The 54,331-nt window shown below is 39.7% G+C and overlaps 2 protein-coding genes across 2 annotated transcripts; one reads left to right on the forward strand and one right to left on the reverse strand.

Moving 5' to 3' along the window:
* The first annotated feature begins 6,500 nt into the window (after nucleotides 1–6,500).
* Nucleotides 6,501–33,181, forward strand: LOC107296231 (secretin receptor). The gene is made up of 13 exons (XM_015825584.1): nucleotides 6,501–6,602; nucleotides 13,682–13,811; nucleotides 18,144–18,254; nucleotides 19,573–19,691; nucleotides 22,283–22,380; nucleotides 23,731–23,866; nucleotides 25,001–25,154; nucleotides 25,785–25,845; nucleotides 29,259–29,325; nucleotides 29,658–29,749; nucleotides 30,687–30,825; nucleotides 31,359–31,400; nucleotides 32,999–33,181. Exons 1-13 carry the CDS (start codon nucleotides 6,501–6,503, stop codon nucleotides 33,179–33,181), a joined length of 1,434 nt encoding a protein of 477 aa, XP_015681070.1.
* A 6,754-nt stretch (nucleotides 33,182–39,935) lies between these two features.
* TMEM37 (transmembrane protein 37) lies at nucleotides 39,936–46,126 on the reverse strand. The gene is made up of 2 exons (XM_015825604.1): nucleotides 46,077–46,126; nucleotides 39,936–40,608 (listed from the first exon to the last, which is right to left on the reverse strand). Exons 1-2 carry the CDS (start codon nucleotides 46,095–46,097, stop codon nucleotides 39,982–39,984), a joined length of 648 nt encoding a protein of 215 aa, XP_015681090.1. The 5' UTR covers nucleotides 46,098–46,126; the 3' UTR covers nucleotides 39,936–39,981.
* Between the last annotated feature and the right edge of the window lie 8,205 nt (nucleotides 46,127–54,331).

The raw sequence follows: 54,331 nt of genomic DNA on the forward strand, positions 1-54,331 counted from the left end.
AATGACTCTCCTGCTTCCCAGGTGATGGGGCTAATGACTCTTAAGAGCTTGGGTGGGGTATGCAGATTTTCTCTTTGTCTTCTTGATGGCTCTGGCTTCAACTTTCTGATGGTTCCACATCTGCATTTGTATAAGACTAGCTACTGCCCTGGGCAGAGATGAGGCCAGGTTTGGTTTCTGCTTTTCAAAAAATGCTTTTCAAAATCCTTTTGGTGAACAATATTTTTTTCCTGCCTTTTTAATATTTCCTTCTCTGGGTTAACTTCCCACAGTGACATAAAAAAGTTACTCCTTCTTGATTTTTCAATGTAGACATAGTAAGTATCGGTAGTACTCGAATGCAATGGGGCATGATGACTCAGTGGTTAAAGATGCTGAGCTTGTCAGCTGGAGAGTGGACAGCCCTGGTTTGTGACCTGAATTCCACACAGCAGGGTGAGCTCCCATTATTTGCCCCAGCTCCTGCCCATGTAGCAGTTTGAAAGCATACAAATGTGAGTAGATTAATAGGTACCACTTTGGTGGGAAGGTAACAGCATTCCGTGCTCCTATGGATATAGCCATGCTGGTCACATGACCATGGAAATTGTCTTCAGACAACACTGGCTCCCTTGATCAAGAAATGGAGATGAGCACCGTGCCCCAGAGCTGGACATGACTGACAGGGAAACCTTTATCTTTTTACTTGAATGCAAGACTATCAGGGAATGCCAGAACTGTAGACTACACTAATCACCATAATTGTCCTGAAAGAGGGCCATAGCAAACCACTTTCTTACAGTTCACAAAAATACTGCAAGGAAATGTCCAAGGACATTTTCATCAAGAATGGAGTCTGACTTGAAGACAGACAAAAAGAAAACACTTGATATGGGACATATGGGACAAAACATATATACAGCCACATTCTTTGTAACATCAATAGATTAGATATATAGTGTAGGTGGCAAATCTGTGACCCACCAGATTTTTTTTTTATTACACCTTCCCACTGTGCCATGTAACACGACCATTGGAAAGTTAATAGGACTTCCAATATACTGTACGACCAAAAAGGTAATGTTACAGATGAATATGTATTTATGTTATATACAGCAGGTTATAGGGGACAACAAATTACAATATTTGTATCTTTAAAAGGATCCTGTATATAAAAAATGGACTAGTTTTGAAAAGAGCCAGGTTCAAGTCTTTGGTGGGTCTGTAAGGGTGACTTTGAGCCATTCCCCCTTCTTCTCAGCTCATACTCCCTTTGAGTTATGCTTGCAAAACAGATTAAGTCAAAAAGTCCAAACATATGTTATGTTTTACTATATAACTTATTGTACTGTCCTAGCTCAGAGAGCTAACCATTTGAGATATACAGGAACTGGACCTTCTAACCAACAGTAAGCTTTGATTCCAGTATCTTGGTTCCAAAAAATCTGAAATGGCAGAAATTCCAGCATATGCTGGAGGAATAGTTCATTCTTTTATTTCGAGGGCAACATGGAGAAAGAGTAGGAAATACCAAAGAGAATCATAGAGTTCTGAAGAGACCACAGAGGGTGGCATTCCAGGAATACTTCTGGAAGTGTAACAGTCAAAGTAAATATACTAGCTGAAATACCAATTTGGTATAATTATACTGTAAGGGGATAGATTTATCTATGGTTTGCACTGCAGCAATGTAAGAGCAGGGCACACTGTCTACTATGGGCACATTCCTTCTACATTGCTGTTTAAGTAAACCACAAAGATCCCCTCTTTGGGGTATGTACCCCATGATGTCCACACCACTGATGTGCCAGTTAGTTTCTAGAGCAGTGATGGCAAACCTTTTAGACACCGAGTGCCCAAACTGCAACCCAAAACCCACTTATGCATTATCGGGTGCCGGTGGGTGTGGCCCATTGGGTGGGCGTGGCTGCAGTGGGTGGGACTAAAAAGTTCAATCAATCAATTCCAACTTTGCAAGATTTTTTTTCCCGCGAGAAGTTGAAATTGACTGATTGATTGAACCTTTCTTTTTTTGGCACACGGTGGCGGAGGCCTAAAGCAAAAAGGTTTTATAAAACCCAGCTGAAGGCCTAGGACTGGGGTGACGGTGCGCGTGCCCTCAGAGAGGGCTCTGAGTGCCGCCTCTGGCACCCGTGCCATAGGTTCGCCACCACTGTTCTAGAGCTTTCCTTTTCTATTAATGCACAGCTGAGATGGCCAAAGTGCATACAGGTAGTCCTTGAACCACAATTGAGTCCAATATTTCTGCTGTTACACAAGACAGTTGTTCAGTGAGTTTTGCCCCATTTTATGACTTTTCTTGCCACTGTTGTTAAGTGAATCACTGCAATTGTTAAGTTAGTAATAGGGTTGTTAAGTGAGTTTGGTTTACCCATTGACTTTGCTAGTCAGAAGGTCACAAAAGATGATCACATGATCCCTGGACACTGCAACCATCATAAATATGAGCCAATTCCCAAGCATCTGAATTTCATGACATGGGGATGCAGCAATGGTTGTAAATGGGGAAAATGGTCATAAGTCACTTTTTTCAGTGCCCTTGTAACTTTGAACGGTCACTAAATGAATGGTTGTTAAGTCAATGACTATGTGTATACCTTTCTTAAAAATATATAATTTTAAAAAATAATATAAGAATATATATTATGTAATATAATTAACAATCTTGCACTGAGAAAAAAAGCAAGCTAGCTTCTTCTTCACATGCTTATACATAGATTCATCCGAGTGGAGTGCTGATAATTTAGCAGAATGCTTGCTGGAAAAAAAAAGGAAATCTTCAGTGCAAAGGTTGGATTAGAAGACCTCTAAGGTCCCTTGTAACGCTATGATTCTTTGACCTCGGAACTAGTTAAAGCAAAGAGTTCTGGTGAAGTGGGCAAAGAGCCTGTAGTAAAATGTGCAAGTGGTAACTTTTAGTCTAAGGCAAAACAGAAAGAAGCCACTACTAGATCAAAGGGGGCAGGCGCTGTCCGAAGGAAAGGCGTTTGCATTTGCAGCGGATCCCAGAAATTCGCAATTACCCCCCCCGGCCCCTCCCAGATTTATTTTGTCCTTCGCTTCGAGGCACCGGCGAACCTACCAGGAGTGCAGATCCTTCCACAGAGGAAGGAGTGAGCCGTGGACCGGCCAGGTGCGATCTGTAGCGCAGAAAACCCTTCGCGCCCGCCCGCCTCAAAAGCTTCGGTTGCTATGCTGGTCGTCAACTGCGACGTTCTAGTCTAGAGCGCCAAGCGGGCTTTGGACTGTACCATTCTCTAACCCTGGGAGGGGGAGACAAGGAGAAGAGACGGGCGGTCAGTAAAGCGCGGAACGTCTCTCTCAGCCGTGGAAAGCAGAATGGCTTTGTGTGTTCGGGTTGCGCTGCAACTCTTAGAAAAGAGTTGGAGTTGGATAATAGAGACAGCACTGCGCAATTAATGAATAGCAATTAATCAATAGCAAATTGTACCAATTGATTAATAGCAATTAATTATTTAGCCGAGGCGGCCAAGGGATTGCAAGACTTTAATTTGTATTTGGAAGAGGAAATAGGGCGGCTAGAATTAATTTTATTTTTTTTAAAATTTATTTATTTATTTTTTAAATTTATATCCCGCCCTTCTCCTTGCGGACTAATAAAGAGGGACACGGTAAATACCCTCATTCCTTTTGCCTTTATTATCTCAGCTACATATTTGTAGTTCGACTTCAAAGCCGTTACCCAAAGCTATGTCCAACAAAACATCAAATAAAAAATAAAACAGTGAAGAGTTGAGAAGTAAATGTGCCAGCACAGTCGCTGTAAAAATATGCTGATACATTTTAGGTGCTAAGACTACATATTTAAAAGGATACACACTACAGTAACCCATGTTTCGCAGTTGGTATTTTATATTGTAGAGATATGTGTGTGCCTATGTTGCTCAACTTGGTAGCAGCAAATAACTGACCTTGACTTGATCTTGAGAGCACTTGGATAGAAGACCACTAGGAAATCCCTGTAGGCTAGATTGTACTGAAACAATGTAGTAAACTGCTTCAGTACAATTTCCAAAATCCCCTTTAAGGACAAGCATGTGAAATCACTGGGATCTGAGCTTCCTTTAAAGATTTTGCCTTTTTAAAAATACAGTACAGTTCTTGTTTGCACCATGTATTAAGACATGACCTCCAACACCAGATTACCTCCTTGCCATCTTCTGATTTATTGCATTATTCTCTGTGTTAACAGTGGAGACTTATGGCATTCTAAAATCATGGCTTGCAGCTGCTCCAACTACGGTAGTAAGCCCACTGTCAAGAAATGCTGCCCATTTCCCATTCCTGCCAAGATACATCTTCCTTCCAATTGAAACAGAGCAGGTATACTTCTAGGTCTGGATTATATCTTTTGTGGAGGGGAGGCAGGATATATATGTTTAAACAAATAATTTGGAACTGTTTCAGCTTTTGAGAAAAAGGTTCCCTGTAAGTAGCAGGTTTGCAAATGTTCTGTGCTCAAAGAGACCTTGTGCTGTAAATAGTTAAGTGGCTAAGGATTTTTTATCATTTCTACAGCATTATGCTAAGATAAACTGCATTGTCTGCAATAAATACTTTACCCAGATACTAGAAACGAGCCTAGTTGAAGAAGAAACTGTGCTGCTACCTATAATATATAAACACGAAACTGCAAACTATTGCCGGCTTATTCCAAGTAAAATAGTGCCAGTTTTAACTTTTAGGATGTTTGCTTACTTTCTATTTGTCCAGCTTCACCATCCGATGCAGAGGTAAGGCTGTATTGTCTGTGGCCCCTTTTGTGCAGGGGCTTTTGAATACTGTAGAAATGTTAAACCAGTGTTGGAAGTGATTCTGTTACTGAAAGATTGCACAATCATCTATGCTACCTAACCATCTCATCCTCTGCCGCCCCCTTCTCCTTTTGCCTTCCATCTTTCCCAACATCAGGGTCTTTTCCAAGGAGTCCTCTCTTCTCATTTGGTGGCCAAAGTATTTGAGCTCCAGCTTCAATATCTGTCCTTCCAAAGAACAGTCAGGTTTGATTTCGTTTAGGGTTGACTGATTAAATCCCACGGGACTCTCAAGAGTCTTCTCCAACCCCAGAATTTGAAAGCATCAAATCCTTCAGTGTGCAGCCTTCCTTATGGTCCAATTCTCACAGCCATACATTACTACTGGGAACACCATAGCTTGGACTATATGGACCTTTGTCGGCAAGATGAAGTCTCTGCTTTTGAATGCACTGCCTAGGTTTGCCATAGCTTTCCTCCCAAGGAGCAAGCGTCTTTTAATCTCATGGTTGCAGTCATGATGTGCAGTGATCTTGTAGCCCAAGAAAATAAAATCTGTCACTGCTTCCATTTCTTCCCCTTCTATTTGCCAGGAAGTCATGGGACTGCATGCTGGTCCAACACGTTGTCCATATTTATCTTTCTTGAGCCCACCAAAATAAAACTTTCTCTTCTGTAATAAGCTCTTCCAAATCCTTCGCACCAAGTGACGTCATCCATGTACCACAAACTGTTATTGTGTTGAAGCTTTTCAACTTTTATTCCAGCTGTCATCTCTTCCCAACTCACTATACTTACAATGCATTTGCTGTGTAAGTTAAACAGAAATGGAACAATATGTGTTCTTGTCTCACTTTCTTTCCTCTTCTGAATCATTCTGTTTCTGAAAATTAACTTGTTATGATAACTTTGAGTTCTGGTACATCTACACTCTCTCCCTCCCTCCCTCTCCCTCTCCCTCTCTCCCTCATCTATCCATCCATCCATTCATCCATCCATCCATCCACATCAGTATGTTATTAAAAATAGTTATTAAAAAAATTCTTGCTGTGCATCAATGAAATTTATATCCTGTATTTCCCTTTTGTTTAGAGAATCATATTGGTATAGATGTAATTATATACTGTAGTATTCTGTCATAGCAGAATAGATAGCTTTGTATTGATGTTGCTTTCTGCCCAAGTAAGGAGGCAGAGTGCCTACTCCACCCAACAGCCATCCTATAAGATGGAGCAAACATTTTCGTCTGTCAAAGATACTCTCTGAATATCTGTGCTCCTGGGAAATGCAGTTTGCACTGGGCAAACACTAGCAGAGTGTTTCAGCCTAGCTGAATCACCCCTTGGATAAGGCTTTTCTCCTGTCAGAAATTGGTTTGTGCCGCCACTTTATTCCTTCCAGGTTCTGGAACAATTTCTGTTATTTTCCATGCCTTGACAGATTTATCTTTGGTTTGGTGAAACAAATGCAGTTGTCCCATAACCAGACTTGTTCTCTTATCCATGGGAACACAAAGGATTGATCTTTTCTCTTGACATGGGATGATAACAATGAGTAATGGAAGAAAGAGGTGGAAATATCTTGACTACTGCACAAACTGCACAAACCCTAACATTGCTTGTGACTGGAGGTGTAGCATTCAGGGACAGATATAACAGCACGGGTGCAAGATGCAGACAGCCAAGTTATCCAGGAGAGGGGGAAGAACACCTACGGTAGGAGCCCATGGAGGTAACTTTTGATCTGTGTGAGAGGAGTGAAGGGAAGAAACAAGAGCCAGCCATGTGGGGTTTTATGGTAATTATCTTCACATCTCTGGAGCTAACGGTAAGGACCGTAACTGATCAGTCGAATATTTGTATGGTAGCAAGGAAGCCAATTGTCTCTGTCCACCTACTTAAAGGGAGGAGAAAAATACGGGAGACGGAGCAGTCAGTGTGCACTTATACAGAACAAGTTCTTTAAAATTCAATGGCACTTGCTTCTGAGCCAGTATCTATGTAGGACTGTGATATAAAATGGAAGGAAAAAAAGTTATGGTCTCCCAAACCGGGATTTGAAGTTACTTAAAATGTCTTAGAACTCTTTCAGTAGGATTATAAAAAGGATGAGAATCTGCTTTAGAGACTCACCTCTGCCCTGATCAAAGATAAAGTGTATAGGTTGCATAACTCTGTCTGGTTGTGAAAGGTTCTTTGTGCTTCAGAGACCAAAACGCATAAGCACTGTGCATTATAGTGACAGAATAATCCGCTCATTACGCAGTCTGTAAAAATTTAATTTATGATAGCAATTTACTGGATTGTCAAGGAGCATATAAAGACAGTTGCGAGTCAAACATAAATATTTTATTATGTTCTGTATGATAATTTATTGTAATTGATACACTAATTTCATTCTAAAATTAAGAACTGTGCTAATGTATGTCCAATTATTTCTTGCTCCTTGTCTCGTGTTCAAATATTGCTTAGTATGGGCTAGAAAGATTGGTTTAAATTGAGGCACAAAATATAGAGATGAAACAAATAATCAAGCACATATTAAAAATATGAATAATTGTTAGACTGCGTGCAAATAATGGTATAAATAAATAGAAACTATTATGTTTCTAATAATAAAGATGAATAGGTAAACATTTATATAAAGTTTGGGTGAATTATTATTCAGTTTATAACAATTTATTGAATCGTTCATTTAGAAATGTTTCTATTCACAGGGGGTTATCACTTAAGGGAAGCTAAATAGTAAATGGAAATAAAAATGAATGGAATAAAATATTCCATTCATTTTTATAAGTTTTAAATGACATATAATTTTTTTTGCTATAATAGTATTGGATAAATAATAAGTATCAGAAGTCATCAGTGACTTTTCTGTTCAGGTATTTTGGCCACAATCAACATTACTTACAAAATCTATGACTTTTGTGACTTAATTGTGCCTTAGTCCTGCATAAGCTGCAATAAAGTTGTGATGTGGAACTGCGGTTCTAAGATGTTAATTTCCATAATTTTATCCTATTTGCAAAATGATCTCATTGACATAGTGCCACTGTGGCTTTGCTTCTTGGGAGAGCAAAATGTCGGGAACTGAAACAAGATGGCTTCTCCCGTGGAGAATCACTTTCCCTGCAGATCTCTCTGTCACACACACAAATTTTATTTGAAGTGGAACCAAGAAGAAGGAAAAAATGAAAGAAAAGAGTGTGTGCCTGTATGTATGAAAGTGTGCATACCAGTAATACAGGTAACTGTTCATTTAGTGACCATTTGAAGTTACAATGGCACTAAAATGCTGACTTATGACTGTTTTTCACACTTATGACTATGGCAACATCTCTGTGGTCACGTGATCAAAATTCAGATGCTTGGCAACTGGTTCGTATTTATGTGATCACCTTTTGTGACCTTCTGACAAGCGAAATCAATGGGGAAATCAGATTCACTTAACGACCATGTCACTATCTTAACAACTTCAATAATTTATTTAACAACGGTGGCAAGAAAGGTCATAAAATGGAGCAAAACTCACTTAACAACTGTCTTGTTTAGCAACAGAAATGTTGGGCTCAGTTGTCATAAGTCAAGAATTACCTGTACACGTGTGTGTGTGTGTGTGAGAGAGAGAGAGAGAGGGGGGGGGGCAGGCAGGCAGGCAGAGAAAGAAAAAAGATTTCCAAGTCATGTAAAATTAAATAAGAATTTTCAAAGTAATACTATACTAGTATTGTATATAAAGGTGGCTTTACATCAGTATTTTAAATTTGTTGTTAAAATCAAGTCAAGGCAGCCAATATACTAACAATTATTAATCAGAGTAGTTTTTAACCTAAGAGTGTTTATTATTATTCTCAGACAAAATCTAAAATTTTAAGGCCTTGCTTCAGACGTGATACAAGTCCCTGTGCAAAGTTATAGCTCAAATTAAATTAAATTAAATTCAGCACCACATTGGTTTTTCAATTTTAAAAAAGGGATTGCCTGGAGACATCCATACTTTGCCTCTAATGAAGCAATGTCTTGCAGCTATAGAAGAGATGTAGCAAATCTGTCCTTGTTGCATTTCTTCTGGGGAAAAAAAAGAGAAGTGGCTAATTACTCAACTCATCTCATGAAGACCCTGGAGACCTATATGATATTTTGGTAACTTTTCCTGGCGATATGTAGTACTGTAACATAAATGATTTTGGATGTACAGGTGGTCCTTGGCTTATGACCACAATTGAGCCCCCAAAATTTCTGTTCCTAAGCGAGACAGTTGTTAAGTGAGTTTTGCCCCATTTTAAGACTTTTCTTGCCACAGTTATTAAGTGAATCACGGCAGTTGTTAACTTAGTGACATGGTTGCTAAGTGAATCTGGCTTCCCCATTGACTTTGCTTGTCAGAAGGTCGCAAAAGGTGGTCCCATGACCCTGGGACACTGCAACGGTCACAAGTATGAACTAGTCGTGAAGCATCGGAATTTTGATCATGTGACCATGGGGATGCTGCAACGGTTGTAAGTGTGAAAAGCGGTCATAGGTCACTTTTTCCAGTGCCGTTCAGTGTATCTTCAAACGGTCACTAAACGAATGGTTTTAAGTCAAGGACTACCTGTGTGTCACCCTTGTGTTTGGAATGGCTCTGAAGAATGGTAACTTAGAAACCAAAACTATGTAAGAAGAAAATCGAAGCTGGCATCTGTTTTTACATTTGCGCTTACTATAGATCACAAGTTATGGGTCATTTTTATTTTTAAACCTTCGTAGTAATGCTGACTATGTGTGTGGCTTTGCACATTTCGCTAAGCCAAAATGTATTGCAGAGAGGGGAAGGGAGGACTATTGGTTTTGGCTTAACATGCAATGTAAATCCAACCAATTGCTTCTTTATTTAGTCTGATAGAAAGGTTTGTCAATATTTGATTATGCAGAAGTTCTTGAGATTTTATAGCTAAGGGTAAGAATCAATCAATGTTCCTAGAATACAGCTGTTGTGATTAGTAACTACTGTGCTTATTATGCTAGCTGGGAGTATTGGAAACTAATCCAGTATCTTGAAAACCAACCATTTCTCCAATCTTTCCTTAGGGATAGGGATCAAGGATAAGGCCTTGAGCCAATCTGCTTGTAAATATTTGTGTTACACTGATAAGAGCTTCGACATAAAATGACTGTCTAGGGCAGTTTTTCTCAAGCTTTTTACCCTTGAAGTCCCTTGAAATAATTTTCAAATCTCAGGGACCCCTTCCATGAAACTTATTATATCTACAGCACATGGTGATTAATAAACTGAGTTGTGCATAGAAATTCTCACCATTGCGAGTGCTAGCATTGAGTGGTATGCAAAATTTTAAAAGGGATGTTTGGATGTTGTTGTTTTTTAGTCATGACCTGTTGCAGAACCCAGATAGAGAAGGGCTGATCGTCCTAACTTGGTACCCTCCAAGAAGTCTTCTTTCCCAACAAATGTAGCCATGATAACTTGGGATGATAAGATGATGTCCAAAAATATTTAGAGGACAGTAGCTGAGGAAGCCCAAAGTCTTTTGCACAGTGTTCATCACATTCATCACAAGTTATGGTTTCCTCTATATTTCTCCCCCTCCCCCTCCTGTATCATACCCATAAGCAGGTGCAGCAATTGTGAGAATATCTTGTGATAAGTATGTGCTATCCATACCTACTACAAGACTTATGAGTTACTGACTGAGTGGAGCACAGCACCGTTTCATGCTTTTCCCTTTTTCAGGCAACTTATTTCACACACATTTATAAACACCACTTGGTATTTAGAATGTCAGGCTGGAAACCAATTCAAGCCCTTGAACAACTTCTGGAAGTAGTATGTGATGTTTACTTATTCTGACATGTTTATATCCTCTAAGGTGAGGGGAGAGGTCTTGCTTTATTCTTCAAAGGCAGAATACATCTTGCGTTGAAACCTATTGCCAATCCTGACTTATCTCAGGCAATTTTGGTTTACTTCTGCAAGTTGAAATAGAAGAATTTTAAGTTACCGTACTGTATTTCTTATGGTTGTGGTTATAAGGATCAAGCTTCATTCGGGCTACTGGATCTAGGCTGCAAAAATCTGGGCAATCATTAGATAACAGCAAATGAAAAGAGCCTTCTGTCTATCTTTCTTTCCAGTGAGTGATCTTTCAGATGTTATGATCCAGATCCGATACCCCTAAGTTCCACACTTGGTGCCTTGTGTTGTAGGTTTCCTTTTCCAAAATAATGCTTATCAATTTTATTCAACATCTGCCATTTAGGACAAAGAAAGAAAAGCTCCCTCTTGCATAAACATGATTCTCTCTGTGTATGACTGACAGCTTGCTTTAATGTCCATCAATATTAGGCTCTCATCACAACTGAAGTTGCTCCTCTGTCTTTGGTATAGTGATTAAAGAAACTTCCTCAAGTAGAAATCTTCCCTTTTTTTGGAGTCTTGTCATTCTTCCATCAACACGGATAAGGTTAGGCCAATTGACAGATTACAAGTAGGAAACCTATGATCTTCCAGATAGGGTTAACATATAACTCCCATCATCCCATCTGACCATATGAGAAGTTGAAGCCCTGGCTCCTATCTGGAGGTTGATATTGTTGTATATCTTCAAGATGTATCAAGCTCTCAATATTTCCTGTACATTCCTCCTCCACTCCTTGGGATTACTGGTAAGTAAATAAAATTAAACGATATTTTAAGTGAGGAGATGGATGGGAGTGGAGAAATCACCATCAAAACGCGGATGCAGTTAAAGCAAAATAAGAGTTTTTTGTTGGATACTCCTACTTTACCCTTGCTAGCACCTCTGTTCAGAAATAAAAGAAGAAAAGAAGGAACTTCTTTTGACAGGCAATTGCCTGTCAAAATTGAAAATACAGTACTGGTTTGAAGGACAAAGTAATTTTGTCTTATATAAAAATAATTTATTTTTTTGTAACTTTCCTAAATTGTTTGCAAAAACCCTGAAATGACGGCTCTCATTGATGGTAGAGGCCTCATATCTCATCCATCCAGGATTGAAGACACTCTTATGGCAAACCTGGTAGTCTTTGCTTTCTGTGGGACATATCTAATACTGCAACGTCTACCTGTACAGTTACTTAACCATAATGTTAGGCTAACCAAGTTGAAATGTTTTTGATTGAGTTATAACCATATATCTGAAAGGTCTCATAAATTAAAGCTCAAACTTAATTCCAACAAGACTTACAGCTCTTACTCAAAGGGATCATTCAGCTGCATGAGCAGAAGGTCTTCCTAATGTATAACTGATGGGTTGTTGCATGCCCTAAAAGGAATTCTCTAGAAATTAAATTCTGATATGTGCAGTAGCCTTTGTAAGTCCTTGACAGAGAAATTGCACCTGTTTGATGTGCTGAACATCCTATGCTTTCCCCCTTGTGTCTACAGTTGCTCTTTGTGAACCAATTCTTCTTTCCCTTCAATTTTTGGATAGCTATCTAGTTGGACATATCCCCATCCAGGTAGAGAGGGGAATAGATGGATTAAGAAATCCAATCTAAAAGGCAACCATTTTACTGTAGCATAAATTGGCATGTGAGTTAGAATTTCAAAGGTATTTTAAGTAAAGGAATAGAAATCTGTATGAAGAATGGCAGCATTCAGCAATCCTTTGCAGGAGGTAACATGTCAAGATAAACTATGTTATCATCAATTCTGAGGTATTCATTGTATAAAACTTTTTAATTTATATACATAATCGATTTTAATAGAAGAAGTTGACTCAGGGCCCAATAATGGTGATGCTAACTTTTTTTTTTTAATGTGTGAAAGTAGATTAATCCAGCTACACTCATAGAAATAGGTATTTCTTGTGCACTAGGCATGATTGATGTAAATCAGGTTTGCATAAACTGACCTGCAAAGCCAAGTATACTTTACCACCATACAAGGCAGTCGCCAAGAATGTTGTAAATCTCTTGGGACTGCTTGTTTGGAATTGCAAAAGGTTGCCCAGGATCTCCCTACTAGCAACACACAACATTTAGACTGAATTGCACCAGTAGTGCTTGAGTTGTATAGGCATAGAGACATGGGGCACTTTCAGTATTCCATGCATCCAGGCAAGACACGGTAACTAAATTGTAATTGCATTCGCAAACCGCAAACTAGCCAACCACATTTTAATTTAACATATTGTACAAACCCAGACTTAATAAATTAGGAAACCCCAAAAAACAGAGCTGATGAGTAAATTATTTTCAATTTAGATTATATTGTCACTATTTGTGTTAAGCAAAAAAGGCTGGAATAATACAAAGAGGTATTGATAGTGAATGGAATGGGGACAACTATCACAGGAGACTCGCAAGAGGATACAAGGGGGTGTGTGTGATAAAAATTCTCATTGTGAGTCACAACATAAAGCCCATGGCTTAAGCATTTGCATCATGATATAAGAATGCATCGTTCGTTATTTTTCTGCCTTCCCAGTTAGAGGTATATGTTTATGACAATCATGATAGAATAACCGCATGATGGTTTTGATTGATTGTGCTATAAGCCTCATCTGGAATTATGTGATTCATTGACTGGAATTAGGTGTAATGTGAAACAACTTAAGAAAAACATTTTTTAAAAAATATGATCTATATATATTGGAGTTTAGCTGACCATTTTGCCCTTAAGTTGGAATACCCTTTTCAGAAGGGTATTTCAATTTTTCGGAGAGGAGGAAAACAGCTATGTCTTCTAGAATGCTTCCCCGCTCTTGCAAACAAATCCCAGGATTAAATTCTAATGAGTTTGGGCTTTAGTTGAGTTCAGAAGACAAATAAGCCACTGTGTTATTTTAAAATGTTCTAATTATAACCATATAAAAAAGGACCTAGCTGCTATGTTTGATAATCAGCGTAACAAAAAAAGTGATAAAATGATACTTTTTAATACAGCAGATTGGAGCTTTCATTTCATCATGTGAAATCAAAAAAATCATGAGGATGGAAAAAGAACTCTGCACCTCGGCCCTTGCCCAGGAAGAAGCAAACAGAACAGCTGGAAATGAATTACTCAGGAGTTCAGGTACTGTATGTCTCAGCATATGAGTTGGGGCCATCTAGATCAGAGGTCTCCAAACCTCGCAATTTTAAGACTTGGGGACTTCAACTCCCAGAATTCCTCAGTCAGCCATGGGGATTGAAATCCACACAGTTTACACTTGCTGAGATTGAGAAATACTAGTTTAAACTATTTGAAATTTAGCAAGAGAAATTTGGATCACCTAAAATTGCAGAATGGCAGTATGTTCAGTTAACACGTCTTGTATACATCTTGTTGTTCAGGAATTCTGTTGCTTCTAACTTTTTGGGACTCACTGGGACACTATAAGGATTGTCTCTCAGTATTCTTGTAAACTCATGCTTGCATTGTCAGTATTGGCTTTTAGCCACCTTGTCTTCTGTTGGTATTTTTCTAATTACTATTGATTTTTCCAAGCATTGAGGTCCTTTCCAAGATTCCTACCTTCCCACAATGCACCCAAAATATTTAAGCTTTGGCTTTTTTTATTAGTGCTTCTAATGAGCAGGCTGGTTCTACTTCATCTCGTATGGAATAATTCAATCTTGCAGTCCAAGGGTTTCATGTTTCATGTAGAGTAAATAAATACAAGCCATCATTATGCAGAAGCCATCTTGTGTGTGTGTGTGTGTGTGTGTGAGAGAGAGAGAGGGAGGGAGGGAGGGAGGGAGAGGGAGAATACAACAGGAAAAGGAAGTGCATCATAGGAACAAAAGAATCACAGAGTTGCATGTGATACATACAGGAAATATATACAATAGAAATGAATGATAGAGCTGCATATGAGGTAAACATAACACCTGTAACATCTTCCCCTTTTCATGTTAACCAAACAACACTGTGAAATTTTGGATGAGAACCAGTAACAACACTTCCTATAGGTTAAGTCTGTTGGATGGTCGGGGACGTCTGCCACTACAGGACAGGCTCTCTTTGTACTAAGGGTTTCTTCGATCTCGCTGAGGTTACTGGGCTCTTCTCACCACTTACTGGGACATTTTGCATTTGACTGCTGTCAGGGATACTGGCTTGATCAGGACTGTCATTAGCATTGGTCTGTGGCATCAACACAGTGCATTCCCTATTGCCAGTGGGTAAGTGAATCCAATCCCAGTTCTGACACCATGTTTCATGTGGAGTAAATCAATACAATACAAGCCATCACTGTGCAGAAGCCATCTTCTTAGAAAGAGAGACTACAACAGGAACAGTTAATGCATCACAGGAACAATAGAGATGAATCATAGAGCAGCAATGTGACACAGGAAACAAATACAATAGAGATGAATGATAGAGCTGCAGATAAGGTGAACATAACACCCTAACACAGTGATGGAGAACCTTTTAGAGACCGAGTGCCCAAACTGCAACCCAAAACCCACCTATGCATCGTCGGGTGCTGGGTGGATGTGGCCCATTGGCTGGGTGTGACCCATTGGAGGGGGTGTGGCCCATTGGGTGGGCGTGGCTGCAGTGGTAATGGCAGACTGGGTGGGACTAAAAAGTTCAATCAATCAATTCCAACTTTGCAAGATTTTTTTTCCCCGCGAGAAGTTAAAATTGACTGATTGAACTTTTTTTTTTTTGCACACGGCAGCGGAGGCCTAAAACGAAAAGGTTTTATAAAACCCAGCTGAAGGCCTAGGACTGGGGCTATGGCGCGCGTGCCCACAGAGAGGGCTCTGAGTGCTGCCTCTGGCACCTGTGCCATAGGTTCGCCACCACTGCCCTAACAGTACTTTCAGCAGTTTTCTCCAAAACCATAATTCAAAGGCCAATATTTTTCCTTTGTTCAGTCCAGTTTTCATTTACAATGGGAAATCCCTGGCTTTGACAATATGTATCTTATTTATCAGCATAACATCTCTACACATTAAAATTTTGCCTAGACTTTCTTCCGAGAATTAAAATTTCTTTATTTTATAGCTATAGTCACCATCTCTTGGTGAATTTATGAGACTATAAGATAAACTTTTACTACTTAACTTTTTCTCTACTAGTTAGCTGTTAACTTATGTTGCAAATTTAGAAATGGCGATTTAATCCACAGTTCTTCTCTTTCTTTTTATCTATTTTTTCTTTCTAATAAAAAAATCTGGAAGTGGAGGATTATAAGAAAGGAAGAAGGAAAGATCAGAATAATCCCATATAAGGAATAGAAGATTAATTAAGGGGGAACAAAATGCTAATTTGCAATTAGTTCTGTAGCTATACCGATCAGGGAAGAATATCCCGTAGAGAAGCTGGAAGATTAAACTGTTAATTAATGTCACATTAGGATCCTCTCTTTCTTTCTCTGTCTCTCTGACTCTGTGTTTGTCTCTGCCTTTATGTGTGTGTATGTGTGCACACACACATATATATATACATACATACATACATACATATACTGTCTTTGTGCAGATGTCTATTCAAACTAAGGATATTGTATAACTTGAGTAAGCTACTGTTCAGCTAATTTATGATTTATTTATGGTTCAGCAGGTCCTGTGAATCCAGATAATCATGGTGTGTAGTATAGTTCTAGCCTAAATTTCTGATATCTACACTTCCTGTAGTAGCAGGGATTTATAGGATATCATTTTCAAATCACATTTTCTTACCACTCCAGGACGGGCTCTCCATGTGGCAATTTGTGCATGGAGGAACAAGAGTTGAGATTAACTTTTAAAACTTGAACTTTTCCTGTTGGGAATAACCACGGAGAAATACAATAAGGGAACAATCTATTTGCTGTTACATGTCTTGACTGCAGCCAGGCTTGCGTTCGCGCAAAAATGGAAGAGCAAAGAAACTCCCACAGAGGAAGAGACACTATATAAAATATTACAATGTGCGGAAATGGACAGGCTCACAATGGTATTGAAAGACAAAGGTAGATCAGTTTATTTTGAAACCTGGGAAAAATTTTACCACTGGAAGGATTCGAGGGGGACGGTTGGGATTATAGGCCAGCGTTAAGATAGAAATATATGTAATTTTAGAATAAGTATTGTATATAAAATTTAGATGTATATTCAGAGATGAAGAACCGATTGTAAAATGTGGAATAATTTGATAAGAATGTATATACTGGAATGTCACGTTATATCCAATGTTTTTTTTAATTGTATTATAAATAAAATTTTGTAAAAAAAAAAAAAAGAGTTGAGATTAACTTTCAAAAATCAATATTGGGAATAGCCTGTTTGCCAAAATCCTACTCTAATTTGCTGATTATCTCTAAAACCTTCCTCTGATACCACAATTTTTGAACTATCATAGTAACCATATTGGATACCAGAAAATGAATATTTAAATATTATGACCACTTTGCTATTTTGAACGATGGAAAGCACACTGCCCAGCTCCCTCAAGGGAGCGACAGTACCAAAAGAGTTAGTATATAATTAAACCTTGTGTAAAAAGAGTAGTCTGTTTGGTGGATTTATGTCCCATTTTATGATCCTGGCATCATACGAGTTAAGATTAAGTAAGCTTAAATATTTGGGAGGATTAGCAAAGAGATTTCTGGAACAATGGTTGATTGAATACTAATATGAATGTGCTTCTTCCTGGTTTTAATTAATTAGGTTTCATTGAGCTAGTCAGCCCTTGTCTAAACAAAAGAATGACCTTGCATACCTTTGTAGTCAGCACTGTGAATTCAGAAATATCTGTCCAACTTGTATCTGCTTGTGTAGAGTATATTTTTGCTCCTTGCCCTCCCATAATAATCTCACACAGCTCTGAACACCAAAGTAAAGGTAGACCTTTAGTAGAAGATAAGAAGACCAATTCACCTCTCTCCCCCTTCTTAGCACACTCGGCAATCCATTAATACATGCTCCTGGGATGGCATGATTTGTGAGTACTGGCATTAGTTAATGGACGTTGGTAGACTGCCAAACCCTGCGCTGTTTGGGTTATATATGATGCAGCCCTAGCTGATCGAAATTACAGCAAGTACATTGTGAGACGCAGGGTAAACAGGAGGAACTCTTTAATATAGTTTTATAAGCTGTAAAATACTTGTGGCATCAGAAAGAAGGAGGATAAAGGGCATGGTGTGTGGCTAGTGCTTACTTCTACTCTACTCCACAGAGATAGATTTACCAATAAAGGAGAATATATGTAACTCAGGGTTGAAATGAGGGGCCCTTGATGCTCTCTGAGCTTGGTTGATTTCTTGCAGATGTTTCATTACCCAACTAGGTAACATCATCAGTGCTAGAGGTTGATTTCCCATCCGTTGGTTGATGCAGGCACAGCCTCTGGATTGTGATAGGGTTTTTTTCCCCTCCCCTCTGTGGGATTCATTTACTATTTTGATGTGTTTTTGTTCTTGTACCTTAGGCAGATGCCTTGGCATGTGGGATAATCTTACTTGTTGGCTGTCTTCTCCCATCGGACAAACTGTTAGTGCACCCTGTCCCCGAGCCTTTCAAATAGTCACAGGACAAACAGGTAACATGAAAACCATGATTTAATGGTCAAACACGTTTTCAGAGGATCTGGGAGTTGTCTTAGGCTTTTGGAGCTGAAGGAGTTAGGCTACTTTTCCAACTGTATTAGACTGACTTCTGTTCCTATATGAAGAATGTTGTCTGTTTTTCATCCAGGGTCCAGGACACCATAATTGCTCATTTTGGGCACCAAAACACTGCAGGTTGAACTCTGAGGGCTGCATTAAAAAAAAAAACAGTAAGAGGTCCAAGAATTTGCTTCTTTGCTTGTTCATTTCTTACAAGACTCAAAATGACTCTTGGTAGTTTTCTAGGCCAGGGGTCCCCAACCCTAAGTCCATGGACTACTACTGGTCCGCGGCCCTTTGGAAACCGGTCTGTGCAAGCAGCAGGCAAGGGCGCAAACCTCCATTTGTGCATGTGCGAGATTAGGTTGTGTGTGTGAAACCATCCCCCCCTCCCCCCACTGCTGCTACTGGTCCATGGAGCCAGAAAGGTTGGGGACCGCTGGCCTAGACAGTTACATTGATGAAGATAAACTCATCAATGTGTATTAACCATGATGGTTAGGAGGAATAACTTATTCCAGTTGATGAAGAGCTACATTGGAGGGCAGCTGTGGCCTTCATATCATGATTCCCAGAAGGACAGCATGAAGAAATGCTTTCCCAGAAGAATTTACTGGGGCCACCCTGAGAAAAAGGATCCTTGAGTCTGTTGAGTGGGGCTTGCTTGATGTTCTTATGAAATGAACAAAAAGTTCACATATTGCTCACATAATGCATTGTAGAAACGTAGTTAATAATGATCTATTCAAGAAAACATTAATTAGTATGCTCTCAGAGATATTGGGTATCATTTCCTGGTGACTCAGGAAATGATAACATGTGCATGGTGGCATCACAATGCAAACCTGGCCCTTTTATATTTGTGTCCCATGACACATATTTTGTCATTTGCCTCTTGTTTACCCTATCTCCCTTTCCCCAGCTCCCATGCATGATATATTAATCTACTTGGGATCACAACACAGTTGCAAACATTCTGGGTGGTCTTATGTGTATATTTGTTTTAGCCCTGGCTTCCTATCTAATAAAATAAAATAAAATAGATTATTTTTAAGAAAATAATTTCCTCTTAGGCCAGCACTGGAAATGGGAAGTAATGCTAGACCTTTTCATCATATTACGATCACTATTTGCTTTAATTTAACAATAAAATCAAATAATTTTGATTGTATATTGAAAACTACATTTTCCTCTTATTTATAGTCCAGTACTTAATTGTGGGCTTTTCCTGTTCTTGTTGTTGCAATGCAGGGCTTATGTATCGTAATTGCACCAAGGAAGGCTGGTCAGAAAAATATCCCAAACCATATATTGCTTGTGGCTTAAATGCCAAACAACTTAACGCCCCTATAACTGAGTGGGAATCTAAGGTGAGTTCGTCTCTTCAGCTATAATATTTCTGCACATGATAGAAAATCCTTTACTGTATGCAAGCTCAAAAGTTGGTCTAATATTTGGCCCTTGTGTAGACCACTACCAACAAAAAAAGGGGGGTGTTAAAAAGTATTTTCTGAATGTGTAAAAGCACATTCATATTTTGCAGGTGCATAAATTAGCTATGAATATGTGAAATTTGACATGTACATATACTGAAGTCTGGTCACTATTTAGCAATCACAGAAGTGTGAAAGTCCACATAATAAGAAAATCCACCTGTCTCCATGTCAGTGATATCACTTATAGCCACGGATGCAGAATTGCTGTTTCAAGGCAACAAATTCTACTTCAGAAAAAGATAGTATTGCTACTTCAGGATAGTCTGGGCTATATTGGAGGGATATTCTTGGCTCTACCAGCTTCCCATCTTCTCATAGCAATAGCAATAGTAACAGCACTTAGATTTATATGCTACCCTATAGTGCTTTACAGCAATCTCTAGGCAGTTTACAATATCAGCATCTCGCCCCCAACAATTTGGGTCCTTGAAAGGATGGAAGGCTGAGTCAACCTTGAGCCCCATCAAGATCGAACTCCCGGCCTGTGGGCAGAGTTTGCCTGCAATACTGTATTCTAACCACTGCGCCACCAAGGCTCATAAAGATCTGAGATTTCAGCATCATGCTGGCATGATTGGAAGAACTCCAAATGCGGAATTATTATCACATTGGCATTGGGAATGGTGAAGGCCACAAGGATTGCCAACATGGCATACACAGACTTCTGTTCTGTTTGAGTAGCACAGGCCTGAAAAGAGAGGGAGGGTGTAGGCAGTCAGTGATTGGCTGTCAGGTGACCCCTGATTGGCTGACAGTTCTTTCTGCTCAACTATTGGACAAAAGAGCAAACAGTAATTGATGGGAGATTGGCTGTGAACTCTATACTGCCTTGCACCTAATATTCTGCATAGGTCTGAAAATAGTTTAAAGTCATCTCACTCACTAGGTGCATTTTAAACTGGATTCAGAAGGATTGATATATCAGAAAGGCTACTTGGCTGGAAGTGTCCTATATCTCTGAAATAGTTTTTTGCTGATACAATTGCACCCATTTGTTTCATCTGACCTCACGGAACTGGATTTTCTCTTGGTGCACTGAAGGACTAGATTCAATGAAACACATTGAAGGATAAATAGAGTGCCAACCTGGCTGATTCAGGTTTAAATCCACCCACTTAGGAACCAGTAGGGACACTCATAAATCTGTGGTATCGACAAATGTTGAGCTTCCCTAAACCTACATGTTTGAAACATGGATGTGCAAATGGATAGGCAGGTCACACAAGGAGGGTAGGAATACATATTATCTTTTTTGGCTGGTTAGCCGATTATGCTCTTTGAAGGAGGAATTGGATCAAGCCTTTGTTTTTGACACTCTACTTAATTACAGAATTGATTATTACAGCAGCTTCCATGAGGGGCTGTCCTGGCAGACTGCCTGAAAATGTAACTTACTTGAGTATGCTGCCAACAGACTTAGATCAGAAGGTGCAATATGCAATGATGTTGTCATCATTTGTTTCCTTGCCCACTTTTAAGCAGGCACCAGAGAGTTTTTATTTTTGCAGTCATTTAATGGGCTCTTTTATTCTCAAGGGTTGTGCTTTATGAGGCTGTTTTTATTTTGCAATTTAGTTCTTTTGTAATTGTTGTGCACAGGCACTAAGCATTTTATATTCTGTTTAAATGGATATAGAAAGGTGAGATATAAAAGCCAAAGTACAAACAAAGGCAGACATTTTATTGTCATTACAGAAAATGTATTTTTGGGGTTACTTTCATCTTTATTCTACAAGTGCTTATTTGTTCTGCTTGGTTACTTGGATTCACAGACAAGAGAGCTGCTACATGTAAGAAAAATAACTGTAAATAGCAACACCTAGTGATCCAATTTAGTACTGTCCAATTCAATAGCCTCTTTAATACATGTTCTTCCAAAATGTTGGAATAGCAGAATGATGTATCTGTTGTATTAAGTAAATTAGGTGTTGCCTTTGAGGGTCATGTGAACAAGGCAACTCAACATGCCTCAGATCATTGATTCCTACTGCAGTCACATAAGTACTCATGAAGATCACCCATGCTGCTAGACCATGATTACTCATGGTCTGTCAAAAAAGCCATAGTGACTGAATTTACACATAACTCTAAATTGTAAATCTTGGCCCTCCAACCATAATAGCCATCCCCACACATTAAAATGAGCCACAAATAAACTACATTCTGGTCTAATGTAATATTGTAAGTCCCACTTCTGATTTAAATATGCTAACGGTGATTGCACACCTGGCTGAGGATATTTCTTTGTTTTGTTTCTTCCATGTTTTCAATCAAACTGAGTTCTACCAAAGAAATAACTGGGATTTGCAGAGAAAGTCAGTTGCCTCAAATCATGATGGTACTAAGTTTATTGCAAATAAAAGATGCGTTCCTACGATATTATTTTTTAACGCAACATTGAAGGGCTTCTTGTACGAACACAACTCCTACCTGAAAAAAAAATATCCTTGGATGTCTTCTTACAGGTATCTTATCTAATGAAATTGGAGACCGTGTACACTATTGGAAGCAGCATTTCCCTCATAGCTCTGACAGCAGCCTTGAGCATCTTAGCTTCTTTTCGGTGAGAAAGAATTATCCACACGTTTCTTAGTCTTTCCTTAGTTTATCTTGTAATGACCCACATGAAGATGTCTGGGTGTATTAAATGATGTAAAACACTGAGATATTTTGAATCCTGTTCCATTCATTGGTGGGGTTGGGAGTGGAGAAATTATGATAATCATAGATCTGACAATACTTTTCCATGATATGTTCAAAATGTACCACCATACTACTTCATCTGCTTTTACTTGATCGTATGATACTGCATTTAATTTGTCAAGTAGATTTTTTTATTTTTATACTGTGTTTCCCTGGGAGACACTGTGCAAGAAATTAACATAATTTACAGTTATCAGTTTTACCATACAGAAGCCCAACTAGGTTGCAGGACGTAGCAAAACTCATATGATCTCAAAAAAGCAAAACAGGGTTGAGATTCAATGAGTGCTTGGCTGTGAGACTACCAGAAAATTCCAGGGCTTTAGGCTAAACTGGGAAATTGATTAAAGAGAAAAAAAACATCCTGAAAGTAGGCAATGGCAAACCACTTCAGCCAGGAAACCTATATGTATGTGTCCGGGAACTCACCCAAGTTGAGCTGAACTCACTTGAGTTTTGCCCTCAGGAATGAGCCATCTGATAAATCCATAAATTTATTTATTTAATTAGGTAGATTTATATGGCTGCCTGACTCACACACAGTGACTCTAGGACAGCGGTTCTCAACCTATGGGTCGCGACCCCATTTGGGGTCGATCGACCATTTCACGGGGGTCACCAAGCAAGGCTGTCCGCCATTTTTTTTCCCTTTTTCGGCGGGTGCCTTACCTCCCTTGAGCTGGGCCAGCTGGTGGTCAGCCTGCTCCATCTCTGCCGCTTGCCAGCTACACCTCAGCCGGCCCAGGAGGCGGAACCACGCATGCACGGCGCTCCCGGGCAGGGAAAGTCCTCGACTTATGACCGGTTGGGTAGTCCTCGACGTACGACCGGTTTAGTCCTCGACCTACGACCGGTTGGGGGTCGCGGCATTAAAAAGGTTGAGAACCACTGCTCTAGGAGGTGTCCAGCATTGAAGAAAATCGACATTTTTAATTTAATCAGCAGGTCAATTGAATGTTTAATCAACATTAAATATTAACCTAGAGTGGCAATGTGCTCTTCTTTGCATATAATTGGATTCTAGGCAATACAGGCAAGAAGCATGGAAAGACGTCTAGCTGAGATCTTGGAAAGCCTGCTGCAGATTAAAGCAAATGATTCCAAGCAGTTTCAACAACAGTAATGATCTCTCTTCCCTAAATCTTGACATGGCTGATGAGAATACCTGTTTTGAATCCTGCATAATGCCTTGTTTTCCCCTTTTGAATAGGAAACTCCGCTGTACAAGGAATTACATCCATATACAGCTTTTTGCTTCTTTCATCTTAAGGGTGACTGCAAACTTTATCAAGGATCCTATACTGTCAGAGGACACGGATGATGCTGTGTACTGTGAATTACACACAGTAAGGAAGTAGAAATATATACAGCTACCCAGTTCAATAAAGCATCAAAAAGCTAATTAAGAATGAAAATGAAAAAAAAATAGCTTTTATCGCTTTTAAACTCAGAGAAAGCATATTGCAAAATTGCTTATTCTGGTACCTTTGTCTTGTTTAAATAAGTTGCTAGCTTTTAAAGTGGCACAAATTGTGTTTAATTTGCCTTTGATTTTGTGACAGCAACAACTTGATTAAAATGATCAGCATAGTTTAATTAGCTATATAAGCTCAGAGCAGTAATATAGGGCAAATGTATTTGTATACAATTTTGATTAATTCATCGTTAATATAAGACTGAAGAAAATGACATCTGTCCATCTAGAAAAGCTAAGGTAGCAAGATCTAATAGTACTTGCTAAGGTCTGTTCCCTGCAAGAGATCAGATATTTGGTCTAGCAATCTTGATTAACTTTAGAAGAAACCGAAGTAGAAGCAATTTTACTGCTCAAGGGATTCTGGGATTGTTGCCTGAGTGAAAATGCTACCCTAGCCTCTGTAAAAATAAAAATCCCATGTTAAGGGCTGTTAGGAAAGGAACTGAAAAGGATGTAATATTCATCCAGTATGAGGACATCTGGAACACACTGGTGGTGATTTTCATATTTCAGCAGAATTATGACTTGCTTTTATGTTTCTGCTACGACAACAGAATGTCACGGTGTAGGTCAGGGGTGTCAAACTGCCGGCTTGCGGGCCGGATGCATCATAGCGAAACCATGTCCACCCCATTGCCAGCAATGGCAAAAAAGTCACAATACATCACGACACGTCACGTGACGTTGCCAGTTTGATACCCCTGGTGTAGGTGGTCGAATCTAGCATGGTTCTTCTAAGGCAGGGATGTCAAACTGCCGGCCCGCAGGCCGGATGCATCACGCGGAAGCCCCAGCCACCCCAGCTCCAGCAAGGGGGAAAAAAATCATGACACGTGACATGGCGAGTTTGACACCCCTGTTCTAAAGTATTGAAACCAAGGAACTAATAGACCACTGATAAATAAGGCGCAGTGGGGCAAAGGTTCTCTGGAAAGGAGATAAAAATAAAAAAAATAAAAAATAAAACACACCTTGTTCATAATGTTTCTTGTTTCTCCTTTAGGGCAGGTGCAAGATGATCATAGCCTTTGTTAACTTCTGCATCATGGCAAATTATAGTTGGCTTCTTGTAGAAGGGCTTTATCTCCACAGCCTGCTGGCCATTTCTTTCTTCTCCGACAGAAAGTTCTTCTGGTGGTTTGTGGCTCTGGGATGGGGTAAGCATCTACTTAGTTAGCAGACAGACATGTTGTCTGGGGATGTTCAGTGGCCTATTGCAGACCCTCAACTTACTCCCCTTGCCTCTTCCCCAAGTTGCCTTTGGATCGCTTTTTTTCTTCCTTGTTTTGCCTCCTTTGGTTTGTTCCTCTTCTTCTCCTCCTCTTTGCTTTTCTTTGTCCTGGGCTTTTCCTGTCTTCCATCTCTTTTCCTGTGCTTGGGAGGGCAAACGAGGTTTATGCCGGAGCTCCTGCCACTGACCTAACTGAATATGAACCTGCAAACAGGTGTACCATTCCCTCCAAATATGGCGCTGTGCAGGAATGTTGGATTGAAATTCCTCTCCCCTCCACTCAGCCCCTTTAGTCTTTGTGCAATACTCAGCTGTGAAAAGCAAGGGGGTTGTCTTAATGGGTAAAGACATTTTGAAAGTTTGCACATTTCTGTGCGCTTCAGCCTTCTGTTAGGTGTGTTGGGTCCATCCTTTTATTTTTAGGCAGATCCATTTTTCCTTTTCATAAAGTTGTTAGGGTTTGTTATTATTATTCAAAATGTTCAGCTAACCTAATCCAGCTTTTCTTCTATGTTATGAGTAGGCACTAACCGCAAAATTGTTTCCTCTGCTGCAGGTGCTCCTAAGTTATTCGTAATTGCATGGGTCATAGCCAGACTATTACATGAAAATGCTGGGTAAGCACATTTTCCAAACTCAGCAGTCTGTTTTCAATTCACGCTAAGGCAGGGTTGGTTCCAACTGTGATTTAACTGAATAAAGCAGAATACTGAAGTATCACAAGTGTGCAAAATGTGCCATCACAAAATGTTCTGATCCTGAAAGAAACTGCTCTTGAATATTCTGGAAGTGATCTATCCTCAAAATAAGCCTTGTTTTGAATTTTTCCAGAACAGCTTCTGGATCACTCCTGGAATATTTGAAACCATATATTTCATGGTGCCTAGAATTGGCTTCAAGGTTTGAATGTTTTTCAGCAGAACTCTTTTTAAAGTGATAAAATGGCAGGGTTCATGTTGGTTGGCCAAAACTAAACAAATCACATATTACGGCTTAGGGCGAACACAGCACATTATGTATTAATGTTGTCTCATCACTCCACAGAATGAGTATTAATTGGTTTAAAATCTATTTTTGTGTGTGTGTGTGAAGTGCTCAGAGATTCTGAGAAAAGAAATTCTGCAATTAGGTTAGAGTGATGAGCCTTTAATAAAAAGCCAGCTCTTATATTCCATTTCCTGAGTATCAAATCTGCTTCTCTCTGACGGGCTCTGAGCAAGGCAGTTTGATAATTATTGTGGAAACAAACAGGAGTGGTTTGTAAGATAGAGGACAAGTAGCACTACCAAGCATGGCCCTTGCACAGTTATGCCGGACTGTCCTTTTAAACATACTTTTGTAGAAAGGAGTGGGAATTTTGTAGAAATGCAGTGGTAATATACAGAAAGAAAGAAAGAGAGAGAGAGAGAGAGAGAGAGAGAGAGAGAGAGAGAGGGAGGGAGGGAGAGGGCTTCTAAATGTTCCATGGTTGGACAGGGCAATTGCATATTTATTTTATTTATTATGAAATGTATATGCTGTCCACCTCACAGTTCAAGGCAACTGTGCACAGCTTACAATTAGTCTACATTTGTCTAAATGCCTAGAACTCTCATTTAAGAATTCACCTTCTACAAAAAGAGTGTTCCTGTTGCTCTTTATGATGGATAATGTTCCAGTTAATCTGGTTTCAAAGTATTTTCATATCTGTTGAATAGATATCACAGGGAGATATCTTTTCTGCTGCTAGCTACTTGTCCTGTAACTCACTTTTATTAATGAAGTAAAATAACAAGGTTATTTAGTGCTAGTGATCCTATCTTCTGTTCGGATGAATCTGGCTTCCCAGGAACAAACAGTGTGCAGTGAAACATAGGCTGTTTGGCTCCATTTGGATCCTTCTGCTGGGGTAAACAAATTCAACATTATTTAGCATTTCGTGAGAAGCTGAGATCCTGTCTTCTTGCTACCAAACAAATCAACCCAGATTTTTAACTTGGGTTTTAGAGAAAGCAATACACTAAATTATAGCATGGCACATATTTTGGATTGACAATATGCAGCATAATTTGGCAACATATTCAATGGGTTATTTAGCTACCTGGGCTAACAGGAGACCTCAGCTGAATCAACAGACTATACAGAGTTCACTATACAGAGAACTATTCTGTGGGAAGATGACGTTTTCAGGAGTTTTCTGCATTATAATTACAGGTTTAGCAGTTATTATTTGCATTTCTTAGGATGATAAAATGCGAATACAGATATTTTTTTTAAAAAAAATCCTAGCTATTTTATTCTCTTTTAGCAAAAATGGCAGTTCCCTTAAAACATGATTTATACATTTACTTTGTGCCTTCAAGTCAGTGCAGACTCCAGGCAATTACTTGGACAAGTCCCTACAATTTTCTTGGCAAGGTTTTTCAGAAATGATTTGCCTTTTGCCTCTTTCCTAGGGTTGTGAGAGAGGGACTGGCCCACGTTGGCCCAGCTGGCTTTGTGCCTAAAAAGTGTGAGACAAGAAGTCATTGTTTTCCACCAGATGCCTTAACTGCTACACTAAACTGCCTCTTAAAATATGATCACTGTACTGCAATGCACGCCATTAAGCTTTTGGACTTTGAGAATTTTCCATCCAACAGGGCGAGGTTTGCAATGCTCAGATTCAAAGGGGACTGCTGTCCAGCATTAGATTCAGTAATTAGGAAATGAATCGAACGTAGCAAATGAAATAAAAGAAGTTGCATTTTAGCAAGCCCTTCAAAGGTTTTTTTTTTTCCTCAAGAGCCTTTCTAGCGTAAGTTTTTTTACAATCAAATCAGGACAGGTAATTTACCTTTTTTTAGGGCTTGAAAAAGTTTGTAAAACAATCTCATGGGAGAATGTGGTATAGGTTGTTGGACAGAGGAGCTATTCATAAAGAATTTTCCTCTGTTCTCACAACAGTCCCATAAGGTACAATAAAGGAGAGTGGCATCATGCGGAAAAAAGATATGAATCAAATCTTTTCGGCAGAAATCCAATTACAAAAAAAACTGGGTGAGAGAGATTTATGAATTGATTTCATTGATAAGTACTGTACTTTGCTTGATGATAAAATTCTGCCACTGGTGTTTCATTACTCTGGCCATACAGAAAACATATTCTGATGTCACAACTATCATGGGGTTGGTCTCTACAGTTTGGTCCCAATTAATGCTGATCATGAATAACACAAAATTGTTGCATTATTTGAATTCACACTATTCAAAGTGATATTTCAATGGAAAATATGTTAATTGGTTTCAGCTTAACCTTGCCAAAATAGGGTAACAAACTTAAACAAAATTACTACATATCATTCCTATCCATGGACAAAAGTCAAGCTAGAGCATAAGCCCATATCCAAAGCGTACCTGCTATCTCCTATATTCTGCTCTGGTTCTCCAAAATGAGCCCCCCCCTTTTTTTGACCTTTCCCCAAACAGAACCTCTCTTTTTCTTGTTGTGTAATTAGTTGTACACAACAACTAGCATCAAAAACCACAATGGCGATGGTGTGCACACCAGGCTCACATTAACTGAATTTTGACTTTCATTAAACGCAACCTGGTATCAATTGACAATTTGCACTAAAATCGAACATTGCACTATTCGAATTCACACTAACCGTGACCTACCTCTATGTGTGCCTGTGTGAATCCGCCTTTAGATCTGCCAAACAACAGAAAAGTGAAAAGCTTGTGTAATGACTCCTTGCTTTGCTGCGTCACTGCAGGTTCTTGAGTTCATCTGAACTTTTCAACTCTTCCTGAGAACCGAGCTCTCTAATCCAAACTCTCTAATCCTGCCTCACCCTCCCAATGTACCCTCTTGAGGGTTCTAATAATTACATCTGCCCGTTGTAATTTCTATAATGTGATAGATGGTAAGAAGCACCCAATGGTTACATATGTCCATGAAATATTTCTTTCAGGACAGAGCTTTCTAGTACGTCCATCCATAGGTTTTCTAAATGAGAGCCTTTTATTCATTCGACCATTGTAGGTTTGTTTGTTTGTTGTTTTTACAGATGCTGGGATATGCATCTTACGTATGCCCTATGGCTCATTCAAGGTCCCGTGGTGGTTTCTATTGCAGTAAGTCTATTTCACAGCTAATTCCCCAGATAAACTCTCATCTATTTCCCCACTACTAAGTTATAGCAATATCTGTTGTGGTCCTGAGATGTTACCTAGGATAAAGCTTGTATGCTCAGTGATGGCTGGGTGATCCTAGAACAGTGGTCCCCAACCTTGGCAACTTTAAGACTTGTGGACTTCAACTCCCAGAATTCCTCAGCTGGCTTAGTCTTAAAGTTGCCAAGGTTGGGGACCCCTGTCCTAGAAGATGTAATAAATAGCTGGTGGAGGAATGGGGTGTGTGTAGTGAAGAACTACCTCCATCTCACTTGTGCTTCCTTGTTTTGCAGATCAATTTCATTCTATTTGTTAATATTGTGCGGATTCTGATGAACAAACTTCGATGGCCAGATGGAAGAGGCAAAGACTCCAGCCAATACAAGTAAGGAGGCCTCTTTAACCAGCCTCACAAATAAACGCAACAACAACAAAAAATGACCAGAGGGCAAATGTTTTCTTTGTTTGCATGTCATGGATCTGTCTAGGGAAGCTGCCTCAAGGATAATTACCCCATTACAGGGAAAGGTGCTACACCTATCTATGTTTCTATTTAAGGCACCTGTTTTTGTGCTCACTTATGTTATTAGGAGCAGAGAGAAAAAGAGGACACGGAGTTCCAGCTATGTAACAGAAAACCTCAACTCTTGCTAGGAGGTTAAAAGTCAAGTGTGCACCATAATACTGTAGGAGGGGATGAACCCACCTTGTCAACATCTTTGGGGGAAATAGGAAAAGAGGTTATTCAGGAAAGACAGAGTTTCCATAACTGATATGTTCATCATCAGAAACATGTAGGAAAACAGGAGAGCAAATTTTGAGAGGCAAATCCCTATTATATGTAGAGTTATCTTGTGGCTGCCCAGAGTTATCCTGTGGTAAGATAAGTGGCCAATAAATTTATTTATACATATATATTTTGCACAGTTGGGCAATCCTTCTGCAGTCACCCACAGGACAGGTTTCTCAACCATGCATTATCCTGATGTACTGTATTGGGCTACCATTCTCATCAGCATGGGCACTGGCCATGTCATTTAAGTGGCAACCTTACACATTGGGATGGTCCTCTGCTAGCATAGACCCAGTGCTTTTTTTCTAAAAAAAAAAAAAAGGTGCCGGAACTCATACACGTCATACAACCCGCCTTGCCTACCCTACAAGGTTCCATCCAAAAAAGGTGCTGGAACTCCATTCTGGGCGTTCTATGAGAAAAAAAAGCCCTGCATAGACCTATCTGTATCCCAAAGCCAACATTAATCTAGCCCTCTTTTTGTTGTTGTTGTTGTTGTTGTTGTCATTCTCTCTTTCCTTGCTCCTAGGAGGCTTGCTAAATCAACACTGGTGCTCATCCCTCTCTTTGGAGTCCATTACATTATTTTTGCTTTTTTCCCTTTTGATACCACAAATGGCACCATGGAGGTTCAAGCTTTGCTTGAAAAAGCCCTAGGATCTTTCCAGGTAAGAGGAGTATATAGATCCCCTGGTGAAAAATTCCTTAGATATTTAAATTAGGATCTCAGAAAATGCACATGAGCACAAAGATAGTGAAACCACCTTCCCCAAGCTGGTAACTCTTAGATGTGTTACGATTACAACTTCTAGAACGGTGTATGTTTGGGGGAGGCTGGCCTACCATCTTTACAAATTCACGCTCAAATTAGTACTGATATAACTCCTATCTTCTGAATGGTTATTTTATGCTGTTTTTGTTTCAAAGCTCCTTAAATGATTATCAGCATTACTGGCAAAGGCATTTTTGTAAGCAGAACACATGGGATGCTGCAAACCTCCAGCAGGTTCAACCTAAACCTCTCCTCATCAGCCTTGGTCTTTGGAACCATCTAAGCTGCAAAGAAATCTCCATTAACCATGTGCATCACAGTTCAGTGTGATTTTTTTTCTTAAATGACATTCCATCTTCCTTCTGGAATGGCAGTCTGCCATGTGTTATTGTGTATTTCATAATGAATAATTTGCTTGTTTTGTTTCAGGGTTTGGCTGTGGCTGTGCTTTACTGTTTTCTTAATGGAGAGGTAAGCTTCCCATGGACTGAGATTTAGTCATGAACCCTGCTGGATAAGATCAAACGTTTGTCTAACCCAGCATCCTGTTTCCCATGGCAGCCGACCAAATGCAGGACTGGAGAACAATAGCACTTTTCATCATAGGTTCCCCCATCAACTAGCACTCAGGAGCATACTATTTCTGATATTGAGATGCATGTAATATGTAGCCTTTACAGCTAATAGTCATTGATAGCTTCACTCTATGTAGTTTTGAACATTTTATTCTTATCTGTTCATCCTCATAAAAGGAGAACATGCAGCAAAGCTACTAATCCGTATATAGGGCAATAAGAGGAAAGAATCCTTATGAATCTAGTTTAAGTCCTTGTTCACTCATGGCACTGAATCGTGGGTTACCAACCCAGTGTCCATGGGCATCGGTGTGCCTCTTGGGCTCTGTGTTTTACCTAATTTTTATTTTATTGATTTTGATCCTTTTAATAAACAAAATAAATGGGAGGTTAGTACTGTATATTGCAAACTAAAGCGTCCATCTCAAACATCAGCTTTATTTTATTTTCAACTTTCACACTTATCCCAAAACAGCTTTAGAAAATAAAATCAGCCAGAGATAGAGTCCACTTGTTCAAGAAAAAGAAACACATGGAAATGATGGTGATCTTAAGGAGGCAGAGGTGGCGGTTATTGGAGCATTCGGTTTCTTCTTGGTCATAGAGTTACTATTGTTCCCGCCACCAAAGTCATTTTGTGAAAATGCCCTAAGATGCTTTCAAAATTCCAGATAGCCCAGCAGAGTTCAGGACTTTTGTGGGGGTTGTGTGTGTGTGTGTGTGTGTGTGTGTGTTGTGTTTTCTGTCATCTGGAAATTTGTTAAGTTTCCCTTCTACTTGAAAAAAAAAGTGACACGCAGCTTTTCTCAAGGGCAAGGAGGCCCCTTGGGAACAGGATGAGAAGCAAGAGTGCAGTTTTTCTAGCAATTGACAACTCTCTTTATTCCTTCTCCCCCCACAAATGTGGCAGTCAGTTCCAAGGGTCAGCTAAGAAAGAAGAGGAGGAATGATTTCTGATACCCCTTGCCAGCTTCCCACAAGCAACATCAATGTGGAAGCCAGCAGGAAGTGGGAAGTTGCTCCCATCCCCACTCTTGTTGTTTTTTTGCCACCCGTGGTCATTCTGTCTCTGCTTAAATAAGAAAGTATCTTGGAAAGGATGATCCAATGGATCATGAGTTGTCAAGTCTTTAAAATCTTTACAATACAGTGCCATTTGTCTTGTTACCTCAGCCCATTCTTCTTCTTGTTTCTTCACCACATTTGTCCATTTATTGGCCTTTCCGATCTTTCTTTCCCTTTGTTTCCCCCTTTTCTACTTGCATACCCACGAGACTAAAATTAATTGTCTCTGCCCACATTTTGGCTTTGTTTCCTTCCTCTGCAGGCAAGTAGTGGCTGACCACATATCATCAGGGCAGAATGTTGCTTGGGAGTGATTTATCCTTGTTACTGACTGCAAAGGTTGAACCCACATGGTGAACAGGGAGAGGGCGTCCTCTTTCTCTCAAGAAAATCATGAACCTTCTTACTAAACTGAAACTTTTTGTTCAGGTCCGGCAGGAGCTTCAGAGAAAATGGTGGCAATGGCACTTAAAGAAGCATCTTGGTACTCATAAGCATCACAGCTCTTCGTTTCCAAATGAAGTAAGTGTGCTCACTCAAGTCTTGCCACTGACAAAGCCTGGTCCTCAGGAGGAAAGACGACCTTCTCACCCAATTCTGAGTAAATTGTAAAGGTTTCCAGGGCAGACAAGAACATGCTAATTACTCAGAGGAATCTAGAAACTTGCATTATCTAATTGGGCTTTGTGGTTTAGGACTTAACCACAATACCTGGAGTCTGACTTAGGCTATGGCCCAAACCTTGCTATCATATGGATTATTTTGCAAAGAAGATATGTGAAAAGTAATTTCCAAATGAAAAGCTCATCCCTCCCAACTCGCTGATTTTGTTCTTTGGAATCTTATCATTTCAAAAGAGTATACCCTCTCTTATCTGTTTGGTTCCTTATTGAAGTATGGATTCTGAACAATATTGTCATTTGGACATATGACTCTGACTTATAAACTGATTGTATATCTTGGGAAAATGCTGCATTGTGTGAACATGATAGAGTGTACGTTTTTTGGCAAAGAGAAATAATATCTCTTTGGTATGAAGCCCTTTCCCACAATTGTTCAAAGGATTTTGTTAGGCGCTGTATACAAATTTGCTGTTTAGGGAGTCTTGGCAATTCAGTTGCCACAAAGGCCTTTAGTACTTTCTCTTGAGAGCTGATTGTGACTCTGTCTGACTTGGGGCTGCCACCTGGAAGCCAGATAAAAACAATCCACTGGAGGAGAGACTGCTATGTATCTTCAATTCATCTAAGACAGAAGCTGGATTAGGAAGATAACATATCTCAATAATATGAAAGGTTGCTTCTCTCTTTGATCAGTTTCCAACCATTGTTTCTTGTCCTGCTCTCTGGTGCTTTGGTGAATAACGTGACCCCCTCTTCTTTGTGGCAGCCCCTCAAATACTGGAATACTGCTATCATGTCTCCCCTCTTTCTTTCCTTTAGACTAGCCAAACCCAAGTACTGCAGCTGTTCTCCATATGTTTTAGTCTCCAGGCCTTGGATCATCTTAGTTGCTCTTCTCTGAACTTTTTCCAAGGTCTCAACAACTTTTTTGTAGTATGGTGACCAAAATTGGTTGCAGTATTCCAGGTATGGTCTCACTAGAGTTTTATAAAGCAGTACTAATACTTTGCATGATCTTGATTCTATGCCTCTGTTTATGCAACCCAGGATTGTATTAGATTTTTTGCTGCTGCTGCACATTGCTGACTCATAGTCAAGTGATCGCCCACTAGGATTTTTGAGCCAGGTCTCACCTAATCTGTACTTATATCTTTGATTTTTCCTGCCTAAATGTAAAACTTTGCTTTTCTCCACATTGAAACTCATTTTGTTGGATAGGGCCCATTGTTCCAGTTTGTCAAGATCTTTTTGAATCCTGAGCTTGTCTTCTGGGGTGTTGGCTATTCCTGCCAGTTTAGTGTCATCTGCAAATTTGATGAGTTCCCCCTCTATTCCCTTGTGTATGCTTAGCTTTCACTCAGTAAAAACATAAAAATAAATCAACCCCATTCTCCCGTAGTTTAATGCCCAAAGTATAATGTCAACAGTTCTGACAACTATGACCCAAGACCCTCTACTGAGAATCTCAAATAACTTAAAAGAGAAAGGACACATTTTAAAAAAAATTGTACAAGCAAAATGGGAATACTGTCAAAACTTACTCTGGGCTTTTCTCCTCAAAGTACCTGCACAAACTCTCAATGGAGAATTGCTATATATAGCAAACATAACTGTGTTGTGTAGCCTTATAACTCTCAATTATAAATATACTATATGATTAACCCTGGTGACTCCTAAAAGTGATATATTTATTTCTTGTGCAACACCAATGAAATCAATGGGGGGGGGAAGAGGGGGAAATCACACAAATTAGTCATTTTAAGATGCTGCCAAGTTTGAGAACCAGACCTTTGAGGTGGCTTGATCCATCCATCCATCCATCCATCCATCCATCCATCCATCCATCCATCCATCCATCCTTAAAGCATGAAAACCAGCTTGGTGACTTTGAGCTAGTCACTCTCTCTCTCAGCCTAATGCTCTTCACAGGGCTGTTGTAGGGAAAATAGGAGGAAAAAGGAGTATTGTGTGGGTTGGTCATCTTAAGATATTTATAAAAATAGTAAAGGCGGGAAATAAATTTATCTCTCCGAGTAGCCTCTGGCTATCTGTTCTTGTGCCACAGGATCTTTATGGTGCCCCTATCTTTGCTGGATTGGTTGCAAGATTATTAGTGGCTTTAGGCTCTGTTAATCTTTTTGGATCCTATCTGGAATGTCATGTACCATTGTTTTGTTGTTAGAATGTTATGTTGGCATACTTGGCTACCTAAACAGAAATTCAAAGTAAAACAACTTGTTTGTTAGCCCCAGGTGAGAGATCAGTAAACAGACCCCAAGATAGGGAAGGGGAAGGGCTGTCACATATTTTCCCAGCATGCTTAGATGGCTCTCTGTCCTGATAATAATACGGAGCTCCTGGACTAATTAAAATTAGGGTTTTTCTTAATTCAACCTGGTCATTCTTAAGCTTTGCCTTGCATCAAACTTTGAACTAATGGCAAGAAGCATTATCTATGTCAGTTTAGTTCCGGCTATGCTTCCATCTTGTGTGCTCACCTTCTCTCCACCCACCCACCCCCTTTTGTGAGTGTGTGCATATAAACATGCATACTTTAATATGTACACTTGGGAGACAAAAAGTCTGAGAGCACTAAATAGCTATTAATACCAATATTCCATACGTCATTTTTGACATGTCTCCGATTATTTTGAAGCTATCCTTGACTTATGGCCATTTGTTTAGTGACTGTTTGAAGTTACAACAGTACTGAAAAAAGTGACTCACAACCAGTCATTACACTTACAACCGTCACTGTCCCCATGATCACATGATCGCAGTCCAAGCATTTTACAACTGGCTCACATTAACAATAGTTGCAGCATTTTGGGGTGTGTGTGTGTGTGTGTGTGTGTTACATGATTGCCATCTGCAACCTTCCCAGATGAATTCCAAGTGAAGGGGGAAACTGGCAAGGAAGATCCCAAATCACAATCATGTAATGTCTGGCTTAATGGACATGGCAAAAAATAAATAAAATCATAAAATCAGGTGCAGTCACGTGATACCTCACTTAATAACCGCATCACTTAATGACAAATATTCCAATCCCTATTGTGGTTGTAAGTTGAGTGCTATATATACTGATGAATTATTACGATTTACAATTTAAATAATTACTATCTGAAAAGCATGTCTTGGTTGGATTTGATCAACGCATAACATATCTTGCCGCCAAACCCTCAACTTCATGCCATTCAAGATATTGAATTTCTATTAGGCACGAATAAAGGCAGCACCCTCCAGCAATGATTTATCCCTGGAAGGTAAATATCCCCACCATGTGGTATACCTGGATCACTATTATTTTTTTTTGAAGGTCAGTCCTTACTTGTGGGATCATCCCATTCAACAATTACGTACCATGCAAAGCTGAAAGCAGTAAAATATGGCAGTTGTTTCTATAATCTTAGCTTTATTTTTTAAAAAAATCATCTAGTCATTCTAGGTTTAGAAAAAAGTCAGGATACACTTTGGATAAATACCTCATTCGGAAGTGTTTTAATTCTGATAGTCTAATGCAGAGGTCCCCAAACTTTTGGGCACCAGGGACCGGTTCCGTGGAGAGAGGATTTTTCGCGCACTGGAGAGTGCGTGATTTTGTGTGCTGCCTGCATCTTACGGATGGGGCTTTTCTTGTTTGTGCGGCCCAGTTGTTGGCATGCCGCGGCCCGGTGCTGGTCCACAGACTGGAGGTTGGGGACCCCTGGTCTAATGGCCAAGTACATTGCATCTCATTTCTGCACGCTATCAATGTAATGAATGTCTGTTCAAAATTCTTAAGTTACTTCCCTTTTTCAATTTTGGCAGGTTTGTGCAGCAAAGACATTACCAGTTAAAACCTATTTTACAAACATTTTTAAAGATCAAATTCTGATTTCTATGAGAATCTTTTCCAGTTCCTTTTCTGTATCATTTAGTGCAAATACTGGGGTGTATGTGTGTGCATATACATTCACATGCATTTGCTACAGTATATGTCTTCCATCTGTGACACTTACAAATGAGCAGAATTATCCATTTTAAAAAAGTAGTTTATTGAACATTTGACATTCTGATCCTGGATATCTTCCGATTTTCTTTTATAGTTTGTAGAAAAGAGTTTAGAAAAGTCCACAAGTTATAACTTACTTAGCAAAACAATTATTAAAGATAAAGAGCACCTAAACAAACACTCTCTGGCATTTAGTGGCAAATGGCCTTTAATAGGACAAAAAAAAGAGAGAGTCAACAGTAAATAGTATTTACAATTCTTTTAGCTCAAAGTTGATCTCTAATGTACTGCAGCTAGATAGTTTTAAAGGCCTAATTTAATCAGAACCATCATTGTTGAAAGGCAAAGATGATAGTCATTCATTTAGCCCATGAGAAGAGAGTGTTCCACCTTCTGAATATGAGCTGAAATTCCAGGCAAAGGATGGAATAATCAGTGCAAGAAAAATTAAACAATACAACAGCAAAGACAGACACTGGCAGTATATCATGCAAGAAATCTGGAAGAATTCCACATCTGTTGTAGTGAAGGCCAACCATTTTGAAAGGTCCAGAGAGATTTATGTTCAGTTCTTTAGCACATTACTTTTTTTTTTTCCAAGACAACTTCAAATTTCTTCACCAGAGACTTGGGAAAACTGTTGAATGAAATCAGCAAGATAATAGACCTCTAGACAAGCAACAATAGAGAATTAGTGCTCCAAACTGGGAAAAACAAACTACTGATTGTACAAAATATTCTCAACGTGAAAACATTGAAAATCCAATCAAGCAAATGTATCTTTCTTCAGGTTCATACAATTTAATTTATACAGACTACAAAACAATACAGGTAGATATGATTTGCTAATTGCAGGTCACCCCTCACCCTGGGAAAGATCTGGAGATACTTCATAGTAGTAATGTATCATGTTCTTCAACTGTGCAAAGTCTAACTGTTCATAAGAGGTAATAATAAAAACGCAAGTTGAATGACATGCCAAGATCTTCCTAAAGGACAATCTTTTTTTGGTCATGGTAAACATATAAAAGTATATACTATTAACTTGGCTTGTGAATCTACTGTTTCTACCATAACCTGTCAAGTTAATTATTAAGCACACTCTTTCTATTTGGGGTCCTTTTTAATATATTGCACTACAACTCCCATTGCCCAAAGCAGTCTATGCAAGACTAGCTGGGGTTAGGCATTTAATATGACCCCACCAGATTTGCGGAAGCTTGTCTAGACTGCTAACATACTGGCTTTTTATTTCCAAGTAAATGGCTTGAAAACATCTTCAAAGGTTTTAGAGAAAAACAGAATAATTAGAGCATTCCTAAATAATCTTACAGCCAGCTGTAAAAACACAAATATAAATAAGAATTAAGAGAACCTAGAATTCAATCAAGCATGCAGCTTTCTTGAAATAACACTGGTTCTCTCAAAAACGATGGTTCAGTGCAGTGTTTCCATAGGCAATTTGACATCTGTGCATTTCTTAGGCTGACTTTTTGTTGTTGTTGACAATAATCAACAATTTGGACTGATAATATGGGATATTTAGAAGTAGAAAGTTCATAGGGGTGGAGTCAAACATTTATAATTTTAAAAATGATAACTGTCACGAGTTTATGGAACTTAATGTATTATTATTATAGTAAAATATTGTGAAACTACGTATACAGAGGACACAAGTTGTTACTGAACAATAGAGAACTAAGGCTCTAAACGTACACCAAATCTGATTTACAATTTATTTCATTCATACCATAGGGAAGTCTTAGGGTTGAAATCATACAAGCTATATGTCAAAAAAGAAGTATAGGAGCCTCCTTCCACTTTTACCAGTATATATGTGCAAGTAATGGGCTGATCCTATATTCTTAGCTAAGAATGTACTTTTAAGAAGGATTAGAAACTTACTTTTCTGTAATTTTGAAAAGCAGGAAGTAAATTGAACAGGGCATTTTGTGTTACAAACTCTGTGGTTAGAAATACACAGAGTTGAGAGATCTCTGTGAAAAATTATTTCTAGCTCACAGAGAGGGGCCGAGTCTCCACTGTCATTCATTAAATTGTAATAGCCCAGGCCTTTTTTAAAAAGATGTTGCTTCTCAGCAATAAAGGATCTTACTTTGGTAGAAAATGCACACCGTGCTGGCATGGTTTATAAATATCATATATTTGCCAGAGAATATATGATAAAAGCACTACTTTTAATCGTGGCTTATATATATGACAATGTGAAAAGGCAAGTTACTATATTTGTGTTTATTAGAAAATGAGGTTCCAGTTGGTACTGCCCTTTGTCCTCCATAGTACAAATATTTCTGGCGATCCAAATTACTCATATGAAGAACACAACCATGAAAATGCAGGGTATGAACAAAGCCCATTCACAGAGCATCTCTTATTCTACTTGGCTATGGAATTTGGTCCCCACCTCCAACCCAAATAAAAATAATGTGATTGGTTGTCTTACTCATTTCAGTGAGACACTTAAAAGATAATGACTGTAACTGGACTAAGGATGTTGAGGCTTAGGAACTGAGTTTTAAATTAAGCAAGTTATCTTTTGCTATTCCATTACTATGGCTAGATGCATTATTTAAAACCCCAACAGGTTATAATTTCCCATTTCCAGTACTCAGCATCCATTATCAACTTAATTTGGAGACATCCTCTAGAAAGTGGCAAGCTGTTGGAAATCTTTTATGCTAATATGTGTGTGTGTGTGTGTGTGTATGTATGTATATATATACACACACACAAACATATATATCTCAAAATAAACAATTCCCCTTTCTCGAATGTTAATGAGCTGCAATATATTCTCGGGATATTTGGTTGAGCTGCTGTTCATCATGTTTAATTTTTCTCACTCTGCTCCATGGCAATGTTAGGTTGTTAAGGTGAAGTCCACTGATTCCATTAAGGAAGAAAAGGAACGTTGCAATAAATTCACACCAATAGGTTAACGTAAAACTTAGGATAGTGATGTAGTCCCTCAGGAGGATTAAGAAGCTCACCATTCCAGCTGATGACAGTAGAAATGAGGCAAGAATGAGGATGGAGCCCATGGACCATTTTCTCCTTGAGTTGATATCTTCGCAGACTTGAGAGACCATGAGAAGTTCCAGGCCAAAGATTGCAACAACAACGGCAAAAGACAACGTGCTTCTTATGAAGATCATTCCTGTGCTTATCCCTCTGATGTTGGTCAAAGCGAGATCAGTGGTACATTTCAAGGTGCTGTTGCTTCCGAGGGTACAGAAATGCCAGAGCCCAAAGAGTTTTCCTTTTGTAAAAAGCCAATGGCCATCACATACTGCAATGGACAACAGGACAATGGCAATTGCAACACAGAGGATAATTAAGCTCCTGATAAAGGTCTCGAAGAATGATTTCTTTGGTCTTCTACGAGTAAGTAACCACTGGGTCTTCAGGAGAATTTCCCAAAGAAGGAACAGGAAAAAGAAAAAGAAACAAACCTTTAGTTCAGGTGAAACAGAGCGGGGTTTTTTTTGTTAAGAGCTGCACTGCCTTGGGATTATCTTTTGAAAGCCACAGTGCCTGTGATGGCTGGAACCAAGACAGAGAGTAGCTGTGCAGCCAAAACCCAAAGGGAGTCAGGCCATGTATATTCTACCAATAAAGGAGAATATTTGTAGCTCAGAGTTGGCATGAGGGGGTCTTTGGTGCTCTCTTGGTTGTTTTCTTGTAGATATTTCATTACCCAAATCAGGTAACATCACAGTGCACGGTTATGATACTTACTTTGGGTAATGAAACATCTGCAAGAAGACAACCAAGTTCAGAGAACACCGAGGACCCTACATGCATATTCACTTTCTAATGCCCCCTTTTCTCAGATTCTTTATCTTTCTATACTTTCTTTCTCTCTGTCCCTTGGGGTGGCAGGGCACCATGCTCTTAGCAAAGATCTAAATTGCCCACTTGCTGAGTTTCTGAAAACAACAAACCGTGACTTTTGGCATGCCAATTAATACTATCAGTGAAGTCAACTAAATATGCTTTAAAGACCATTTATACACAGTTGATCTGAGAGTGCCTTGGGAAGAATGCATGCTGTTTAAACGATATTAATGTATTCCCATGAATTCTATAGAATAAAAACCCTAGTAAATGTTCCATTAATTTTTCTATGGAAATGTAATATTTGGAAATAAAGAACATTATCTGTAATTTGTCACTGCCAAGGAAATTAAACCGAAACAGTCATTTTAACATGACTTCCTTCTTTGAATTTTTTTGTACACACATCCTGACAGGCCAACTATTCAAAGAAGTCTCAAGATACAACTTTTAATACCAGAGGATATAGCTAGCAGCACGCATTTTGCAAACAGAGCTGAGACTGATTCTTGACACTCAGAGGAAATCCTCCCCCCACCCCACTACAAAATAGGCTTTTAAACTCTTTGTGGGTAGCACAGATCAAATCTATTTACCGAAACGGATTTTCTTATTTTCAGGCAGGCATTTCTGATTCACACGGTTGCACTAGCTGTTTGGCTTAAGACTCTGCTACAAATATCCCAAGGAAACATTTTAGCTTGACTCTCAGAGACTTAATCTGCCTGCCCAATTTGGTCTGCAGAGCCTCATACAGGACCAATGCTTTCCCCCTACAACCTGGAGGAAGAATAACAGCACAGAGGCAAAACTGGGGAGAGTTGGCACCATCCAATTCACTTTTGTCCGTCTGCTGCTTTTCCCCACTGAAAGGGAACAACAGGAAATAACGCTGCAGGATTAGACATGTTTTGCCTTTCCTCATCACAATATCAAGGTTCGACTTTCCCCTCTTGTGAAAATAACCTCAGTACATTCTGAGTCCCAGCAGTTTTGACTATCTCATGTATCCACCCTGGTGTCCTCCAACTATGCATATTTATTTCACTTACAGTAGGACTTTCTTCATTTTTAATCCATAAGAGCTACCTTGTGAGGTAGGTTGAGCTGAGTGGCAGATGTAGAATCGCCCAATAGGTTTCTTTGGCTAGAAAATATCAGAACCTGGATCTCCCTGGTTCTAGTCCAACAGTTTGACCACTATACTGTGCTGGGTCTTGATGTTTCTCTGGCATCAAAAAGTAGTTAACCATAAAGGGACAAATATAAAGCACGAAACCATAGCCCTTGTTATAATGCATGCTGGCAGAGCCAAAGAAGCAATCCTTCATTCACTATTTTTCAATTGCTTTCCCTCATCTGCATAATACTGTATTGTACTCGTTTTGTAATACAGGTTTGTCCTCAACTTTCAACCACAGCTGAGCCCCAAATTTCCATTGCTAAACAAGACGGATACTTTGCCCCCATTTTATGTTCTTTCTTGCCACAGTTGTTAAGTCAGTCACTGCGTGTATGATTAAGTTAGTAACAATTTGGCTTCCCCATTGACTTTGCTTGTCAGGTCGCAAAAGGGAGGTCACATGACTTCAGGACACCACAACCATCATGTATGCCAGTTGCCAAGCATCCGAATTTTGATCACGTGACCATGGGGCGGCTGCAATGGGTTATAAGTGTGAAAAATGGTCATAAATCACTTTTTTTCAGTGCTATTGTAACTTTGAACGATCACTAAACAAATGGTTGTAAGTCAAGGACTATCTGTATTCTTTATATTTGACAAGCAACAGGCAGGAAACACCTTAATTCTGAAGGACTGTAGTTTAAGACAGGACAGGGAACAACCCCCCCCAAAAGAAGAAAACAGTTAGAATAGCAAGAAAGAATAAGCATTACCCCACCTCATGCGGTTTTGCTCATAACATAGCAGTATTGAGGCAGAGAGAAAAATCTCAAAGCTTTCAGAACTGGTGAGTTTGAGGAACTGGGTTTTTTTTAAAAAAAATAGTTTCTGGCATCAGGGACATCAAGGGAGAATTCATTTCAAAATGTCCAGGATCAATGGAGTTGTAGAGAGTAATGGCGCCAGGAAGAGATGTGCTGGAATATCAGCCTGGAGAGATGAAGCAATAGAAGGCTTTACAAGGATAAGGAACCTTTGCAAGGTCTATATGGATGACACTTCTGAGTCAGCTGCTCAGTAGGCAATTCACTCACTCCAGGTCTAGCACCACTTGATCGTGGATGCTCTCTTGGTGGACATTTTTGAAGTCATCCAGCTATCGTGGTTTTTTTTTTTTAAAGCAAATGATCACTTAAAACAACTGTGGGGATTTACTTATCCTATCCTCTTCTGCTTTTTTCTTACTTTCATTAGACAGCTAAGTGGGGGTTTAGCTCTGAATAACTTGGGACTTAATTCCAGCTAAAATTAATTCTCTTTTTGGCATTAACATTAACTGAGGTTTATTTCACCGTGTTATGATGTTCATATGACCCCCTAATACCCTCTTTGACCCAGTTAAACATGCTGTGTGAACAAGGGCTGAAGGAAAGATACCAGATTCTAAATCTTCAGTGAGCTAAATGGCTGATAGACATAGGTGAATGAAAACAACTGAAGACCAAGAGAAACAAGCAGCAGTAATTGGCAAGCAATGACCAAACTTTGCACCACCCACTATAGCAAAATGGGTAGTTAGTAGCTCTCCAGATATTGCTCAATTAAAACTTCCCCAATTCCCAATCATCATGGTCAATTATGAGGAATGCTGGGAACTGAAGGTCAGCAATATTTGGAGGACTAATGATTTATCATCCTTGCATTTAAAGGTATTGAAAACTCTAATATATATCATAAATGCTAAAGATTAGAAAAATATATCTCAGGTTAATCAGCACTGTCCCATTTCTGAGAAATTTAGCTCTAAAAGTATTGACCAAGAAAAAATCCCTGATTTCCTTTTCACTGAATTGTCATTCCTGTGGCGCAATTTGTTTTGAAAATCCCTCTTGTACAAGCCTTGCTGTGTATGAGCTAGTTTTGCTGAAACATCAGTAATAACATGCCAGCAAAAAACAGATTTGCTGATCTTTGTAAACAACTCATTGCATTCTAAGAAAAAAGAAGGAAACTGAGCAAGTTGAGTTACTTTGCTTCTTGGATGCCCCCACCTTTAAAAAAAAATAGAGAAAGAATATGGAGCATAACTTATTTAATTTGTTCCAAGCTACTTATCAACAATTGTTATAGGAGGCACCTGTGCTTGCTTCTGTGTAATGAAGTAACACGTTCCATCTCTCTGGGTTAGTGTGATTCCTTTCTTAGTTCTTATCTGTGTTTGTGTAATGTCTGCATGAGTGTGTGTGTGTGTGTGCACATACTCTGCTCACATGACCGTGAGAGAGAAAAGGAAAAAGAGCTTAGAATACAATAGTTGTAATCTGTGAAAATACCCAAATGATTATCCATAAGGATGCACAGGCAGTTTGTTTTTTCCTGGACTATTTTTCTTTGCAGTCTTTGGCCAACTCTGGCCCATTTTCAAACTCCACCTTCTTTTGTTGGCTTCCCCTCTTAGATTTAGTCTAACTCTGTTCAATGTTTGGACAGATATCCTCTTGATAAACAGATAGACAATCTCTCTACAGAATTTCTTTCCAACCTTCTGTTGTGTTGGAAACATTTCACTTCGCTTATGCTTCTCCTCGCCCCATCAGTTGGATTTGCATGTGTTTATTTGAATTCCCCTCAGATTATCAGGCGGATGCATATAGGTTGATGTCCCCCGTCCCCCATGCTGCATCTGTCTTGTTTTAGAGTATGTAAGCCTTGGGAAGCATAGGGCAGGCTGTAAATGCTTCTTTCTAAACCACACAACCTTCCATCTTGAAAGAGAGGATGCCTAGTTTTGTTTGCCTTAATTGCTCTGCCCTGGGTCACATGACTAGGAGAGGAGGTTAAGAATGGACTTTAAACAACAGCATTCTCAGCTGCCTCTCCTATAGGGACTATAGGGGATCTTTTTTTCAGGAAGGTTTTCATCCAAGCAGATCTGCTTTCCTTTTTTTGAAACGTAGTATTTTTTTTTTGCTAGCTTCTCCCATCACATCCACCCATTTTTATCTCATTCGGTTCACTTTTGGGAGAACCGCCCGACCAATGGATATGGATGGCCAGACCGTCTGAATGTAAAAATCTTCATATAATAACTAGGGTTGCCAGGTCTGCTTCCAAAAAATAGCAGACAAGCGGGGTGGGTGGGGGTGTTAAGTAGTAAAAAAAAGTAGACTGTACAGCTTTAGATTACGTACCATTTCATCATAAAGCTTTTGAATAAAAAAAAAATGTCCACTATTTTGTGAAAAAAAATAGTGAACATAATGTGAAAAAAGTGGACTGTCCACTCAAATAGTGGACACCTGGCAACCCTAACTAAAACTATCTGTGGAACCAGAGAGAGACAGAGAAAGAGAGAGAGAGAAAGAGTACTGGCACTCTTTACTGAAGCCCCCTCTTCAAACGTGTTTTTTTCCCCCCCAGCCCTAAAACCCTTCTCAAAGCTGTGCAACCCCCATTTGCCGATAGTATATCTCCGAAGGCAGATTTAAAAGTCAACTTCTGGGGAGTGGGAAGAGGGCAGATTGCATGACAAAAGACTTCCAATTTTCCACTATTTGAGCGCTCGGTTAGGGAAACTCTCTGTCTAAAAGAGAAAATGCAACAGTCAGGATTTACGATTTTGGGGTGCAAGGGCTCTCTTCCCTTCCCCACCCCCCCGCACCCCGCGTTTCGAGAGAAAATTTACAAAGAGCAACAGGTGAGAGAGAAGTCCGCCGATCGCCCAGAGGAACCGTTCCGCCTGTAGGACGAAGAGCCAACGCGTACCAGGGAGAACAAAGGACCGGCCGGCACAAGGCTTCCAGGGATGGGAACCCCCCCTGCCCTCCCCAATCTCGCTCCCTGGTCCCAACAAGCGCCCCTTCCGCCCCCAGGACGCGGCCCTCTCCCCTGCTGCCCCCGGGTTACCTGCGCTGCTATGGCTGTCATGGTGACTCGGGCTCCCGGCGGCGGAGGAGGAGGAGGAGGAAACCAGAGGGGAACTTCGCTCCGCTTTGTTCCCGGCGCTGGTTGGAAAAGTCTTCCGCGGCCCTTCCGCGCGCCCCCTTCAGAGCCAGAGGGCTCCGGGCAAGAGATGTGAGCAGAGCGGCCCCCCGGGCAACATCCCCGGGGAAGCGGGCAGGCCGGGCGGCGGAGCGCCCTTTAAGTTTTCCCTCCGGCTGAGTCAGCAGCCCGGCGGCTCCAGGAGGAGGAGGAGGAGGAGGCGGAAGCGGGCAGAAGGCAAAGCGGCGGCGGGAGAGGGGGGGGGGTTGCGAGTGCTCCGGGCAAACAAGGCGCGCCGGGAAGGGCTGCTGCCTTTTGCGCCGACCTCGCGAAATTGAGGGGAGGTCGATACTTAAGATACACCCCCCCCTCTTTTCCCCGCGCGCGCTTCTTCCAAGAAGGCGGTGTTCTCTCTCTCTCCCCCTCAGCGGGATCGAACCAGTTCCTTCCTGAACCCGAGATTTGCTAAGGTTCGCACCGCGCTGGGCTATAAAGGGAGCGTGTTGACCCCGCTGCACGGTTGCCCCAGTTTGACTTAATGTAAGGGTGGCTGTTTTGGGGTTAGCGGGTCAGTGGGTCACTCCGACGTCGAGTTTGTGCTGCATTGTCAGTAGCTGGAAACCTTGATTACCGACAGGAGTGGAACTCGGGAACCTGAATTAACCTGATCGCCTGAGCTTGCACAAGAGCCGGCGAGCTAACCACACGATGAGTGGGTTATGCACAATAGGCTGCCGCAAAGAAAACAAACAAAAACATTTGGGCAAAGTTAAAACTCATCAAGATTAATCCCTTATGGCTTATGCAAATACAGGCAGGATGTTGCAACGCCTGAGTAGCATCTTATTTCCTGGATCCCACTAAAGAATTGCAGGGCAGTGACGGACGCCCACTGCTTATCCTTCTTTAAAAGCAGATGAAGAAGAGGGTTAAAGGCCAGCAGAATCGAGGCTAGAATAAGTCCACAACACCCCCCCCTCCCCCAAAAGTTTTCATCTTCTTGTAGTCAGACTCAGCTGCTTGTAATCATATAATCAATGTATGTTGACTTTCTGGTGACAAAGCCAAAGGCTTCCAAAACAAGGAAGTCACTAATTTAAAGAGATAAGAGTTTACTGTCCATCTTGCCATCCAGGGATTTTCAGTTTTCCAGACCAGTTTTGGTAACCCCATCCCAATTGTAGATTAATTGGAACATGTGGGAAAGTTTTTGCTTTTTAACTATAATCAGTGACTGGGTTGTGTGAGTCTCTGAAGCACAACCTGGTTAGGTTTTTGTTTAATAAGCTGTTTTGTATAAACCCAGTCTTTCTGGTTAATTTTTGGGTTAGTGTGTTGCACAAGACAGGAAATTGGAGTAATTAAAATATGATAAGGATATCATCAGCTCTGCCCTATCATGCTGATCCAAAATACTATACTTCTTCTTGTGCCATATCCGTTATCGGACGTTGGCGATCATGTTGGCGATCCTGTTTTTATCAGCAGCCGCACGAAAAATGCTGCTGAGTTTTGTCCAAACCAGTCCCTTAGGTTTTGAAGCCATGATGTTCTTCTTCTGCCTGGACCTCGTTTGCCTTCAATCTTTCCCTGGAGGATTAAATGGAGTTTGCCGTATTTTTCTGGGTGTCATATCACATGTCTGAAATATTCTAACTTTCCTTTTTTTATTGTTTTGATGATTTCCCTTGGCTTATACGTAACAGCCACCTGTAAATCCATATTTCAAACGCTTCTAGTCTCTTCAGGTGGCTTTCTGTCAGAGACCAACTCTCTACTCCATAGAGCAGGATAGAAAAAATATAACATCTGACAAGCCTGGTTTTCAATCTTAGGCTTATGTTGTGACTGCAGAAGACCTTTTTCATTTTGAAGAATGCTATTTGAACTTTCTCTATCCTTGTCTTTACTTCAATGGTCATGTCCCAGCTTTCATGTAAATTAGTATACCCACCCCGCAAAATTAGATAGGATAAAGACCCATCTCTCAGTCATTGCAGTACACATTGGAATGTGCTGAAGTTTGTATGATATTTTAGTGGGATGTGTGGCATTGACTCATGGCCAGGAGAAGCAAAGAAGACATCACAAACCTAGTGTTCAATAATGATCAGAGAAATTTCCATTTTCCATTTTTATCAACTGCAGTACCATCCTGAGCACTTCTTGCAACATATGAAAATATTTACTAACAGGAAGGAGGAGGCTAAGCTTGTTATATAAACCTAATCAATTACAATTTATTGAGTAATATGTGGCAAAATAAACCATAGCTTAGCGTTGTGTGTAAATCTAGCCAGAGTTTAATATCTGGCCTCAAATTTCACTGTTGGTGTGATTTGTGTGGTACACTGAATCATAAATTGCCTACAATAATTGGATTCACACCACATCTGAGTCAAAACTAATCTTATATATACTTATAAAAGGGGAGGAGAATTTATTGTTTTTTCTTTTTTTCAGCGTCCAGCCGGGGTGGATTCTATATGTTAAATGTTAAATTTATTTAGTATTTGTATTACCTTTTTCTCTTTTTTTGTACACCATTTTTTTCTTTTTTGTTGTTAGTGATGGACGTATGTTTTTGTTTTGTTTTTCTGTTTTGCATTTTACCTTTTATGATAAAACAAAATAAATATACTTTAAAAAAAACTAATCAATACATTTTAACCCAGAAAATTGCATGAACACAGTTTTCTCTATGAAATCCTGGAATTGTTTTTCATAATTAATGGAATTAAGTTAAACCATAGGTAAAAGTGTCATAAAAACATTGCTAACGCCAATTCCTTTAGCCATTTTTTTCTCGCTTTTGATCCTGAAATTGATCCAGAAAGCTGTGTATTGAACAAGAATAGCCTTCCCAACCTAGTTTTTTCTGAATAATAGTTCCTATGAAACTAAGAGGTAATGGGAGCATATTGCTAGCTAGAGGATAGTTAAGGAAAAGCATTCTGGATAAATTTTGTAAGTGAACTGCCCACAATCCAACTGTGTTTTCCCCAAAATAAGACCTGGTCTTATATATTTTTTTGCTTCCAAAAGAGATACCAGGTCTTATTTTGGGAGGATGTCCTACCTTAAGACCGCCGCAGCCAGGCCTCCCACCTGTGCCGCTGCTTGACTTCTTCAGCAGCTGCTTGCCGCGCTTGAGACCAGATGCCAATTGGCACATAGTGCTGGTGCCGCCGCTTATGGCAGGATATCGCCTAGTGCTTTGGGCTGGTGCCGCCTGCAGCAGGATGCCGCATGGCATTTCGGGCTGCTGCCGCCACTCATGACAGGATGCCGTGTGGTGCTATGGGCTGGTGCTGCCACTTGTGGCAGGAGGCCACACAGCTCTTCAGGCTGGTGCCTCTGCTCACAGCAGGCGGCTTCATGGTGCTTCGGGGTGGTGCCCCCACTTGCGTCAGGAGGTTGTGTGGTATGTTGTGTGGTATGTTGTGCTGTGGTGTGCGTGAACAGTGGCACTGGCGCAAAGCGCCACGTGGCACCATCCTGAAGTGTCACGCGGTGTCCTGCAAGTGGCGGCACTAGCCTGAAACACCGCAGGGCCTCCTTCCGTGAGCGGCGGCACCAGCATGAAACGCCATGCGGTGTCCTACCGGTAAGGTGAGCAGGTGTGGGGCACGTGGGGCAGCTCCACCCCCCCACTCCTGCCCTAGCTTGATTTTTAGGCATGCACCTCGCCCCAAAACTAGGGCTTATTTTGGGGGGAGGTCTTATTTTCAAGGAAACATGGTATATGCCTTAATTTGGGAGAAAAATTCCATGATCTCAGTGTTTATTTCTGAGTAAACAGATACAAATAAGTACTCTCATTTTCAAAAGGGAAAAATAATGATAATTTTGGTGGTTTGGGAGAAATCATGTAAATTGCATCATACTTATATTAGATAGAATTACTATATAAAAATCCCGTAAACAGGTAAAGGGCAACAAAGTTTTAGAGGTTTTTTTCTCTTTGTTGTCATCTAATGGCTGTTATTTGCAGCCTAGAACTACAGTTCTAAAGATCTACTTTAGAAGTCTCTCTAGATTGAAAAAAATTGGGGGGAAAAATCCCCAGAAATTAAGGAGGGAGAGAGAAAAAAAATGGAAAGGTCTGGAGGACAAGGCTTGACTAAAGTGGTAATGGGACCATTGGTTTTTTTTTGCCATCTCTAGTTCTAAGCCAGCTTTTCCAAATCCAACGTTGTTCAGCTATGTAAGACTACCTCTCTTTTTATTTAATCAACTCTGCAATGGTTGGATGAGTATAATCCAATGCAGGTAGTTTTCATCTTACATCCACAATTAGGACTAGAATGTCCATTGCTAGGCAATACAATTGTTAAGTGAGTTAGCTACAATTGTACAACCTTGTTTTGCCATGGTTGTTAAGTGAATCACTGCAGTTAAGGGAAGCACATGGTTAAGCTAGTCCAGCTTTCCCCATTGACTTTGGTGTTGGAAATCAGCTGGGAAGGTTGCAGATGGTGACCACATGATTCCAGGGTGCTGTAACTCTCATAAATATATGTCAGATGCTGAGTATCTCTAAGGATAGATACAATAAAGGATCCCTATACCTATTATTACACATGCTAACAGCAGCAAGATTAGACTTTGCACAGAGATGGAAGGATAATGAGACACCCTCAGAAGAAGAAGTAATAAATAAGATTTTATCCTGTGCAGAAATGGATAGGTTGACATTAGAACTTAAGGATAAGAGTGAAACAGATTATTATGAAATCTGGAATAAATTGTACAATTGGTTGGGGAAAAATAGACGGAAAAACTCTCTGATTCATAGTGAAAATATTAAATGAAAATTTAGAATATAGATGATGGGACCCACAAGAGAGAATATTTAAGAGAAAAAGAGACATTTGTTGGAATATGTGGATTACGAATTATAGAAATCAATTGGTTTTTTTTATAAAAAGTTTTTTATTTATAATACAGTTAAAACAAAGATGGACATAATGTGACATTCCAGAATAAATATTCCTAACAATTTGTTCCTCTTAATACGTATAATTAATACATAATTCTTGATCTCTATATAAACATATTTTTCTATACAATACAGTTATATATACAGTTATATACAATTCTATCTTAACGTTGACTTAAAGCCCGAGCAGTTCTCCTTGATTCACACCAGTAATAAAATTTGTCCCAGATCTCGAAGTAGTCTGATTCTGTCTTATCCTTCATTTCCATTGTGAGCCTATCCATTTCAGCACACGATAAAATTTTATATAAAATCTCTTCTTCTGTTGGGATTCCTTTATTCCTCCAGTTTTGAGCATACGCCAATCTAGCAGCCGTGAGAATGTGTAACATCAAATAAAACACTCCTTTGTTGTATTTCTACGTGGTTATGTCTAGTAAAAAGAGTTCTGGTTTTAACTCTACCACTAATATTTCTTCCAGTCATTTTTTAACCTTATTCCAAAAATCACGAGCTCGTGGGCACTCCCACCACATATGATAGTATGTCCCAATTGCCAGTTTACATTTCCAACATTTGGAAGAAACATTTGGACCCATATAGAAATCAATTGTTAATGATCTTTCCTTACAAATGTAAACTAAGCAAACACTGTTATAACCGACTATTATGTGATTTATGTTTTAAAAACCAATAAAATTTATTATATATATATATATGTCAGATGCTAAGCACCCAAGTCTGCCAAGTCACATTTGATCACATGACTGTGGGAATGGTGTGATGGTCATAAATGTGAGGACTGGTCGTAAATCACTTTTTTCTGTGCTATTATAACTTTCAATGGTCACTAAACAAATGGTTGTAAGTTGAGGATTATCTGTACATCTGAGAGGTTCTAGGCTAGGAAAGGTATCTTACCCACTCAGTTGTTTATTACATCAAGAAGATAATTCCATTTTCCTTGTTCTTCTGTTCTTAAAGGCTGTTTTCCCATTCTCAGGTCAGGAGGACAATCTTTTGCATGAACAAGGTGTATCATGAATTCACAGCCCATTCTGAAGTGCAGCAAAACTGAAACAATATCCATGCAGGAAAACAAAAATAAATCAAGGTTCTGGGAATCTCTTGATTTCAGCATTTTTCTCTGTTCACTTATTATCTGCAAGCTGGTGGAAATGGAGGGAGGGATATGCTTAAAGGTATTTTTTGAATCAGCCATGCAGCTGACAGTGTTTGATTGATTAGACTCCCAGTAATAGTGAGATGAGCAGTGTTAAAATATATGCATCAAACATTATGCCCAGGAGGTGGAAATTAAGGTTTGAAGGGAAGTGAAAGCAACACTAGGTAATGCTCTAATTTTGTTGGATGAAGTGTAAATCCCACAAGAACAAAACAAAGAAGGAACAGCAACATTTAGTTGATAGACTGTCACAATAAAAAAAACTTGGGTGCAAATTTGATCTCAACCTCAGAGCTGCTTGTCTGACCGTTTAGCATTTGTTCAGTCTGATGTATCTGATGGAATTGATGCAAAGTTAGAAAGGTAGAAAAGAATAGCAGATGTGCTCCCAGAAACTCCCTGAATAGATAGGAGAAGTGCTAAATATTTAACTATACCATTGTTACTTAAAATTATCTGTTGGCTCGGTTTGCCAAATCGTTGGTCTAATGTGTGACTCAATCCAGGCTAACATTTTCAATTCAGGTGCTCCATACTTCAGTTTTCCTTTGAATATCTTTTCAAAAAAACATTTCAGGATGGCAGCTTGGGTTTAAAAAAACCTTTTTCTACATTCACTTAACCATGGCCCCTATGCCTTAGCTAATTTTTGGTTTTGGGTGGAGGGTTTCCTAACAATAGCTTGTCTTCCTTGAGTAACGCAGCTTAATTACTTAATCCATAGCTGTACTGCTGTTAAAATAGTTTTTTTTTCCTTCGTGAAATCAACATCTTACAGCAACTGCAAGTTATATAAAATTTTCAGTAGAAGAAAATATATGTAGTTCAGGATTGGAGTGTGGAGTCCTTGAGGAAAATGATGTTACCCTAGTCTTGTGATGAAATATCTACAAGCAATCATGCTCAGCCTCCTGGATCAAAGTCTGCAGACAAAGAAAGATAAAGAAGAGCAGAATAATTCTAAGTCAAGTACTGCTTGTGACTCAGCTTCCTTCAGGACTCTAATCTATTTTTTTTTTTTTACAACAAAACAAAAACTTTGCTCAACCTGGATAAAAAGAAAATGGGATGTAAGAGGAGTCACACGAATGAGTGTAGATATGGTAGAGTAATCCAATCAGATCCACCACATAAGTAGAGGTAGTCCTTGACTTACGAACACAATTAAGCCCCAAATTTCTGTTGCTAAGCAAGACAGTTGTTAAGTGAGTTGTGTCCCATTTTACATCTTTTTTTTGCAGCAGTTAACTGAATCCCTGCAATTGTTAAGTGAACCGTGTGGTTGTTAAACAAATCTGGCTTCCCCCATTAGCTTTGCTTGTCGGAAGCCAGCTGGGAAGGTCACAAAAGGTGATCACATGACCCTGGGACACTGCAATTATTAAAACATGCCAGTTGCCAAGCACCTGAATTTTGATCATGTGACCATGGGGATGCTGCAATGGTCATAACTGTGAAAATCAAGTCATAAGTCACTTTTTTCAGTGTTGTAACTTCAGATGCTCATTAAATGAATAGTTGTGAGTAAGGACTACTTGTATTGCAGTACTATTATTGGCAGATGTTTTGATATGTAGAAGGGACAGCTGAGTTAGAGGAATTAACCAACTGTAGCTTCTTGCACCTCATCAAATTGCATCTAAGCCCATTATTTTGTTTTATTGGCTTATTAACTTAATACCTTGCCTGCAACAATGAAACAAATGCCAAATAAGATTTTATGATATCTCAAAACCTATTTGTATAAAACCTTTCAACCGAGGAAAGCATTTTGTACATTTCACAGCTGAATGAGTCTGCAAAGCTTAACTTTGCTATGTCTTTACGACATTACAAATCTCCATCCCTTCTTATAAAGCAGTGGTTCTCAACCTTTTTAATGCCGTGACCCCATAATACAGTTCCCCATGTTGTGGTGACCCCGGGTGCCAGGGGCGTGGCCAAGTGGGTGTGGCTGACAAGTGGGCGTGGCCACCAAGTGGGCGTGGCCACCATGTTGTGGTGACCCCCAACCATAAAATTATTTTCATTGCTATTTCATAACTGTAATTT

The sequence above is a fragment of the Protobothrops mucrosquamatus genome, unplaced genomic scaffold (genome assembly GCF_001527695.2).
Source record: "Protobothrops mucrosquamatus isolate PMUCROS unplaced genomic scaffold, P.Mucros_1.0 scaffold_200, whole genome shotgun sequence".
NCBI lineage: Eukaryota > Metazoa > Chordata > Lepidosauria > Squamata > Viperidae > Protobothrops > Protobothrops mucrosquamatus.

Excerpts from the sequence above, each read along its gene's own strand:
- LOC107296231 (XM_015825584.1), top strand. The coding sequence starts at position 6,501 with ATGGAGGTAACTTTTGATCTGTGTGAGAGGAGTGAAGGGAAGAAACAA. Across the intron at positions 23,867-25,000 it reads TGTACTGTGAATTACACACA|GGCAGGTGCAAGATGATCAT; the intron begins GTAAGGAAGTAG and ends TTTCTCCTTTAG. Across the intron at positions 30,826-31,358 it reads AAGCCCTAGGATCTTTCCAG|GGTTTGGCTGTGGCTGTGCT; the intron begins GTAAGAGGAGTA and ends GTTTTGTTTCAG.
- TMEM37 (XM_015825604.1), bottom strand. The coding sequence starts at position 46,097 with ATGACAGCCATAGCAGCGCAG. Across the intron at positions 40,609-46,076 it reads TGACAGCCATAGCAGCGCAG|ACCCAGTGGTTACTTACTCG; the intron begins GTAACCCGGGGG and ends ATTCTCCTGAAG.